The sequence below is a fragment of the Crocodylus siamensis genome, chromosome 4, assembly GCF_052110815.1.
Source record: "Crocodylus siamensis isolate JL-2025a chromosome 4, ASM5211081v1, whole genome shotgun sequence".
Lineage (NCBI taxonomy): Eukaryota > Metazoa > Chordata > Crocodylia > Crocodylidae > Crocodylus > Crocodylus siamensis.
The window spans coordinates 141,196,279-141,266,030 of NC_143398.1; the positions used below are offsets into that span (position 1 = coordinate 141,196,279).

The 69,752-nt window shown below is 49.9% G+C and overlaps 3 protein-coding genes and 1 long non-coding RNA gene across 4 annotated transcripts; 2 read left to right on the forward strand and 2 right to left on the reverse strand.

The window, feature by feature from the left end:
* Positions 1 to 4,466: 4,466 nt before the first annotated feature.
* On the reverse strand, positions 4,467 to 7,553 carry LOC149866606 (uncharacterized). Its single transcript, XR_016441931.1, has 3 exons — positions 7,317 to 7,553; positions 4,775 to 5,285; positions 4,467 to 4,592 (listed from the first exon to the last, which is right to left on the reverse strand). It is a non-coding gene; the product is annotated as an uncharacterized LOC149866606 (long non-coding RNA).
* Positions 7,554 to 7,673: 120 nt separating this feature from the next.
* Positions 7,674 to 11,566, forward strand: LOC149866607 (C-type lectin domain family 2 member B-like). The gene is made up of 5 exons (XM_090043956.1): positions 7,674 to 7,832; positions 7,914 to 8,003; positions 9,395 to 9,588; positions 10,480 to 10,583; positions 10,863 to 11,566. Exons 1-5 carry the CDS (start codon positions 7,700 to 7,702, stop codon positions 10,978 to 10,980), a joined length of 639 nt encoding a protein of 212 aa, XP_089900082.1. The 5' UTR covers positions 7,674 to 7,699; the 3' UTR covers positions 10,981 to 11,566.
* A 12,725-nt stretch (positions 11,567 to 24,291) lies between these two features.
* On the forward strand, positions 24,292 to 33,227 carry LOC149866608 (C-type lectin domain family 2 member B-like). The gene is made up of 7 exons (XM_090041626.1): positions 24,292 to 24,460; positions 24,551 to 24,616; positions 24,768 to 24,857; positions 26,460 to 26,647; positions 30,560 to 30,663; positions 30,953 to 31,103; positions 32,719 to 33,227. The coding sequence occupies exons 1-6, from the start codon at positions 24,292 to 24,294 to the stop codon at positions 31,068 to 31,070; spliced, it is 735 nt and encodes a 244-aa protein (XP_089897752.1). The 3' UTR covers positions 31,071 to 31,103; positions 32,719 to 33,227.
* A 13,501-nt stretch (positions 33,228 to 46,728) lies between these two features.
* On the reverse strand, positions 46,729 to 55,526 carry LOC149866609 (C-type lectin domain family 4 member D-like). The gene is made up of 6 exons (XM_090041143.1): positions 55,397 to 55,526; positions 50,919 to 51,017; positions 49,180 to 49,278; positions 47,973 to 48,124; positions 47,621 to 47,754; positions 46,729 to 46,982 (listed from the first exon to the last, which is right to left on the reverse strand). The coding sequence occupies exons 1-6, from the start codon at positions 55,425 to 55,427 to the stop codon at positions 46,823 to 46,825; spliced, it is 675 nt and encodes a 224-aa protein (XP_089897269.1). The 5' UTR covers positions 55,428 to 55,526; the 3' UTR covers positions 46,729 to 46,822.
* Positions 55,527 to 69,752: the final 14,226 nt, after the last annotated feature.

Genomic DNA, 69,752 nt, shown 5'->3' on the forward strand with positions numbered 1-69,752 from the left:
CCTAATATCTAACCTAAACCTATCATCCCTCAGCTTCTGGCTATTGTTCCTGGTGACTCCAAGGGGGGCCCTGGTGAACAGACTTTCCCCGAGTCCCTGCTGGTGGCCCCTGATAAAACTGTAGGCAGCCACAAGATCCCCACTCAGCCTCCTCTTGCTGAGGCTGAAAAGGTTCAGGTCGCTCAGTCTCTCCTTGTAGGGCCTGTCCTGCTGCCCTCTCACCAAGAGGGTGGCTGTCCTCTGAACCCTCTCCAGGCTGGCAACCCTTTTGAAGTGCGGTGCCCAGTACTGGACACAGTACTCCAACTGTGGCCTGACCAGTGTCGCATAGAGTGGGATTATCACCTTCTCTGGACCGGCTTGAGATTCACAACAAGGTATGGCTGGCCTCCTGGCTGCGGTCTGGCATTGGCGGCTCATGTTCATCTTGGAGTCAATAATTATTCCAAGATCCGTTTCCACCTCTGTGCTTTCAAGAGGAGAACTCCCCAGCCTGTATGTGCGCTATGGATTCCTTCTCCCAAGGTGCAGCCCCCTGAATTTATCTACGTTGAACCTCATCCTATTCTCGTCTGCCCACTTTTGTAGCCTGTCTAAATCTATTTGCAGCCTCTCTCTCCCTTCCAGTGTGTCCACCTTGCCCCACATCTTAGTGTCATCAGCAAACTTGGACAGGGACCACCCCCTCGTCCAAGTCGCTGATGAAGATGTTAAACAGTGCAGGCCCAAAGACCGAGCCCTGAGGTACCCCACTGCTCACATCTCGCCAGTTTGAGTACAACCCATCCACCACTACTCTCTGGGTGCACCCCATCAGCCAGTTTTTTTACCCATCCAACTGTGCAAGCATCAGTGCCACAGTTGCTTAATTTATTGATGAGCATGGAGTGAGAGACAGTGTCAAAGGCCTTCTTAAAGTCTAGAAAGACTACGTACATGGCGACACCATCATCCAGGGATTTAGTTACTTGGTCATAAAAGGCAATCAGGTTGGTCAGGCAGGACCTGCTTTTGATGAACCCATGCTGATTGCCCCTGAGCATGATCTCCCCTGCTGGACCCCCAAAGATGTCCTCCTTGATGATTCTCTCCAAGATCTTCCCAAGCACTGAGGTGACACTTACAGGCCTATAGTTACTTGGGTCCTCCTTCCTCCCTTTTTTGAAAATTGGGACATTATCCAGTTTCCAATCCCCCAGCACCTGGCCAAATGACTATGAATGCTCATACAGCCGGGCCAAGGGCTCCGCGATGGCCCCTGCCAACTCCCTCAACACCCTTGGTTGGAGGGTATCTGGACTTGCAGATTTAAAAATGTCTAGCCCTTCCAGAAGATTCCTAACTACATCTGCACTGACTGAAGGCCTGACAGAGCTATCCTCAAGATTGTCCCTACCTCTGGTGGGTAGAATATCCAGGTCCCTGTTCAAGAAAACAGAGGCAAATATCTAGGGAGGATGAAGAAAGCACAGGGAAATTTGGGGCCCCTGCAAGATCCTCTGGGCAATCTTGTAGGTTGCATCAGAGGAGAAAGCAGACCTCTTTAACCAATTCTTCACCTCCGTTTTCTTGTGCAGGGACTGGGACTTTCCCACCGTGACGCGAGACGGACTCGAGGGGAATGCCTCCAGACCTCAGGTTGGGGAGGACCGGGTTAGAGAGCTTCTGGAGGGGCTGGGCGTGTACAAATCAGCGGGTCCAGAGGCTCTACACCCCATGGTGTTGAGGGAGCTAGCAGGGGTTATTGCAGGGCCCTTGGCATGGCTTTACGAGCGCTCGTGGTGCTCAGACCAGATGCCAGATGATTGGAAGATAGCCAATGTAGTCACCATCTTTAAAAAAGGGAGGAGGGAGGACCAGGGCAACTATAGGCCCGTCAGTCTTCACTCAGTCCTAGGGAAACTCTTTGAGAAGATCATCAAGGAGCACATCTGTGATGGCCCAGCCTCAGGGATGATGCTCAAGGGCAACCAGCAGAGTTTCATTAGGGGCAGGTCATGTCAGACCAACCTGATTGCCTTTTCTGATCAGGTCACAAAAGCACTGGATGCAGGTGTCGCCGTGAACGTAGTCTTTCTAGACTTCAGCAAGGCCTTTGACATCGTCTCCCACCCCATCCTCATTCAAAAATGAGGCAACTGTGGCATTGATGCCCACACTGTCAGATGGATTGCAGATTGGCTGAAGGGTCATAGTCAGAGGGTGGTGGTAGACGGGTCATATTCGACCTAAGGAGAAGTAGGCAGCAGAGTCACCCAGGGCTCGGTCCTTGGGCCTGCGCTACTCAATTTCTTTATCAGCGATTTGGACGACAGGGTGAAAAGCAACCTGTTTAAATACGCTGATGATACCAAAATTTGAGGTGAGGTGAGCACGCTAGTAGAGATGGAAAGACTTCAGCAAGACCTGGATAGGTTACAGGGGTGGGCTAACAAAAACAAGATGCGTTTCAATACTGACAAGTGCAGGGTGCTGCACTTGGGCAGTAGTAACCAGCAGCACACTTATAAGGATGGCAAACTCCCTTCTTGAGAGCACGGAGGCAGAAAGGGATCCTGGAGTCATTACTGACTCCAAGATGAACATAGGGCCGAGAATGCGAGGTCACGGTTGGCAGGGCTAACCGGACCTCGTCGTGCATCCACAGGTGCATCTCAAGTAGAGCCAAGGAGGTGATCCTCCCCCTCTATGCGACACTGGTCAGGCCGGAGCTGGAGTATTGTGTCCAGTTCTGTGCCCCCCATTTCAGAAGGGATGTGGACAACATTGAGAGAGTCCAGAGGATGGCCACCGACATGATCCAGGGACTACAGGGCAGACCCTACAATGAGAGACTGCGGGACCTGAACCTGTTCAGCCTTCGCAAGACAAGGCTGAGGGGGGACCTGGCGACCGTCTATAAACTCACTAGCGGGGACTAGAAGGGTTTGGGAGAGACCTTGTTTCCCCTAGCGCCCCCTGGCATAAGAAGGAATAACGGCCACAAGTTGTTGGAGAGTAGGTTTAGATTAGACATCCGTAAGAACTACTTCACAGTTAGGGCGGCTAGGAGCTGGAACCAACTTCCAAAGGAAGTGCTGCTGGCTCCTACCCTGGGGGTCTTTAAGAAAAGGCTTGATGCCTATCTGGCTGGAGTCATTTGAGCCCAGTTTTTCTTCTGCCCAGGCAGGGGGATGGACTTGAAGAACTACAAGGTCCCTTTCGGCCCGACTTCTCTGATTCTGATTCTGTGAAACTGTTAAAAATATCAGCTTTCTTGTCTGGTGTAGCCACAAGATTACCGTTTGTGTCTTGCGGGAGCTCTACATTGCCTGGTGCCCTCTTCTTGCTCCCAATGCACTTGAAAAAGGACTTTTTGTTGTCCTTAATCCTGGACGCTAGCCTGAGTTCCCTCTCTGCCTTGGCCTTCCTAATAGCCCGTGAGTGTAGGGGGGCTGAGGAGGAGTACTCCTCCTTGGTGATAGCTCCTCCTTTCCACTGGTTGTACTCCCTGCTTTTAGTCCTCGGGCATTGCTGAATGCCCTTGCTGAGCCAAGGGGGTTTCTGAACACTCTTATCCACCTTGCTTCTCTCAGGGACTGTTATCCTTTGGGCCTGGAGGATTGCCCCTTTAAGGTACGACCATCCCTCGGGGACTCCCATCTCCTCTACCTTCTGGGCCCTCAGTGCCTCCCCCACTAGTCTCCTAAGCTCATTGAAGCTGGACCTTCTGAAGTCAAGGGCCTTGGTGTGAGCCCTTGACACCCTGCGTTGGATAGTGAAATCCAGCAGGTGATGATCACTATTGCCCAGGTGGTCAAGGACCTGCAGTCCCCTTACCAGGTCATCCCCCATGGCCAGGACCAGGTCCAGCAAAGTGTTACCCCTAGTGGGACTGTGCACTTCCTGGATAAAGTGAAAGTCCTGTAATACAGCCAGGAACCTACACGAGCAGTCAGACCTTGCTGTCTGCCTCCTCCCAGCAAATATATGGGCAGTTTATGTCACCCATGACAATAACCGCCCTTGACATAACCTCCTCCGTACGCTGACTGGAGAAGTCTCAGTCCAGCTCTTCCCCCTGGTTGGGTGGTCTGTAGTAGACACCCACCGTAAGGTTCCTTTTGCCATGTCCCCCTTGTAATTTGACCCATATTGGCTCTGCCCGACCCTCCTCTAACCCGAAGCTAATCCTTGATGATATGAGGTGCTCTTTGACATAGAGCGCAACCTCCGCCACCTTTCCTCTCTGTCCTGTCTCCTATATAGGGTGTATCCCTGAATGCCCACCGCCCAGTCGTACGTAGGGTCCCACCAGGTTTCTGTGAGCCCTACTAAGTCTGGGTTCTCACTTGCAATCAGGAGGCACAGTTCCTCCTGCTTACTCCCCATACTACAAGCATTAGCGTAGAGACACCTGAGGCCTCCTGAGTGTGCACGTGCCTCCCTCCTACTCCCAGGACAGTTGTGACCCCTGCTCCCCAGATGTTGATGCTTACCTGGGCTTCCCCTCCTCTTGTCACCCTGCATGCTGGTGAAGCATCCTCTCCACTTGAAGTGGCCCCTTCCCCCGGCGAAGCTAGTTTAAAGCCCACCGGTGAAGATCAGCCAACCTAGAGGAAAAGATACGTCTGCCCTTAGGGGAGAGGTGAAGCCCATCCCACCCCAGCATGCCCTCATTACAAAAACATGGGTCATTGTCAAAAAACCTGAAGTCTGCCTTGTGACACCAGCTCCGGAGCCGCTGGTTAACCACCTCAACGCGGGCCTCATGATGCCTAACCCGTCCACTTACCGGGAGAATGGGCTCCCATCTTCTTCAGTTGGTCTCCCAAGGCCTTGTAGTCCTCCATGATGTTATCCGGCTTTCCCTTAGATGCATCATTTGTACCCACGTGAACCACAACCAGTGGGTAGTAGTCAGAGGGCTTCATGATTTTAGGGATGGTCTCTGTGATGTTGCGAATCCTCCCTCTGGCCATGCAGCAGACCTGCCATGACCAGGGCTCCGAGCGACAGGTTGGACCATTGGTTCCCCTCAGGATGGAGTCCCCAGTGACCAGAGCTTTGCGTCTCCTTCTCGGGGTGTGCCTCTTTTGAGCCGGTGATGTAGGTCAAGCGGCTTCAATTTCTCTGGGGACCTGTTCTTCTGCCTCCTCCTTCAGGGGGGCCAGGGCTACGTACCTGTTCCCGAGGGGTGTCTGGGGAGCAGGCGCAGCAGTCGCATGAGCTGCCCTGGCCTTGACAGGAACCTGCTGCCACCGATTAGTTGGGCGCTGTGCACGTGGGGTCTCCCTGGTGGATTCCTGTCAGTGCAGAGAATGGAAATACATGTTAATTTCGTCCTCCGTCGCCCGGATCGATCCCCCGCAGCATGCTCACCTCGGCCTGGAGCTCTGTCACCTGCCCCTCCAGAGCCTGAAGACAATCACAAGAGGGGCGGGTGGGGGAGTCACCAGACCTCAGTCCCAGCTCCTGGGATCCCACCCAGCCATCCCCACAGCTCAGGGGGCAGGTGGTCGCCAGGCCCCACAAGGGCTCTGTCTGGGTGGAAGCCTCAGAGGAGCCCCGGAAGAGCGGCACCACGGGGGCAGGGCCCCTGGCAGCACCGCGAGTCGTCACCATGGCTCGCAGATAGTTCTTACCCCTCTCCTTGTTGCTGGAGCCTCCTCCCTCCTGAGGAAGACTGTGTCAGATTTTGTTTGCAGCGGCAGTTTATAAAAGTATTTCTAAAGGGCCTATCCAGATTATCAAGACAATGTATCCATCATGCCATTAAATACAGCATTCATAATTACACACTTCTACTTGTAACAGCATAAATCGCTTGTCTGACCTTTACGAGGTCTCCCAGGAAGTGAGATCTCAGTTGAAGGTCTTTGCAAGAAGATTCAACTAGCTATCTTGCCTCTTAGGAGAAAGTATCCCATCCACTGGCCACATATTAGCTGGGTGGGTTTTTTCATTTTCTTGGGGGGGGCGGGGGAATAGGGTGTGTGGAAAAGGAGCATTTTCCTTCTTTTGGTGTTAACTAAGAAATGCAAGACTGATAGGAGCAGAAGGATCACAAACAAGAGGGGCCCATCTCTTGGCCAGGAGTAAGAATATTCCAATGGAAGAGGACAAGGAAGAAACCCTAGTGTCTGGTCCCCATTGCCAGCACAGCCCACGGCTGCTTCAATAAACAGGCATCACAAAAAAACTGCATAGACAGTGCTACCAGCAATATTTAAGAGCACTGTCTTACAGTGATCCAGTCAGCTGAACATCAAAGCTGTAACTTACCAGTGTGGCAACCCTGCAGCCCCAGAAACTGGCAAAAGTAGTAAGGGGGGAGGGTCTCACTTTAATATAGAAAAGCATGGGGGTTGGGGTCACAAGCTAATGGGCCAAAAGTGGAGAACAGGTAAAAGGCATCATTAACACTGTAGTAACATACACTCAGCACCTTAATCTGCCGTCCCCACCTCCAAACCAGCCTTTAGTCCCGAAAGCACCCAAACAGCAGCCTGCACTTGCTCCCAGATCTGAGTCCAGCCCCTTCAGTCCACAGCCCTACCCGCCAAACCAGGCAGATCTCCAGTTCCACAGCTGTACACTCCTGGAGTCTGGACCACCAGCGCTATGTCTCTCACTGCTCTGTATTTTCTTCCAGCCACCCTGGCTTCCTCTTCCTTTTCCCTCCCGCTACCTCCTGGGGCCCCTGGGAACGGTAGTCCAAATTAGTTATCATCACCAGGGATCCTGATTTTCTTTGATTTAAAAAAATCCTCACTTTTCGATTAAACAAAAACTAACCCCAAATCCACATTTTTCCATGAGTTAAATGAAACACCACTAATACATGTATGTATAGTGGCGTTTCATTGTAATCATGCAAAAGTGTGGATTTGGGGTTACTTTTATGCACAAAATTCCCTGGGGTGTAAAAAGTAAAAGTAACATCTGCATGTGATTCACAGGGAGCATAATGATGAGCAGGCTCAGCTCCCTAGCTGCTGCTGCTTGCATTGCTTACTACCAGAAAAGATTTTTTTCTTTATTCCGCCTTTCATATACATGGTGCATATCTTACTCCATAGTGTGCTGGGTTGTAAAAAATACATTATGTCCGCACAAAGCCAGGAGCAGCACTGCTGGAGCTTTCCCCCACCACTCCCACACAACGACTGAGACGCAAGGGGTGGAAAACGATTACAATAATGGCCGAAGATATGAGTACACCACGGGCTTCTGTATGCCTGTTTGCATTCGATTGCTTGCATGAAAAAAACTAAAATGCAATAGTCAGGAGTCTCTAAAAATTCAAAACCCGGTGACAACAAAACTTCATATACCTGTGCCGTGTGTTGTTCTTTATGCCTGTCGTAATGAGAAAGAGGGAAAGAGAAAGAAAAATGAGAGGAGAGAAAAAGAGAATGAAAAAAGGGAAAGAAAAAGAGGAGAAAGAAGTGAAGAAAAAGAGGAGAAAGAAGAAGAGGAGAGGGCGGGAAAGATCAAAAAGAGCCCTACGGAAACCGCGCTAGGCGGTGAGCACCCCCAGCATCGTTCAGGTTTCGCTTTCCCCTGGCTCGCTCCTGATTGGCCGGGCGGCAGATGTATTTGTTTAACCTGATTGGTCGAGGGAGGAATTGCGTCTCCTCCGCTCCTCCACGTCCGGGACCAATGGGAGCCTCCCTGGCGCGTAGTTTGAAATTTTTCAAGTGGAGCTGAGCGGGCCATGGGGAACGAAGGGGTGCTGCCGAGCTGCGCGCAGCCGCCGCCGGGGTGCCCACGGGGCAGCGCCGGCCCTGAGCCGCAGCCCAGCCTGCCGCTGCTGCCGGGGCCCCGCGGAGGAGGAGCGGCCCGGGGCGGTGGGTACATGCCCCGGAGGCTGCCCCAGCACTGCCTGTCTCCTGCCACATCCCGCTAACCCCCGCTCTGCTCCGTTTCAGGCCCGTGCTCCAGCCTCTGGCTGTGGAGAGCTCTGACCCTGGTCCTGCTGGCAGCTGTCCTGGCGCTGGCGCTGGCGCTGGCGCTGAAAGGTAAGTGCCCCGCGGGGAAGGGGGCACCGCGGTTCCGTGAGATGCTTTTAGGGGTTCTGCACAATGTCGCCATGTGTCGGTGTGCAGACCACTGCACAGGTTTTGAATCCCTGGTGTCAAGGCAAAGCACAGCAAATCCCTTCTTACAGCTCGGAGGCACTGCCCGGGTGGAGGGAAATGGAGTGCGGCCCCGGCATGGCGTGCTACCTCCCCACACCAGGCAGCAAGCCGCTGGGCACTCAGCAACCACCCCAGCACTGGGGCCCAGTGGGGCTGGCCCGCTGCCAGGGCTGCACTCCGCCCCACTCCACCGGGCTCGGTGCCCAGCGGCTCACAGCCCCGTGGGACTCAGCCTGGTGGCGGGAGGCGTAGCACAGCACTGGCTCTGCCTGCCTCCTGCCCCTGGGCTCGGCCCCACAGGGCTAGTGGAGCTGATGAGAGCACAGCCGGTGGCAGGAGGCGGGGAGAAGCTCCCTCCTCGACTGAGCCACATGGGGCTGCAGGGCTGTTCAGAGCGCAGCCCTGGCTCTCCCCTGCCTCCCACCACCTGGCTGCTGCTTAGAAACTCGAAGCGTTTCGACTGGCCTCGTTTCATTTCGAGGCTGTTTCAAAGTCCTTCATTTTGTTCCGATTTTACTGTTTTGAGCTCAGAATAAGTCTAAACGAAACAGCTGGTGAAATTCCACGCAGCCCTAGTGATTATTTGGGGTTGTCACTGGTCTTTCTGAATTCTTTGCCTCAGGAGAATTGCTCTACTTTTTCCATAGTCAAGAAACAAATGAAAGCTGAGCTGGGTGTGCCTTCTGTGGAAGGGAGATGGCCTTGAACAGGTGATGTGTCTAAACATCATGTTGTCCACCGTTGGGCTCCTTATCCATGGTGGGTGGTCACATTTATAGCTATTATTAAGTGTAGCAAATGTATTTCCTCTGCAGACCAAACTTTTGAAAGATTTGTGCCCCAGGTAATCAAAACAGACCATCACAAATAGACTGAAAGGTACTTCTCTTCTTTAAGAAATGGTTTTTGTGAGACTCAGCTATCTACCCTGTTTCTTACACCAGTGCAAACTAAGTTACTAAAAACTTTTTCAGTAATACAGGCTGCATACTTTTATATCCCCCCCCACTATTTCCTGAGTTAACTCAACTGAAACTGGGGTGGCACCCCAAAATAAAAATTGGCCACATTGACCTGACTTGGAAATGTATTGGGCAAACAGAATAATAAAAAACTTCTAGGAAACTGATGACCATCTTCAAAGAAGAAATGCAAACACCAGATTTAACTTTAACTGATTCTACACTTAGATGATTTACTTATCTCAGAGCTGTTTGAAAGCTGACATATATGTGAATAAAATTTCCTGCTGATTACCTTCTGCTTGTTAGGAGCTGTCACTGAGACTGAAACGACAGTCGCAACTGTTATGGCAGGGAAGTGCAGACCCTGCCCAGAAGACTGGATGTGGTACAGAAATCATTGTTACTATTTTTCCAAAGAAATGCAAAACTGGAACAGCAGTAGGAAGTTCTGCTGGTCATACAATGCTACACTTGCTGTGATAAAAGAAAAATCAGCCCTGGTGAGAATAAAAGATACTAGTTCCTTCTTGTGCAGGGATCTTCATGGATTATTTATTTCTACCTAGTATTGGAGCTAATAATCTCCACACAAATAGTTTAGGCAAAGATATTTCAGGCTGTTTCAAAAAAAAAAGCCAGGGAAATACAGGTTATCCACTATAACAGGGCAGCCTGTCTCCTTCAAGAGTTTTGGGGTTTTCAGCCAACTGCTTGACTGAGAGTCAAGGTATAGTTCATGTTTAAAAAACGGTTCTCCAGGAAGGAGCAAGTTGGGAAAGTACCAGAGTCCAGTACTACTTCAGGTAGTGCAAGAAAGGTCACTGGTTGAACCACAACCAGGAAAAGAGCTGGGGGCAAGACTTACTGGAGAGGTGAAGGTGCACAGACAGAAGAATATAGACACAGGGAGCTAGGGAAGTGCACACAAAAAGTGGCACACTTCCATGGAAAGGGGTGGCTGTGCATCCCCTGGACCAATTGGGGAAGAAGTCCGAGCCCTGGCTGAGAAGTAGAAAAGACCTGAGAGAGACTCCTCGGCAAGGCTGGGGTTGGAAAAGACCTTCAGATCACTCCTTGGAGGAACAGGGAGCCCAGCCCTGCCACAAAGGGATAATTGGAGTCTGAAGGGGCATGGAGCGCAGGGCAGAATGCTGCAGGAGCAGTATATTGAAAAGACTTAACAGACCAAATGCCATAAATACTCTGTACTAAATGCTCCTGGCCGTGATTAATTGGGAGAACAAAGAGGAAATGGAGAGAATGACTGCAATTGTCCTGGCTGTCAGGTAGCATGTTCCTGGACTGTGCCTGCACCTCTACTAATCTCTTTGTATTCTGTCTGGAGCATTTAAATGGTGTGAATAACTGTTCTTTTCCATCCTTAATTACAGGACACTATCTACTCTAATAAAGGAAAAGAATATTACTGGATAGGACTAAGGAAAGAAAGAAAGGGATGGCGGTGGGTAGATGGATCACCGTTCACTAATGACATGTGAGTTATTCCAATTGTGACTGTCTGGGGTTGGGAGAAGCACATCTTTCTGATCAAAGCCAAGAAAAAAAAAACCAAGATAGCCCCAAAGCAGATTTGAGGAAGTATCTACATGCAAATGTATTAAGTTTTTCCAGTGAGCTGAGGACTTGTACTAAACATAAAATGGTGTTGTTTGGCTTTGACTTTGGGAGGTGTGCAGATATGCTTAGCAGTTCTGTTGCTTAACTGAAACACCAAGTCCAGAATAGAAGCTGTTCTTTCTCATTTTTTTTTCAGAATTACACTAGAAGAAGGGGGGCAAAACATGTCCTGTGCATACCTAAACATGGTGGCTTTGGTTCCCATAGACTGCATGTCTTGGCGACGCTGGATCTGTGTCAAGATGTCCACTTGAGCTCTCTCAGTCAACAGAGCACAGCTTGATCAAGGCACTAGTTACAACTTGAGTGTGGTTTTTCATTTAGCCCTGGCTGCCTTCCTGAGGGAGGGGGGAAACCTGCTCCCTCTGCCTACATGACTTGCATCAATTACCTGGGTGGGGGGTTTCTATCTGGGCAGCTGGAATCTGCCTGGTAACAGGTGATGTATCTCAAATTGGTTGGCTGACAGCCAACTGGGGCTGGCCTCCACTGGCCCAGGTGAATGAGGTCACAGGGGCTATATACGTTGGGAGGGGGGAGGAGGCGGTCTCCTGGGCCATGAGGTGAAGCAGCAGCAAAGCAGGGGAGACAGAGAAGCCTTACCATCTGGACCTAGCTCTCTCTCACCCCAGGACTCCAGGGGGGAAACTAGAGAACTCTGGAAGATGCTTGTGAGTAAGTTACTCAATCTGGTTGGATGTTTAGCTGGCAGTAACACAGATGCGTGATCAAAAGGCTACCTCAGCCACACTGTTTGCTCTTTAGGATTTCTAAGATATTGCTCAACCCTGTACCCTAGTTTACCCTACCCCTTGTAATCAATAAAGTTCTCCTTTTTGACTGGTGTGGGAGACTTGTTATGGGGTGGGTCTAAATTATGCCTAAGAGACCCCTTAGGTCTGCGGACTAAGGGAGACTTTGCTTTTTGGCCCCTGACTTGGGGAAGTGCCCCAAGTGCCTGTACTGGGTCGAGTACCCGTCGGACTATTAGGCCTGTGTTTCCCCGAGGACACAGGGCCGAGGCAGTCCCTTCTCGGGGTGGTGGCGGCGATGTTACCCCCAGACTAGCGAGTGTGGTCTGGGAGAGGGGTCGGCCAAGCATAAGGCGCCCCTAGGGAGGCATTCGGAGCCTGGAAGGTGGGCGGGCGCAGGGAGGTGGGCGGCTCAATGCAGAAGCGCCCCCTACTGGCCTGCCACACCATCCTAGGTCATAGCAGTTGTCCATCTAACCCAGTAATCTGTCCCCAGCTGTGAGAGAAGTGCATGCTATACAGGGCGAGCACTGAAGCGGATTTTCCAAGTGTGATCTATCTATCCCATTTCCATGACCTTCCTAACATCCACCGTTTATTGATTTAGAGTTGTCGATGGAAACATCTCCCACCTTTGATGCAAATCATTATGTAGTTGCATGACCAACTACTAACGATGAGGTCAGGAGGAGCCCTGATCGCCTGATGGAGAACTACCACGCCTGATGGAGGACTTTTATTAAACATAAAATGGTGTTGTCTGGCTTTGACTTTGGGAGGTGTGCAGATATGCTTAGCAGTTCTGTTGCTTAACTGAAACACCAAGTCCAGAATAGAAGCTGTTCTTTCTCATTTTTTTTTCAGAATTACACTAGAAAAAGCGGGGCAAAACATGTCCTGCGCATACCTAAATATGGTGGCTTTGGTTCCCATAGACTGCGTGTCTTGGCGACGCTGGATCTGTGTCAAGGAGGAAAGAATACTGGGGTCAAATGACCCCAGCAAGATGTTCATCTAACCTCCTCTTTAAACACCCCCAGGGTAGGAGCCTGCACCACTTCTCTTGGAAGCTGGTTCCAGACCCTGGCCGCCCTGACTGTGAAGTAGCGCCTCCTGATATCTAACCTACATCTACCCTCTGCCAGCTTGTGACCGTTATTCCTGGTCGCTCACAGCGGTGCTCGGGGAAACAGTGACTTCCCCAATGCCTGCTGATCCCCCCTGACTAGTTTATAACAGGCCACAAGATCCCCCCTCAGCCTTCTCTTTTGGAGGCTGAACAGGTTCAGGTCCCGCAGCCTCTCCTCATAGGGCCTGCCCTGTTGTCCCCTGACCATATGAGTGGCCCTCCTCTGGACCCTCTCCATGCTGTTGACATCCCTCTTGAAATGCGGCGCCCAGAATTGGACACAGTACTCCAGCTGTGGCCTGACCAGTGCCGCATAGAGGGGGAGGATCACCTCCTTGGACCTGCTCAAGATGCATCTGTGGATGCATGCCAAGGTGCGGTTGGCCTTCCTGACTGCCTCCCCACACTGCCGGCCCATGTTCATCTTGGAGTCAATGATGACCCCCAGATCCCTTTCCGCCTCCGTGCTGATAAGAGGAGAGTTCCCCAACCTGTAGGTATGGTGCCGGTTGTTCCTCCCCAGGTGCATCACCTTGCACTTGTCTGTGTTGAAACCCATCCTATTCTCGTCCGCCCACCCCTGTAACCTGTCGAGGTCTGACTATAGCCTGTTGCTTCCTTCCAATGTACCCACGTCCCCCCCCGCATCTTAGTGTCATCAGCAAATTTGAACAGGGTGCTTTTTACCGCCTCATCCAAATCGCTGATGAAGATGTTGAACACTGCGGGCCCGAGGACCGAGCCCTGCGGAACCCACTGCCCACGTCCTTCCAGGTTGAGAAGGACCCCGGCTGACTTGAATACGTCCAACCCCTCCAGAAGCTCCCTAACTAAATCCTTGCTAACCCGTGATCCAGGTGTGCCTCCCCCGGGGCCCGAGGGGGGCCCAGCAGGGAGGTGGCTGTTCTGGTCCCTACTTAGGAAGACAGAGGCAAAGAAATCGTTTAACATGTTAGCTTTGCCGTCTGGTGTGACGACCAAGTTACCCACGTTGTCCTGCAAGGGCCCCACATTACCCGGGACCTTCTTTTTACCCCCTACGTATTTAAAAAAAGACTTCTTATTGTCCTTAATCTGGGAAGCTAGTCCCAGTTCCATCTCTGTTGGTTGCCCCTAAGCATGCAGTCTCCTGCTGGCCCCTCCTGGATGTGTGCCAGCATAATTTTCTCGAACAGCTTGCCTAGGATCGAGGTGAGACTAACCGGCCTATAGTTTCCCGGGTCCTCCTTCCTGCCTTTTTTGAAGATGGGGACCTCGTTGGCCCTCTTCCAGTCCTCCAGTACCTCACCAGAGCACCACGAGTGCTCATAAAGTTGTGCCAGGGGACTTGCAATGACCCCGGCCAGTTCCTTTAGAACTCTAGGGTGGAGATCATCCGGGCCGGCTGACTTGAATACGTCCAACCCCACCAGAAGCTCCCTAACTAAATCCTTGCTAACCCGTGGTCCAGGTGTGCCTCCCCCAGGGCCTGAGGGGGGCCCAGCAGGGAGGTGGCTGTTCTGGTCCCTACTTAGGAAGACGGAGGCAAAGAAATCGTTAAACATGTTAGCTTTGCCATCTGGTGTGACCAAGTTACCCACGTCGTCCTGCAAGGGCCCCACATTATCCGGGACCTTCTTTTTACCCCTTACGTATTTAAAAAAAGACTTCTTATTGTCCTTAATCTGGGAAGCTAGTCCCAGTTCCATCTCTACCTTGGCCTTCCTAACTGCCCCCCTACATCCCCGAGCAACTACAGAATAGCCCTCCCTGGTGATGACCCCTTCTTTCCACTGGGTATAAGCCTCCTTTTTAGCAAGGACACATTCCCGGATGCTTTTGGTGAGCCACAGAGGCTTGTGTGCTCTCCTGCTCCCTTTGATCCTCGTTGGGATTACCTTCCTTTGGGCTTGGAGGATCGTCTCCTTAAGGAGCGACCACTCTCCTTGGACACCTGGCTCCCCCCCCCCCCCCGGGACCACAGCGCTTCTCCAACTATCCTCCTTAGCTCGTTGAAGTCTGCCCTCCTAAAATCTAGGGCCGCTGCCTAACTGCATGCCTTTGCCACCTTGCGCTAGATGGTGAATTCCAGCAAGGCGATGATCGCTGTCGCCCAGGTGGTCGAGCACTCGCAGCCCCCTCACCAGGTCATCACCCGTGGCCAGCACTAGGTCCAACAAGGCGTCCCCCCTGGCGGGGCTGTGCACCTCCTGGGTTAGATGGAGGTCCTGCACTCTGGCCAAGAACCTACGGGAGCATTCAGACCTGGCTGACTGCTCTTCCCAGCAGATGTCCGGGAAATTCAGGTCCCCCATGACTACCACATCCTTAGCCTTCACTACCTCTGTGAGCTGACCCAAGAATTCCTGGTCAAGCTCTTCACCCTGGTTGGGAGGTCTGTAGTAGACTCCCACCGTTAAGTCCCTTTCCCCTCGACTGCCTTGTACTCTAACCCAAAGCACTTCAGAGTGCCCCTCCCCTGGCTCCTTGCTAATTAACGAGGATGTGTATTCCTCCTTAATATAGAGCGCCACGCCCCCACCACTCTTTCCTATCCTGTCCCTCCTGTACAGCCTATAGCCCTTGACATTCACCGCCCAATCATGCGTTTCATCCCACCATGTTTCCGTAATCCCCACTATGTCCGGGCTGGTGTCAGCCAGCAGGAGGGTGAGTTCCTCCTGCTTGTTGCCCATACTACGAGCATTTGTGTAGAGGCATTTGAGGCCTCCTGTGGGTGTGTGTACTGACCCCCTAGTCCCAACGTTACCCTAGCCCCTCTCTCTTACCTGTTTGATTGCTTCGCTCATCGGTCTGGGCTGGGCTGTAGTTGTGGGTGCTCTTTGGTCTGGCAGTCTGACATTTCCTCCGCCCTCATCTTCCCCTTCCCCCGACGAGCCTAGTTTAAAGCCCGCCGGAGGAGGTCCGCCAGCCTAGAAGAGAACACACGCTTACCTTTAGGGGAAAGGTGGAGCCCATCCCATCCCAGCATGTCTCTCGTTGTGATGTGCCGGTCGTGGTTGAGGAAGCCAAAGCCCTCCTTGAAGCAAGATATTTTTTTAAAAAAATTTTAAACAGTATTATTTCAGCACAGGGGGTAGGTACAGCCACTGCAGTCTGCTGCACTGCTTCAAAATTTCTCCCCAGCTGTGGTGTGCAACAGGTAGCTGCAGGCAGCAGATCTTCTGGAGCCCCCTTCCCCTGCCAGAATTGGGATGCCATAGTGGCATCCCCCTCCTCTAGAATTAGAGGTAACCAGGCATTGGAGACTGAAGAGCCAAAATCCCAGCTCCAGCTTTTTCTCTGGCAGCAAGTGTATGGGGGCTAGACCCCGCCTCTACATGCTGCTGCTCCTGGCACTGGGGAGGACTTGTGGGGGAGAGTAGTAGTAGCCAGAGGAATGGAGGGGCTTACCTGCCTTCAGTGATGGCAGCAGGGAGTGTGGGGAGGTTACCCAGCTCTAGCTGTGACTGCCTGCAGTCTGCTCCTCTCCCTTCCCTCCTTGCATTTATGTGCAGGCGCGTGGAACAAGTCCTCATCCCACTCTACAGTGCATGTGTGTATGGAGCGGTGGTGCGCTTCAGTAAAGTATCTAATTTAAACAGGTGCCGTTTTGCAGTGCTTCAGATAACGTTTTGTTTCCTGCTTAAATAGCCATGTGTTGGGTGCCTTACTTTGATTTCAACATCTGTAGAAGTGTTTATTTTAAGTACCGGTAACTGCAAATTTCAGCTGATGAATTACCTATGAGGTATATTTTTGAGAATCAGTTACTTAAGCAACATAATCTTGTTTCTGTTGCTTGGTTCAGTATGTGAAATAGTTTCAAACTAGTAAACAAGAAGCAATGCAAAATATTTAACAGATATTTTGTAAAGATTCATGAATATTTATATAAATAAGCCATCATGTCTGAATACTCATAGAAAAACAAAATGCTATTACTGGCAGCAGGAAGGGGAAGCTGCCAGGCTGGTTGGTGAACCTCTTCACAGTTCCTTGTTGTGTTCACCAAGGCCTAGTGAGACATGACCCTACGTTGTTGTAGACTACCAGCTGTGTATTACTTGTACAATGGCTGCTGTCATCCCACTCCCACTTGACGTGTAATGAAGAGCTCTATCTACTGAAGGGTGAAGTTCAGCTAAGGACAACGATCCACAGAATCCCTGCATTACTCTTAGGCATCTGGGACTGCCCAAGGCCTGCTTTTTCATGGGAACACCCAGTACGGTGCCATCTGGGCGCAGCTCAGTATACAGGTACCTGAGACTTCAGGATTCACACCTTTGATGCCCTTGTACAGAACTCCAGCCAGATGTTGGGAGAAGGGCTCTTCCTTTCTAGCACAGGGGCCAGGCACCTTTGAAAGGATTTTGCAACACCCAGATTGAGAAGCACTGACTTCACTGCCACTGGTTGGGGATGCCTCCCCTCACCATTCCTCTCTACATGTGCCCTTTTCTGCTATGTGTTAAGGTGTTTTCAAACCTTCAGAGGCACTGGGTGTTGGTTACAGCTAAGGCTGGGGACTTGCACTGGGCTGTGTCAGTGCTCTTGCTGGGACCAAAGCTGGAGATTCCTGGCTAGAAGGTCTTGGCCCTTCACTCATGGTCAGACCGATCATCATATTTGGGGACAGGAAGGAATTTTACCCCATGGTGACCCAGTATGGACTGTGGGGGGGTTTGTTTCCTCTGTGGTGTTGCTTGGCCTCTACCCAGCACCTCCTCGTGAGCATATATTGACATTTTGTACAAGCAGGATGCGGTTCCCCTGCTTTACATGTGACAGGTTAGGTCTGTGTTATGTCTGGGCTGACCAAGAGTCTTATGCAGACTTTAGATGATGGCATAGGCAGATTAATGCCTGCATCAGGTGGGCATAGCCCAGGGCCCTTCAGGAAATGGAGGCCCCTGGAGGGAGAGACAGGCAGCTGGGCATGCATATGTGCACAGGCAGGCTGGCCACAGGCATTGCTGGTGACCTGGAGCTTTCCTGGCTGGCAGGGAGCAGAGCTGCACAGCCCAGCAGACCTATAAAGCCCACTTGCTGCATGGCAGTAATTTTGTGGAAGGGAAAGGGGGGAGTTGAGGGTGGGGGCAAATTGAATCCCCCATGGTGAGGGAGGGGGCTGGGGTGCTGCCCAGCTCCAAGTGGATGCCTGGGGCAGGGAGCAAGGCTGAGGCGCAGGCAAGGGGTGGGAGGGAGATGGGGGGAGTGGGATGATGGTCTTGAGTGGCATGATGCCATGAGTGTATCATTCCCTAATGAAGACTGACCAGGAGAAAGGGTCCTGGCAGTCATTGCATTGAGGGTTGTACGGTCTCGGCATGGTGGTATAGCTGAGACTATATGTCCAGGCTACAGTCATAAGCCTGGGCCCTTTTTTTTCTGCTGTTTTAAGGGTGTTGCATTTCAGCCCACTCGTACGGGACTGAACCCCAGCCATATGTTAGCTGGCAGATTAGAGCCAGGGTGAAGCCCTGGCACTTCTTGTTGTTTATCCAGGCCTCAGTGGTGTATAGGCCTGGTTGGCTTTTTGCTGCCTAGTCCAGGCCCAGTGAAATAGGCCTGAGCCTTCTTTTGTCCCTTTTGCCGTTTATGCCCCAACCAAGCACTGTGTTTGGGCACTAGTTCTAATTCAGGCCCAAGCCAAAATAGGCCTGGCTCCCACTTTTCTTGTTTCATACCTGTTAGGTGTCAGCCTAGCCGTGTGGCTCAGACTGTATGTCCAGGCTGCAGCCACATAGGCCTGGCACTCTTTTGTTGTATATACAGGCCCAGGTACAGGACAGGCCTGAGTCCCCCTTTTATTATTTTACAGCAGTAGTGTCTCAGCATAGCTGTATTGCTGAGCCCCTCGGTACATTTGTTTCTGTATGTCTGGGCTTGGCATGTTTTGAGCCTAGCACATGTTGCTTTCATGGCTCCGTGTCCTGACCAATGCAGTGCGGTTAGTGCTGGCTGCTGGTCAGGCTCTTTGGCTGGCTTTGCTTTGAGTTCTCTTGCAGCTTCCTGCCCCGGCAGAGCTGGGATTAGGACTAAAAACTTTGGGGTGCTATATGCTGATGAAAACTGCAGTTCACCCCTCAAATCTACTATGCCAAAGTGAGGACCAGTGCTACGGTTTCACAGGGAGCAATGGGAGTCCCTTTGCAATGCAGAAAGACCTACATTGTCTAGCAGCTCCCTGAAGCACAGTGGACCCATGGAACAGCTCACTGGATTCTCTGGTGTGGGTTCCCCTTTCCAGCCCATTGCTGACAGGCAGATATAGGGGTGCAGGCCCCTGGAACTACCCAGTGGGTGTGGGTAAAGACCCCCCCCCCACCAGAGGGTGCCACCTATAGACTTTTTTTTGTAGTTTGTAGTGATTTTTAAATTATAGTTAGTAATTAACTTTTCCTTTTGTTTATGCTTTGTAATAAACCTGTTTTTTGTGTTTACACTGCTTGCAAGAAAAGGGTTTTAGTGGACACCCTAATAATCCACGTAGTGTTTCCCAGGTAGACTGGGTAGGGGCTCAAGCCACAATAAAATATATTTAGTATCCCCAAAATTGAACCCGGCTCTTGTTGCTGCTGACAGGTGCTGAGCAAAGGGGTTACACAAATGCAGCCAGCCAGGTAAAACCACCACAATAAGCTCTCTTTTATTTTAGAACAACTAAAATAGTTGGAAAAATTATTTTGGATGAGCACAAAACACTTGCAGATGCTCCCTTTGCCTGAACAAGGGTGTTTGTACCTGAAAGCCTGCAAAAAATTTTTTCCAACTATTTTAGTTGATCTAATACAGGGGCAGGCAATTATTTTCACCGAAGGGCTGCTTACCCAGTTCTGGCAGGCTGTCGAGGGCTGCATGGGTAGCCCTGTCCCTTAACAGGTGCCCCACCTCTTAACAGGTGTCCCAATGTCTCGAGACCAATGTCCCAGGGCCAGCATCAGTGGGGCCCAAAGTGGGGTGCAGGCTGGCAGGGATCCATGGAGCTGGGCTGGGCTGCACCAGCAGGGAGCTGGCCCGGCTCCATAGAACCCCTGCCAGCCTGTTTTGGGCCCCACTGGCACTGGCCCCAGGACACCGGTGCAGGCCCTGTGCCCCGACTGGCTCTCCACCCGCTGACTCCCACTGCCCCCCAGCCCTGTGGTAGAGGTGGGGGAGCAGCACACAGCCCTGACTCCCTGCTCGCCAGCAGGGAAGAAGCTGGTGCTGAGCGTGGGGAAAAGTGGCCCCTCACCTGACCCATGGCCAGCACCCTGCACTGCAGGCGCTCGCAGCCTACACGGGGCTGTCTGGAGAAGGCACAGGCAGCCCTAGGCAGGCTGCAAGCAGGCCGTAAGCAGCTGCAGTGTGGGGCACTGAGTGTGGGTAGGGTGGGGAGGGGCCGCTTCCACCTGCGCTCCTTCCTTGCCCGGGGTCCCCCCCCAACTTACCTGAGCTTCCTGGGCCAGGGCAGCCAGTTGCTCCCAGCCCAGAAACCTGGGAAGGGGCTTCTGGCTGGGGGGCGGGGCCAGGGAGCCCCCTGTTGTTGGAGCCCGCTGGGCTTCCCCTGGGTCCTACTGCCCTTGGTTCCTGCCAGTTTTTTACAGGAACCAAGGGCAGAGAAATATTAATTTTCCAATTTTTTTAGGGGCTCCGCGGGCTGCATAGAATAGCGTTGCAGGCCGTTATTTGCCCACCCCTGGAAAACATAGCTTGTAGTGCTGGTCTTACCAGTCTAACTGTATTTGCTAGTTACTGCACTTACAAAGGCTATGGAGCATGCCTCCTGGCCAGTTTGATTCTTTTTTGAGGATGACTTATCCCAGAAGCCAATATGCAATATGCCAGTCAGTGAAAATGCGAATTGTGGCAGACAATGGGTGAAAAACAGGTAAGGGTGGAGGGAGGGGAATGCTGATGTATAGCTGGAGTCAGAGGGGACCTGAGCAGGGTGTGGGGCAAATTAGCCCATGCGGGGCCCCGACCCCATTCTGATCCCAGACCTAAAGAAGCTGCCGCTACCATTGGCAGTAGCAGCGTTGGCGGGGGAGGTAGCAAGCAGTTGGATGCGGAGCCATTACTCTGCCCAGCTCTGCGCCACTGATGCTCTGCCTGGCTCTATAAGGCCCCCCAAAGTGCAGGGCCCAGGGCGGTCGTCCCAATTTGCCCCACCTGAAGATGGCCCTGGCTGGAGTCTTTGGGTAGAGACACTGTCTTTTATTAGACCAACTAAGAATCAGCAAAAAAAGTAATCTGCAAGTTTTTGAACACACACCATCTTTCTCAGGAAAAAAAAGTCATACAAGAGTCTACAACCACTAAACTAAAACATCCGTCATTTCATGTTGTTATACATTTATGGCAATCCCATGCATCTGAGTAATTTTTATAAGGCAGTTGTTTTATTCAATTTTTTGTGTGCCAGAACTGAGTAGTTAATTTCGACATTGCGTGTTGTGTTTTATTTATTAATGCACTGTGCAAACATTTAACAGGTCTATTTATTAATGCTTTATGATACTTTCATGTTTATAATGGGGTGTGTGAGGCCTCCAATTTTCTCCTTGCCCAGGGCCCCAGTGAAGCTTAGTCTGCCTCTGGGATGGTTTGTAGAAGGCAGTTTGGATAGGGATGATTCTTCCTCAGGTCAGGGGTTGGACTAAATAACTTGTGCAGCTCCTTTGCAGCCCTACTTGTCCATGGCTGTGGTGCATTAACAATCTAGCTTTGCTTTATGGTTCTGTTCAACACATTACTTCTCCCCCTAAGGCAGATCTGTCTCCCCATATCTCCCCAGCTCCTTGTGTGGATGCACGAGGCAAGGCAAGAAGCCTCCCACAGTCCAGGGGATGTTCTCCCTGCACCTCCCCCCCACAGCTGGTTACAAGGTGAGTGTTTGTGTAACGGCGGTAGGGCACTCCTGTTTGTGAACCCACTTCCCTCTTTCCTGCCACATCTTGATATACTACAGGCATACCTCAGAGATATTGAGGGTTCGGTTCCAGACCACCGCAATAAAGCGAGTCACACGAATTTTTTGGTTTCCCAGTGCATATAAAAGTTATGTTTACACTATACTGTAGTCTATTAAGTGTGCAATAGCATTATGTCTAAAAAAACAATGTACATACCTTAATTAAAAAATACTTTATTGCTAAAAAATGCTAACCATCATCTGAGCCTTCAGCGAGTTGCAATCTTTTTGCTGGTGGAGGGTCTTGCCTCGATGTTGATGGCTGCTGACTGATCAGGGTGGTGGTTGCTGAAGGTTGGGGTGGCTGTGGCAATTTCTTAAAATAAGACAACAATGAAGTTTGCCGCATCGATTGACTCTTCCTTTCACGAAAGATTTCTCTGTAGCATGCGATGCTGTTTGATAGCATTTTACCCACAGTAGAACTTCTCTCAAAATTGGAGTCAGTCCTCTCAAACCCTGCCGCTGCTTCATCAACTAAGTTTATGTAATATTCTAAATCCTTTGTTGTCATTTCAACAATGTTCACAGCATCTTCACCAGGAGTAGATTCCATCTCAAGAAACCACTTTCTTTGCTCATCCATAAAAAGCAACTCCTCATCCATTAAACTTTTTAATTGCAGCAATTCAGTCACATCTTCAGGCTCCACTTCTAATTCTAATAATAATGAAAAAGTCTGAAATATTGTGAGAATTACCAAAATGTGACACACAGACACGAAGTGAGCAAATGCTGTTGGAAAAATGGCGCCCATAGACTTGCTCGACGTAGGGTTGCCACAAACCTTCAATTTGTAAAAAACGCAATATCTGCGAAGCGCAATAAAGCAAAGCACAATAAAATGAGATATGCCTGTACTTAGATAAAGGATAATGTGGGAGGCTGCCTTACAGATGTGTCCTTAGGGTCTGCAGCATAAAGTACATGGCTTCACCTTTCTTCACATCATGTCTGTTTCCCCCTTGGGGTCTTAATAGCACTAGGCAACTGAGTCCTCCGTGATGACTACCTGCATCTTTGTTTAAACTCTGAACCAGGGGCTCAGTTTGGTCCAATTGTCCATTTTTAGTCTTCCTACTGAAATTGTAATTATTGCAACCCAGAAAAATAACTCAAAACAAGGAGTCATTATTTACCAGACAGTCCCTCCGTCAAAGAAAAATCTTTGGTTTCAGATGCCGATGGCAGGAGAAAGGTCAAAAGGCTAACATAACATGTTTCATCATCGTAGCTCCATATCCAACCCCCTCCCCAGCCTAAATGTAGAGTACCTGCGCAGTCGCTCTGGCATGAAACCAGAGTAGACAAAGAAAGCCTGTTCACAATAATTGGCAGTCTCCTAATTATTCACATCCTAGCGTGCTGTGGTTGGCCACTTAAAAATCTGTAAGTTTAGAAGGATCCTCTTCTCCGGGGGGGAGACCTCCACGCACACTCAGGAGACTGAGTCAGCGATCCGGCCAATCGCAGACCTCTACCCCCACCTGGCGGATTACAGGTGAATTACAGTCGACTCGTCCGTTCTCACCGGTCCGTGCACGGAAGTTTTTGAACCGAAGAAACTTGTAAGCTGTGTTGAAAACTTACATCGAGCAGTTTATTTTACTTGTACGTTTTTGTTGAAAACCTGTATCGAGTAGTTACTGATCTGCAGACTGAACTGAGCTTTCTCTGAACGTTTCTGGAACTGAACTGAATTTTTCTTCTTCCTCACTGTGTAACAACAAATTCTTGCCTACACTACAGTCTCCGGTCGCTCTCCGGTAGTGTAAGTAAAAATAAACTTTTCTATATAACCAAAACGCATTTTAATTCCCTGACTCCTCTCGCTCTTCCACCTGAACGAACCCCGTATTCTGCCCGCGTCCAGCCGGTCGTGCCGACCCAGGCTCGCAGGTCAAGGGTGCACCGGTCCTCGGGCGCGACACCCCCTTCTCTTGCGGACCTTTTTGCTTGCAGTACACTATCTACTGAACTTAAAGTCACTCGCTGCACTTAGCCGGTTTATGCTTTTCCGGCTTACTCTTGTTTTTTGTCAGGGATACTTTCCCAAGCTGTCATCACAGCCTGGGGCTAATCCTCTCTTTGTCAGCAATCCACTTGTTCTGTCCTACAAGCTGACTCCTGCACTCAGGGCCAGGTCCTCCCGCCAGGATCTTCCCTCCCCAGGGTGGGTCTCGCCCCTTGGCAGGAGCCTGCTTCTTAACTCGCTTTTCCTTTTGTCTGAAATCTCTTTCTCTTACTTTTTGCTCCCAAGTCTGAATGAAGTCTCCCCTCCGCGCTCAGCACACACTGCCAGAGGACCAAGGACCAGCTTCTCCCTGGGTAGATCCCGGGAGGGCCGCTCCGTCCTTTCCCTTCTCAGCGCCTCACACCAGCCCCGCAGGTCCTTGTACCTGCTCAGCCCCTTTTGCGGGGGTCTCTCTTTTCAACTCCGCAGCTCGACGTCTTTTTTTTCTTTCCGGTCTCTGCATCCCTTGTTTTCCTTTTCCTTTCCCCCCGCATCACGCCCCGCGGCCCCTTTTAATCTAGTCTCGCCGCCGAAACCCCGGGGTCGGCTCCCCCGCAGGACAAGCGTAGCGGGGCAAACTCAACTCTGCTACAGCCTCCCCGCGCCTGGCATTGCTGGGGTGGAGCCAGGCAGGCGCCCCTTGAGCCACCACTCCCTCCTTCTGGCAAGCGACAACTTCGGCTCCTCCCCCGGCAGCGCCGACGGGGCACGGGCCAGTCGCGGGGCGGGACAATGAGTTCCCGCCAAACCCGTTTTCCCGCGCAGGCAGCCTTGCAGCTCCCTCAAGCAAGAACGGGCCCGGCCCCTGGTTCCCCTGCAGCAGCGGGACGAGCCGGCGGGGAGGATCGCAGCTTGTGGTTTAAATCTCCCGCGGAGCCGGTCGGGCCGCGGCCTGGGGGACGTGCGGGCGCCGCGGGGCCACGCGCTGCTGTCTGCGGACACGGAGCCGTCGGCGAGACCCTCCTGGGGCAGCGCCGCCCCTGAGCCGCAGCCCAACCTGCTGCTGCTGCTGCCGCCCTGGCCGGCGGGCCCCGCGGGGGAGGGGCGGCCCGAAGCGGTGCCTTCCCCCGGCCGGACCGGGGTGGGGAGGAGGGGGAAGGGATGGCCTGCAGATGCCCTGGCGGCTTCCCCTGCTGCCCCGGCACCGCCCTGCCCGGCTGCCTGCCTCCGGCCCACATCTCAGTAACCCCCGCTCTGCTCCGTTTCAGGCCCGTGCTCCAGCCTCTGGCTGTGGAGAGCTCTGGCCCTGCTCCTGCTGGCAGCTGTCCTGGCGCTGGCGCTGGCGCTTGGCAGGAGAGGTAAATGCTCTGCGTGGAAAGGGGAGCCTCTTCCCCCAGGATGCAGCAGCCCCCAAATCTCTTGTCCTAGTTTCATAGTTAGTAGGGTTGGAAGGGACCTGAGCAGATCATCGAGTCCACCCCACTGCCATGGCAGGAAAAAGTACTGGGGGCAGAATACCAATGGCCTATGTTTAATGAGCCAATACCAGTTCAACTGCTGATATGTGACCTGGCAGTATGAAAAGCACTGTCCAGCTGGTAAGTCTGTTGTGGGGGGAGCAGATTGAAGCTCCCATAGTGAGAGAGGGAGTAGGGCTGGAGCAGGTGCTGGGCAGCTGTGCTGTGGCGGGGCATGGGATGGTGCCACAGCTTGTCTCTAGAGTGCAGGGTGGGGGCGGGGGGCAACTCCTGCCACCCCAGGAGGGAATGGGGGCCTGTACCCCTCCCTGCATCTGTGCATGGGGCAAGGGTGTGCTGTGTCTATGGGCTAGGGCCAGTGCTGGGCTCTTCCTGGTGGCAGGGCCACGCTGCCCTATGCTCAGGGTGGGTGGTGGCAATGCTGGGAGGGGAACTATGACAAATTTTGGGGCAGCTGAAGCCCTCACAGTGCCACCGCCATCTGCCCTGAGTGCAGCCAGCCCAGCCCAGCCCCCCTGCCAGGCAATACCCAACACCAGCCCTGGCCCCAGCCTGAAGCAGTAGCCTGCCCTCACCCCACATACGTATCTGGGAGGCACACGCCCCTCCATTCCATCCTGCGGTGCATGCAACAGCAGGAGCCGCCCCCCCTCCCTGCACCTGCTGGATGAGCCGTGTCTCTGTCCCATGCCCTGCCCTGGCTGTACAGCACCTGTCCCAGCACCAGCCCCACTCCCTCTTTCACAGCGGGGACCTTGATTTGCCCTCACCACGCCTCTTCCCTCCCCCCAGCCCCTTCTCCCCAAACACACTTACCAGCTGGATGTTGCTCTCCACACTGCTGGGTTGCTCTCCCAGCTGCCTACATGCTCCACTGTGGCTGCATGCATGCATGCAGCATTTATCGGTGACATTATTGGCCAAGAAAGCCAATTGCCAATATTGTCCATTTTCCTTTTATTGTTGTTGATACAATATAGGACCGATGTATTGGTGCACCTCTACCACCAACCTGTACCAATTTCCTCTGCAGAACAGGCAGTTTGGAAAGACTTCCGCCCCCGCTAATTAAAATAGATCATCACAAATAGACTGGAAGGCATTTCACTTTTTTAAGGAATGCTTTTTTGTCAGATTCAACTCTCTACCCTGTTTCTTACACTAGTGCAAACCAAGTTACTAAAAACTTTTCTACAATACAGTCTGTGTACTTTTATATCCCTCAAATGTGTGAATGAACATGGCTAAAACTGGAGACCTTCACACACCCAAAATCAAGATTGGCCACATGGACTTGACCTGAAACATATTGGGCAAAAAGAAAAAAAAAAATGTTTAGGAAACTAGTGACCATCTTCCCAAGACTAGTGCAAAGGTCAGATCTAACTAGCTGTTTCTCCACTTAAATTATTGACTTATCTCAGCTGTTTAGAAAGTTGAGATGTGAATAAAATTCACTGCTGATTACCTTCTGCTTGTTAGGAGCTGTCACTGAGACCGTAGCTGCCACTGTTGTGGCAGAGAAGTGCAGACCGTGCCCAGAAGACTGGATGTGGTACAGAAATCAGTGTTACTATTTTTCCAAAGAAGTACAAAACTGGAACAGCAGTCAGAATTTCTGCTGGTTTCACAATGCTACACTTGCTATGATAAAAGAAAAATCAGCACTGGTAAGAATAAGAGAGATCATTTTCTTCTCTTGCAGGGATCTTCATGTATTATTTATTTCTACCTAGTATTTGTAGCTAATAATCTCCCCACAAAGGGATTTAGGCAAAGACATTTTAACAGGAACGGACATTTTCAGACTTTCCGTTTTATGGCAAGTGTCAGTTGTAGTGTGGCTGCTTCAAAAAAGTAGGGAAAATGCAGATTATCCATTAGAAGGCTAGGGACAGACATTCAAAAAGCCTGAGCCTGAATTGATTTGATCTTTGCAGGTTACTTAGCTAGGCTACAACATTTTGTAACAGCACAGACATCTCAGATATGCAGGCACATGCCTGCAGTGGCTTGGGCTAGAAGCCGTGGGGCACTAGAGTGTAAAGGTCTTATTTTATTTCTGTATAACTGCCGCGCGGCACTCTCACATTTATGTAACCTCGTAGTTTTGGCTTCTAATCAAAATGAAAGCTTTATATTTTCCCACGCTTCTATTAAGCTGCACATGCATATTTTGTAAGTTTCATTTCTTATCTATAATAGTGTCATTCCTGCAGAAACGAAACTTATGTAGAAAATCTACATAGTTTTCTTTTACATAATAGTTACTATCCTATCCCTGTATGCTTAGCTTATATCATAGTGTCACAGAGGCAGTCCAACCAATATCTATAAAGAGGCATAGAGGCAAGAAGTAGCAGAGACGACGACTGAACGACCCTTCAGGCTTGATCACCCTGTAGCCAGTCCTCAGCCTCCCCGCCTGGGCATATCCCAGCAAAAACCAAGGCCTCGAAAATCCAAGAATCTACAACGATTCACCGTGTTACAGTTTTGTTACCCACTATCCCGTTCATGAGCTGTTGACCAGCCCTAGGACTAACTAGTGAGTAGCCGCACCTATCCCGCAAGGGGTGGAAAGCAAGGGCTCACTGGTGAATCCTGTGGGCCAACAGACCCCCTTTGTATCTGGCATACTGTAACTGAAGAAACATTGGAGACTCCACCTCTTGACTGCCTCTCTTTGTAGCTTAGACAGCATATCTACGCTTTCTATACTTATATTTACTGCAACTTCATTCCAGCCTGTCTCCCCTCTCATTCGTAAGTGGGTGAGCCCATCTGAGTGAATAAAACAAATTGTTACTTTACCTTATATTTACTCCGTAATAACTTCTACCACTAACACCCTATCTCAATGAGCTATTGACCAGTTCTGGGACTTAAGGAGTTGGCAGCCGCACCTAGCCCATCGGGTTAGAACGCAAGGGCTTACTCCGGAACCCCGTGAACCAACAGACATCCTACAAACTTATTATAGAAAACTAACAACTTACTCTAAGTCGTCTACTTGCGCCAACTCGGCGAACCTCGAAGGCGGTCATAAAGCTACCTCCAATCCCGCCCCACAAGCCGCGCACTCGCCCACTCCGTAAAGCCTGCAGCTCCCCAAGTAGTGCCGGAATCGCTAACCTGGCATTCCGCAACATAGAGCAGCCCTCCCTTCCCTTGCACAGGGCTAAGCTTAGAGGGCATGGCCAGGTCCCCACAGCATTAGGGAGGGGTTCACCTCCCCTCCCCCTTGGTAAGGGAGCATTTATCAGCTCTGTTATCAGCATTTATCACCCCATCAGAAAACAAGCAGCCTTTCTCATTAGTTCAAACTCTTCTTAAACAAAGAAGTAATGGAGGGACATTACCAGCTGAGTTGTTGATTGGCTCCAAAAAAGCCCTAAGCTGACACTGCTGTCTGTCATAGCACAGACCATAGCCAGCATGTGGTATGCTAGCTAATGCAGTGTGTGTGTAAGAGAGAGGGCACAGGGGATCCCTGCTTAGCAGGGAGTGGTGAGGGGGAAGAGCAGGAAGAAGCCATGCAGACTCGCTGTTCCTGCAAGTCTCTGCTGGAGCTGCATCTAGGGAGCAGAGGGGAGGAGCCAGCCCTACTGTAGAGCAGAGAGCCCTTCCGAGCTCAGAGAGCATGCCGGGATGCTGGGGGAGTCTGATTTCTCTTAAACCAGCAAGGGGTCTGGGACAAAATGCATAAACCAGTTTGACCCAAATCAGTTAAGCCTGATACTACATTCAACCAGGTTTATCTCAAAACAGTTTTGGCCATTTTCAAACTGTTTTATGTATAGTGAACATCTGTCCTGTTACAGGTTTAAACCAGTTTCTGATCACTTAAACTGGTTTATGTGTAATGTCTGTTTCTAGCCTAGAAGGGTAGTGTGCGCCCTTCAAGAGTTTTGGTGTCTTCAGCCAACCACTTGACCCAGAGTCAAGGCATAGCTCATGTAAAAGAAGGTACTCCAGGAAGGACAAAGTTGGGAAAGCACCAGAGCCCAGTACTACTTCAGGGGGTGCAAGAAGGGTCACTGGTTGAAGCAGAGCCAAGAAAAGAGCTGCGAGAAAATCTTACTGAAGAAGTGATGGTCCACAGGCAGAAAAAATATGGAAACTGGCAGCTAGGAAAGTGTGCCTAAACACCAGTAGAGGCTTGTGGAAAGGGGAGGTTGTTTATCCGCTGGACCAAGTGAGGAAGAAATCCTACTGAGAAGTAGAAAAGGCATGAAGAGAAGAGCTCCTCAGAGAGGCTGGGGTTGGAAAACACCTTCAGATCTCTCCTTGAATAAACAGGGAGCCCAGCCCTGGCACAAAGGGATACTGGGAGCCTGAAGAAGGGTGGAGTGCAGGGCAGAAAGCTGGATGAATGGTATATTGAGAAGACTTATTAGACCAAATGCCATGCGGTCAAATACTGTTCAGAGTAACTGAGAGAAAAAAGAGGAGACTGACGTAAAATGACTGCAGCGCTGCTCCTGGCCATCAGGTAGCATGTTCCTGGACTGTGCCTGCACCTGTGCTAATTCTATATCTATAAAAGCCTTGGTGTGTTTGTCTCTCTTTATAAAGCAAGTGCTAATAAAGCAATTAGGACTCATAGTAGAGGTAATATCTATTATTAGACCAACTAGATTTTTGCAAAACAATTCTTTAATTGCAAGCTTTTGGGCACAAACACACTTCATCAGGCATTGGAGAAAAGATTGTAAAAGAACAGCATTTCTTGTACAATGTATAGAATAGCATTTCAGATATGAAAACTAGAAATTCTTGAGTGTGTTTGAATGAGTGCATTTTGTCTTGTTTTTTACAAATTAGCTCTCCTTTCTTGTCATGGTAATGTTTCAGTTGCGTTCTACTCTAGTCATTAGAGTTTGCCTATCCAAAGAGTGAAGCAAGGGTCTCTGAAAGTAGAGTGCCTGTGGTAACGAGTCCTGTGCTTTATTCGCGCTCTGATTGGTTGTCTGAAACAACTAATCAGAGTGCTCCAAGAACATTCTGGACAGGAGGTGGGAGCAGTGGTGCACCACCATGATGGCAGCTAAGACACGGCCAGAGCTGGAGGTGAGGCCAGTAGTGCTGGCCTCACTCCGTCTCCTGCCCTGCTCCCTCGAAGCAGAGGGGATGGAGTGGGGGGGAAATGGGCCCAGACCAGACACAGCAAGGGAGGAATGGGGCTGGATTAGAAGCGGGGGTGGGGCTTGATGCAGGGCTCCACCCCCACCCCCTCCATGACCGCAGAGACTGAGGGCCTGGAGTGGGTAGTCAAGGCCAGCAGCATTGGCCTTGCCCCCCCTGTTCTGACGCAGAGGGCCGGACATGCGGTGTGGGGGACGATGCATAGGGCAGGGCGGGGGAGGCAGTGGGGGGAGTGGTGCCAGACCCAGACGCGGTGGGGGTAGAACAGCCCCCAACACAAAGCGGGGGGGGGAACATGGCCAGACCTGGTGTGGGGGGTGGGCCTCTGCCCCCGCTTCCCCACATCATTATCAGCAGGCAATTTGGTAGTGTCTTCATATTGTCTCGAGCATTTAAAAGGTGCGAATAACCATTTTTTCCATCCTTAATTACAGGAAACTATCTACTTTATTAAAGGAAAAGAAAGTTACTGGATAGGACTAAGGAAACAAGCAGAGGGATGGCGGTGGGTAGATGGATCACCGTTTTCTAGTGACATGTGAGTTACTCTAGTTGTGACTGCCTGGAGGGGTGGGGAGAAGCACATTTGTCTGAAGAAAGCCAAGAAAAAAAATCAAGCTACTCCTAAAGCAATCTTGAGGAAGTGTCTATAGGCAAATGTATTTTTAGTTTTTCCAGACATCTGAGGGCTTGTGCAAAACATAAAATGGTGTTACTTCACTTCGATTTGTTGGGGTATTGTGCAGGTATTCTTAGCATTTCTGTTCCATAACTGAAACACCAAGTCCAGAATAGAAGACATTTTTTCTCTTTTTTTTTTCCTTCAGAATTTCATTGGAAAAAGGGAGGCAAGACACGGCCTGCGCGTACCTAAATACGGTAGCTGTGGTTCCTATAGACTGCATGTCTTTGAGACGTTGGATCTGTGTTAAGCAGTCCACTTGAACCCTCTCAGTCAACAGAGCACAGCTTGTTCAGGTAAGACACACATGCAAACTTGAATTTGGTTTTCCATTTTCCCCTGGGGAGGCTTCTCCATTGTACTGTAACTGGGAGCATAAATGACTGTCAGGTTTTCTCCTGCTTGCAGGGTGTTCAGGTGTCTCCCATAGCTTTTGTGCGTGGGTGTTGCAGATCTTCATAAGAAGTACCATTTTGGGTCATACCAATGGTCCATCTAGCTCAGTGTTCCATCCCCAGCAGTGACAGGAGTGGATGCTATACAGTGAGAGCACTGACCCGGATATCCCAAGAGTGATCTGTCCCCTATCCCTGACATGCCACCACTTATTGATTTAGAGAGGTCAAAGGAAACCTCTCCCACCTTCAATAGAAATCATTACATAGCTGCATGGCCATCTAGACTTTGTTTCAGGGGCATTCTGGAGTGGCCAAAAATCTAGTTGGTCTAATAATAGATATTACTTCTACTATGAGTCCTGATTGCTTTTTCCTCTAGACCAGGCTTGTCCAATGTATGGCCCGCAGGCCACCATGTGACCCGCCAAGCCATTTTCTGTAACCTGAGGTCCCTCACTCGGGACAGGCGGGTGGGGGAGGGGAGGGGAGCTGCTCACCCGCGTGGGGCCAGGCTCACGTGACTTCCCACGTCACATGAGCTGGGTCCCGCCGCCACCCCAAGGGCTGCGTGGTACGGGGCTGCCCTGGCTGCGCCTGACAGGATAAGCTGACAACAGCGCCCGCTTTTACTTGTCTGCGGCTTGGCCCCCTGCCCCCAGTGTCCTGCCCACCTCCCAGGACCCACCGGGCTCAGTGGCCACTGGGCAGGAACGGGGCGCAGTGCCTACCACAGGCAGTTGGCAGGGCAGCCCCAGGGGGGCCTCAGCAGGTGAGGTCCTGGCGTGACATCTGCGGGGCGAGGCAGCAGGAGCCAGTGTCCACTGGGCGCTGTGCTCTGGGCTCTCAATGCAGAGGCCACCATGGTGAGCATGGCTGTGGAGGTGGGTGAGCAAGGGGCTGCGATGCAGCAGCCACCTCGCTCCGGCCCCCCTCGGGCAGCAGCAGCTCGTGGGGCTGCACTGCTTGGGGGTGGGGAGGAGGGATTGTCGCTCCCTGCGGCTGGGCCGGGTGCTGCTCTTCTGCCGCAGCGGCTGCCTGCGCCCTCCTGGGGGACATTTGCCTTCACCTCAGGGAAGCACAGAGGAGCGGAGCAGCCCATGTTCCCCCAAGGCCTTCCCCTGCCAGAAGCCGCCCCAGGCAGACCAGGCCTGAGACCCTGCCAGGCTGGAAACTGGCTTTGCTCCCGCAGTTCTGCCATCCCCCATCTCACGCGTTAGCTGGGCCCCAGCCACATCTGCCCGAGCACTGCCAAGACTTTGGGCAGTGGTGTTGCTGGTGTGGGCAAAGCCTGCAGAAGCAATGGCATAGTCGGCCCCTTGGCCTGCGTGAGAGCATTGGCTGCATCAGTTTGGTCACATATTTTAACATGGCTGTCAAATATCTTCTGGGGCTGCCTTTAAATGGTGGTTGGGAGGCCCCAGCTGTTGGGATGGCTAGTCCAGGACATCATTTGCTGTAGTTTGTCACTAGCTGAGCACAAGTTGGGGTTTATGCCAGCTTTGCCTTATTTCAGGCTTGTCCAACATACGGCCCATGCGGTGATAAAATATGAATATGGCTCACTGGCCCACTGGGTAATAAAGTTCATGATCCGGCCCCACATTGGACACCCCTGCTCTAGACCAGTACGGCTACAACCTTGATACCTGACACATGGAAGATACTGAATTTTAGCTGACTTTTTAAAGTGAAGTCTTCATAATTTCACAAGGACGGAAGCATCTTTGACCAGCTGAAACCCAACATACTGCTCCTGCCTTTGTTCAAGGTAATTTGCCTCATCATCACAGAGGCTCACAACAAAGTTCAAAGACACCTTACCAGCTATGAAATGCCTGTCCAGAAGAGTATTCCATCTATTGACTCATCTGTGAAATCCTATGAAATACGAACTTTCATTTCTACCCAGAAGAACTTTTACAATCTTTTCTCCAATGCTTGATGATGGGTGTTTGTGCCTGAAAGCTTGCAATTAAAATATTTTGCAAAGAACTAGTTGGTCAATAAAAAATATCACTTTTACTATGAGTCCTGATTGCTTTTTCACTCTAGACCTAGATACCTGACATATTCTGTACACTGAAAACAATAGAATAGTTAAGGTGTCTAGCCTGTGTGGTGAGAGTGATGATCTCTGGAAACTGTTTTCTTTTTCACATTGGGTGCTAGTACACGTGACAGGTTTTAATCCTCACTAAATTAAATAGGTTTATTAAAATTGAAAGTGGAGCCACATAACAATCCACTCCACTGATCTCGTTGGTACTCAATTACAGGAGGGGGTGCTGACAAAACAGTAATCCCCTCACTCCAGAAACGCACCGTCCTGAATCTGCATGGAGCCTCACAGCAGTCTGTCTACAAAAAAAAACACATTCAGAAGGAACTTTATAAAGTAAAGTTTTTATTTATGTTTTTAAAAAAATGTACATGGTATAAAAATATAAAGTGCAGTATAAAAATAAAAAACAGTATAACATATGCTCTTTTTGTCTTAATAAATAAGTAACTATAAATAAATAGGTAAGTAAATGCATGAATAAAAAGCAGACAAGATACATAAATAACCCTAAACTTTCCTACCAGCTATCCTATTATTTTCTATGGTTTATCTTATCCTCTATATTTCTATTCTATTATGTATTATAGTCTATTACTCTATATTTTATTTCTATTTCTATCTATTATCCTTGTATTTTCTATTATCTCTAATCTTGTTTCTTCAGCTCTGTTTGATGTCAGCTCTTCACTCCACCACAGACACAATATGCCTGTCTTGCAATCTCCTGCAACCACACCGCACAGGTGCTGATGGCGCTGATGATCCTATCTGTCTGGGCATCGTTAACAGGCTTCCTGTCAGGTCTGTGTTTTTTCGGTGGCGGCCAGTAAAACGCTGCTGAAAATCAAGGAATGCAGGGAATTGAGCCTTTTTTGAGAGCTCTATGCTTGGTGAATCAGGTGAGCAAATGAGAAGTGGTCGGGAAAAACGACAGGGAAGGGCTTGCATGCCTGTCCAAATGGTTGGCCTGCAGGCAGGCCCTGAGCGACTGCAAACCATTGCCCAGCAGAGCCTCCCTGTTGTGCGTTGCCCTTCATCTCCTTGCACTGCCTATCTTGCTGAGTCTTTAACACAGTGTTCAATGTCAACCCAATCCCACCCCCTGCCTTCACCTCACAGCCCGGCCTAATTGCAGGTGTCAGTTCAGATGACACTTGGCTTAAAGGTTCCTCAGGGCTTTTTCACATGCCAGTTGTGGAGGACGATGTCCCCAATCTCTCCTCTTCAGCAGACTCTTCAAGGGCCAGTACTAGTGAACTGCAGTCTTCCTTGCTTGAGGCAGCAGAGCTCATGCTTGGACCCATGGTCAGCAAGCTCTCAGGAGTGGAGGACAGCCTGAATACCTCTGCTCATCATTGCTTGGTATTGAAGCACCTCCATTAGCAGTTGGAGGTACCAATAACGTGGCAAGTTACACAGCGGGGTGCCCTACCGCTGAGCTCTTGCTACTTCGCATGAGAAAGCAGCCCTCATATTCTTGACCTTCACCCTACACTGGACCTCCCTGCTCAGCAAGTCTCCTGCACACATCCAGATAGATGTGCACATTCGCACTCAGGCTGTTGCTGATGCTGAACTGGGTTAACACCTCAGGCTACCCCAACACCTGTACCAGGCTCTTAGTTTTTGCATAGGACCAAGTGGTCCTAGTCTCACATGCCCTGGTTTGCTCTCTTCTCTCCCTGGTCTGCTCTTTTCTCTCCTCGGTGTCAGACATCTCGGATCAGTAAGGAGTGCCCATACACATGCCCCTGTGCCCTCAATTTATAAGTCTCTTGGTGAGCAGATCAGGGAAAGTTCACCCCCTCCAGCCCTCGATTTGGTGCCAAAAGTTTGTACAACAGATATGCTGGTGCCATTCTGTCAACTTTGTTTCTTATGGGCATATTTGCTCAGGACAGTTTTTTGGAATTTTTGGCACCCAAGATCCGGATGGAGTAGCTAACCAACGAGCCATGTACAGACGGGTATACCAACAAGGGTTGCCCATAGAGTCTGGGTCACTAGGTCACAAGGTCTGGGTCACTGAGGTTGGCAAAAGTTCTTTTCCTCAGTGCGACTCGCCTATCCCTGCGCCCACCCACTCCGGCTGTGGTGACAAGTCATTCTGAGCACCAGTTCATTGGCACCAATGAAAATTGAAAGTGTCACACTGCAGAAAATAGGTTAACAGAGCAGTGCTCCCAAGACTTTGCATGAAAGCAGCAGCCTTAAGGAACCACTGCTGCCCTCTAGCCTTCACTATAACATCCCTTTCTGGTGTGTTGTGGCTGAACTTCAGTTACCATGACATCTGCTGGGAGGACAATACAGCAGTGTTCAGGCAATCTAGGAAGTAAAGTTGCAAAAATTGCAAAATTTACAAGTGCTGGAGTGGCCAACTCCCAGTGGTCTCAAGGTCCTCAATGCAGTCCCACTACTGAGCTGTTTATCTCACAGCAATTCTCTCTCTGCTTACTGCACTTACGGGTCAGCTCCCAGGAAGGGGGTTGTTTTCCTCTTCAAGTGGGGTCAGGCCAGAATGCCAATGTCCCAAGCAACATAGCAGACAGTTCTGCTCCAAACAAACACTCTTTATTGTGCCCTCTCTCCTCTTCTTTTGGATTCCTCTTTTCTGTTCACTCTGTCCTCCCTGGGACTGCTCCTTGCTCCCCCAATTCTCTCATAGCCTCTCTCCTTCACTCCCAGCACAGACAGCCACACATGCAATCGAACAAATCCAAAGCTGAAGTATTAACCTTGGGACTGACACCCACCCAACCAAATGAAACATCATGATATGGGGAACCAAACAGGGAGCAATCTCTGGGGCCTACTGCCAGACCCAGACTAAGTGGCCCTCCTCCCCTGAGGTGAAAAGGGATTCCAGCTGTCCTACTTATGAAACTAGTTACAGCAGGGGTGTCAAACTCAACTTGCACCTCGGGCTAGATCTGGTCCACAGGGCTCCTTGAGGGCTGGATGCAGCCTGGGACATGAGGAAGCAGCAGAGGTAAAGGCAGCAGTGGCAGCTCCAGGTCTGACTGAGGGCATGCAGTGGCAGCCCTAGAAGTGCCACATGCCCCGCATTGGAGCCAGAGTTGCCACTGCCACATGCCCCATGCTATGGTGGCAGCTCCAGCTCCAGCACAAGGCATGCAACAGGGCTCAGTAGAAAGGGAGGTAAGGCTGTGGTGGTGGTGGTAGGCGAGGTAGCCAGAGGGCAACCAGGGCTGTGATAGCCTTCGCTTGCCTTCCTGCTGCCAATCACCATGTACAGAGGGGCCTGGAATCTGCAGCAGGTCGACCCTCTCCAAATTTTCGTGGCCAACCAGTAGTTCAGTGGGCAAGACAGGGCAGCTCAGTGGGGTGGATCAAGCCCACAAGCCATATTTTTGACATTACTAATTTACAGCAGCTATTTAATGCAAAGTGTACTCACACTGAGCCCCAACAAAGCGATCCTCACCAGAAGTCCCAGCTGCAGCTCAGTCCTCTTAGCTTCTTTTAGCTAAGAGGACTGAGTTGGGGGGAAAGGACAACACTGTTTTCAGTTGAACTGTCAGCCCATTTTTCCTTCTTAGGGTCTGTGGTGGGTTTATATACAATGACTCTGTATTGTATATGCAGGAGTAAACATGAGAGCAGAAGTTTGCCATCTCTGTAACAGAGACCATGACTAGCCATCTTGCTGATGGGAACAGAGGGATGGAAAATACTGACAATGTAAACCACAGCTATTAAAAGCACCAAGAACACATCCTCCAACAGGCACAACTTAAGGAGCAGAGGCAAAAGCAGATGCAATGCTGTATGCAAAGCCCAAGATTCCTTATGAACTCCAAACCAGACACAGGATGTTCAGATGCAGGCTACTGGCTCTTGGGGCTTATGCTGGTCCCCACTTAGTCACACATTTCTTAAATGCCCAGCAAAAAGTGAAGTTACCGACTCAGTCAATTCTAGAGGTCCCAAACCAATTCAAAAGTTGTATCTAGAGAACATTAGTGCATCAGCAGGCCACAGATTCTGGGGAAGCTGAAAATGTTGAAGCCAAAAGCCAATGATTCACAGAGCAAAAAACAAAGTCTCTTTGCCAAAGGGCTTTGTGGGCTTGGAAATTTCATGCTCTTGCTCTGCATATGAGGTCACTGCATCCTCAAAGTCTTGGGTACCCTGGGACTAAGCTCTATTCACATGTTCATGGGCAGTCACATTCAACTTGGGGGCAGGGAGGGGAGGCCTTGCAGGCTATGACTTGTAGCTACAGAGCTGTGTCAAGCCTCTCATTATCTATGTGCTTCCTGCTGGTGCTACTGATACAGTGGAAGTCACTGTAGCTAAATCCACAGGCGCCAGGGAAAATGGGTCTTTGGGAGGCATCTGGTGCACTTTACTCAGGACACTGCTGGGGAAGAGTGGGCACCCCTTTGTCCCATCCAAATGGATTATGGCTGTTGCTGGGGGCCTGAGGCATTGGGTGATTTGGGGGGAATCTCCACCATAAGAGCTATTCTGATGTGGCTGAAGATGGAGTCATTTTTCCTAGTAGCCATGACCATGCAAAAGCAGGTGGGACCTGCCACAGCATCACATGACCCACAGCCAGCGCTATGTGCAGGACTGTATTTGATGGTCATGCACCTTGGGTGTCTCTCAGATGCTCAAGACACCCCAGCAGGTGCTCAGAATCCTGCAACTCCTTTCAGCTCAGTGGGATTTGTTTGGCAAAACTTGGTATCAAGCTGCACCACTGCTAGGCAGTAATGTGCTAGTGGACATTCACCAGCACAAGCACAACGCCTTGCAGTCTGAAACCAGCTTGTCACTCCACAGTACTACTGTGAAATAGCACACTATTGGCCAAATCTTGCCATTTCTCTTTCAGCTAAGTCAGTGATTCTCAACCAGAGTGCCACAGTTCCCTGGGCACTCGAAACATTTCAGAAATTTCAAAAAGTTTCAAGTTTCAAAGCTGGGCTTGCTTGCAGCTAAAGAGAAACTAAGGAGAGGGAGGGGGCTGAGGGGGGAAGGACTGATCTGATATTGACATCTAGCTCCCAATTCGATTCCCTGTGTCCATTCCCCCAGCTCTTCCCAAGAGGCACGGACCCCTGATCTGCATGTAGGGTTTCAGCAGGCTTTTGTTGCAGGGTGGGGCCAGCAGCAGCCACTTGGCACAGCCAGCTGAAATCTGTTGCGGGGGCTTGTGCCCCCCCGAGGAAGAGCTGGGGGAATGTTCAGACAGCTGGGGAACCAAACTGGGGGCTGGGGAATTGAACTGGGGCTGGGGAATCAAATAGGGAGCTGAGAACGTTCTCAGGTCCCTGAACATTCCCCCAGTTCCCAGTGCTCCCCAATCTTTTCCCCGGCTCTCTGATCACTTTTCCCAGCTCTTCCCATGGGGTGCAGGCCCCCGGATGATGCAGGATGACAGCAGGCTGCCACTGCCAGCTGGGGATGGTGGCGGCTCTGGGCTATTCCTCAGCCAGCAGCGGCAGCCTGCTGAAACTCCATGCACAGATCTGGGGGCTACACCCCCTAGAGAGAGCTGGGGATTGAATTGTGCAGTGTGCAGTGCCTTGCTGAGCTGTGCTGCACCCTTGCCATAGGGCAGCTGTCGTGGGTGCCAGGCGGGGGGGGGGCAATCCCCACTGCCCCACACTGCACAAAGGGCTCTGCCATGAGTGCCCAGATGCTCCAGTCATTGCTGCCAGAGCCGGTGAGTGCAGGACTTTTTTTTTTTTTTAAAGCTTTGCACTCACCGGCTGTGGAGCATGCGGATGACAGCAGGCTGCTGATGCCGGCTGGGGCCAGCGTCAGCACCCAAGTCTGTCAAGCGCAGCCCATGCCAAGTGCCGAGAAAAACCCAGTACTGGCCTTGGCCCCAGCTGGCAGCAGCAGTCTGTTTCATAGTTTCATAGTTTCTAGGGTTGGAAGGGACCTGAGTAGATCATCTAGTCTGACCCCCTGCCATGGCAGGAAAGAGTACTGGGGTCAAACGACCCCAGCAAGGTGTTCATCTAGCCTCCTCTTAAAAACCCCGAGGGTCGGAGCCTGCACCACTGGTCTTGGAAGTTGGTTCCAGATCCTAGGCGCCCTGACTGTGAAGCAGTTCCTCCTGATATCGAGCCTAAATCTACCCTCTGCCAGCTTGTGACCGTTATTCCTGGTCACTCCTGGAAGTGCTTGGGGGAACAGGAACTTCCCCAGTGCCTGCTGGTCCCCTCTGACTAGTTTATAACAGGCCTTCTCTTATGGAGGCTGAACAGGTTCAGGTCCCATAGCCTCTCTTCATAGGGCCTGCCCTGCTGTCCCCTGATCATGCGAGTGGCCCTCCTCTGGACCCTCTCCATGCTGTCGACATCCCTCTTGAAGTGCGGCGCCCAGAACTGGATGCAGTACTCCAACTGCGGCCTGACCAGTGTCGCATAGAGGGGGAGAATCACCTCCTTGGACCTGCTTGAGATGCATCTGTGGATGCATGACAAGGTACGGTTGGCCTTCCTAACTGCTTCCCCACACTGCTGACCCATGTTCATCTTAGAGTCAGTGATGACTCCAAGATCCTTTTCTGCCTCTGTACTGACAAGAGGGGAGTTCCCCAGCCTGTGCCGGTTGTTCCTCCCCAGGTGCATCACTTTGCACTTGTCTGTGTTGAATCCCATCCTATTCTCGTCCGCCCACCCTTGTAACCTGTCTAGGTCTGATTGTTGCTTCCTGCTAGTGTACCCACATCCCCCCACACCTTAGTGTCATCAGCAAATTTGAACAGGGTGCTTTTTACCCCTTTGTCCAAGTCACTGATGAAGATGTTGAACAGTGCGGGCCCGAGGACCGAGCCTTGCAGAACCCCACTGCCCATGTCCTTCCAGGTTGAGAAGGACCCATCCACTACCACCCTCTGGGTGCGGCCCTCCAGCCAGTTGACGACCCATTTGACTGTGTGGGTGTCGACACCGCAGTCCCCCAGTTTCTTAATGAGAACAGGGTGAGAGACAGTGTCAAAAGCCTTCCAGAAGTCCAGGAAGACTATTTCCACTGCTACCCCTGCATCTAATGATTTGGTTATCTGATCGTAAAAGGCCACCAGGTTGGTCTGACAGGACCTGCCACTGATGAACCTGTGTTGGTTGCCCCTTAGCATGCAGTCCCCAGCTGGCGCCTCGTGGATGTGTGACAAAATAATTTTCTCAAACAGCTTGCCTAGGATTGAGGTAAGACTAACTGGCCTATAATTTCCCGGGTCCTCCTTCGTCCCCTTTTTGAAGATGGGAACCACGTTGGCCCTCTTCCAGTCCTCCGGCACCACACCAGAGCACCACGAGTGCTCGTAAAGCCATGCCAGGGGTCTTGCAATGACCTCAGTCAATTCCTTTAGTACTCTAGGGTGGAGATTGTCTAGACCGGCTGACTTGAATACGTCCAATCCCTCCAGAAGCTCCCTAACTAGTTCCTCACTAACCCTTGGCCTAGGTGTGCCTCCCCTGGGGCCTGAGGGGGGCCCAGCACGGGGGTGGCTGTTCCAGTCCCTGCTTGGGAAGGTGGAGGCAAAGAAATCATTAAATATGTTGGCTTTATTGTCTGGTGTGAAGACCAAATTTCCTAACGTGTCCTGCAAGGGCCCCACATTACCCGGAACCTTCTTTTTACCCCCTATGTATTTAAAGAAGGACTTCTTATTGTCCTTAATCTGGAAAGTTAGTCCCAGTTCCATCTCTGCCTTGGCCTTCCTGACTGCCCCCCTACATCCCCGAGCAACTGCAGTATAGTTGTCCCTGGTGATGTCCCCTTCTTTCCATTGGGTGTATGCCACCCTTTTAGCAAGGAGACATTTCCGGATGCTTTTGGTGAGCCATGGAGGTTTGTGTGCCCTCCTGCTCCCTTTGATCCTCATTGGGATTACCTTCCTTTTGGCTTGGAGGATCGTCTCCTTAAGGAGCAACCACTCTCCTTGGACACCTGGCTCCCCTCCCCTCTGGGACCTCAGCGCTTCCCCAACTATCCTCCTTAGCTCGTTGAAGTTTGCCCTCCTGAAATCTAGGGCTGCTGCCTTACTGCAGGCCTTTGACACCTTGTGCTGGATGGTGAATTCCAGCAGGCAATGATCGCTGTCACCCAGGTGGTCAAGCACCCGCAGCCCCCTCACAAGGTCATCACCCATGGCCAGCAGTAGGTCCAACAAAGCATCTCCCCTGGTGGGGCTGTGCACCTCCTGGGTTAGATGGAGGTCCTGCACTCTGTCTAAGAACCTACATGAGCAGTCAGACCTGGCTGACTGCTCTTCCTAGCAGATGTCCGGGAAGTTCAGGCCCCCCATGACTACCACATCCCAGAGTTGGGTCACCCTGGCCATCAGCTCTCCTCACCCTCCTGGGAGAGGAAGAGATCCCTATGGGGAAGGAGAGGGAGTCCCATGAGAAAAAGCAATGTGTAGTCTGACAACTAGGACAGGGGCTCCCCGCAGCAGACGTAGTGGAGCACCCAGCCCCCTTCTCTGCAGGGCTCTCCACAACCCAGGAGATTCTGGCATCTCAGGGCTGGGATGGGACTGATAGTGGTAGTAGCGGTTAGGTGTCCTTCCCTGCAGAACTAAATAGCAACCCAGGCATGGCTGTTTTGTTCTCAGTCAAGCCAAGCTCTCCCCACAGCTGCCGCAGCAGCAGCCACAGCAGAGCCTCTCTCCCTGCAGGGCGAACAGGCCTTTGCCACTCTTCTTAGCTCCTGGCTGGAGCTAGGTCTTTGTGTTCTGCAGATGAAGCCAAGGCAGAGCTCCCAGCACGCTCCCAGCACGGCTATCTAGGGAACCCATAAGGATGTCATCACTGAAGCAGTTGTTGGGTCTTCCCAGGAGCAGCGTTTGTGACACCTACAGTGACAGAGCATCCCTTTTCTGCAGGCCATGCTGAGAACTGGTGATCAAGTTGACCTTGGGCTGGAGCCAGGATTTGGGGCACTCCCGTGTCAGCAGCAGGGTGGCCTCCTCCCAGAAGTCAAGAGTAGCAGTGATGGTGATGATATGAGTGAGGTAGGAAGCCAGACCTCAAGGGTCCCTGGCCACAGTGTGTTTCTCACAGGCAGAGGTGTAAGGTAGCCTCATGATAGTGATAGGGCTGGGGACAGGGAGGGGTGTTGGGTGACATGTGGAGGCAGTTGGAAAATGGAAGATTAGTTGAGGCCATGGCAGGAGGAGGCCCACCCTGACTGGGGCTAAAGTTTTGTGCCATGGAAAACACAGGAGCCTGAGGGGGACTGATGGAAAAACCTCTGCAGCAGAGGGGAGGGAGAGGACCAAATGATAGAGAGGGGCAGTGGAGGGCAGGGCAGGGCAAGTGCTAATCTGAGGGAGCAGGGCAGGGCAGAGAAGGGGTTGTAGTGACAGACCAGGGTGGAGGAGGAGAAAGAGATGTTTAATGCCTCCTCCTCTAGGACTTCCTGGATGTACACCTCAGGCCAGGATGGTGCCAAGGAAACCACATGCTGGTGCCCATCACCCTCCTGATCCTGAGTGGGGGGCTCTACTCACACTCTCAATCTGGCTGCACCCACACATGGGCATTTTTGGAGCTCCTGGGTGGGAAGGCCACTGTGGCTTCTTTATGGCACAGGTACAGGGCCAGGTCCCCAAGGCTCCTGCACATGCCTAGGTGACAAAAAGATTCCCCCTGGCATGGTCACCTTGGTACCTCCACATCTGGGTGTCGGTCAGGGCCCTAGCAATTGTCCTACAACCAGGAGGCTATCCCTGCTGGGATCTGGACACCAGCACTTGCAATGAGAGAAGAGAAATGGAGTTGTGAGGAGTCTACATGTCTTTGGGATTCACGGGAGTTGAAAAGGATGGGTCTGGGCTTCCTAGGCCACCCCAAGGATAGCAATAGACCCAGCATCATTAGTATTTTACTGCTTCCAGAGGAACATTAAGTGTCTCACAGTACAATTAAGTTACATGTGGGCCCTGTCCCAAAGAGCAACTGAAGACAAGTCTTGCAAGAGGCACTACAGGGGACAACTTGCTATAGGGACAGGGAGGGGGACCCTGAGATCCCTCTCTCCCAGGGGTAACACTAGGCAGTTCTGTGTGCTCAGTACAGAGCGGTGAGGAACCTGCTTAATTGGTTCATAGCCCAGGACCAACTTTGCACTTAAACACGTGACCAAGGGTGTGTGTAAATGAAACGGGGACCCTAAGTTGAAGCAGTGGGTTTTTTAAAACACCGCTTCAATTTATGGCCAATTAAACCCCCGTGTCATGCACACACCTGGCTTACTGGGCTCTCCAGTGGTGGGGAGGGGAGGGCGAGCTGCTTGCAGGTGGAGTGGTCTTTGGGCTGTGGCGGGGGGAGTTGGAGCTTCCCTTCGTAGCAGCGGCAGGTTCCCACAGGTGGCACCTACCCACAGGTGCTCGGCTCGGGAGGTCCCAGGGGGAACTGCCACCATGGAGGGAAGCGCTGGGCCCCCATGCAGCTCAGGCAAGCAGGCAGACTCCACAGGGGGAAAAAAGATCAGGCTCGCTGCTTTTTTTTTCCTTCTTGGGCAGAGCCTATCTTCCGGGACTGCTGCCAGGCTGCCTGCAGGGCTTCCTGAGAAGCCTCTGAGCTGCATAGAGCCTGGTGCTTTGATCCGTGGTTGGTAGGGCAGTAGGGAAGAGTTTTAGTTTGCTGTGCCCTAAGTCATTTAAGGTGCATTACGCCACTGAATTTGCTACAGAGGCTGTCATTAATGCACAATATGCTGCCAAGGTGTGCAAACACTGAGACCATTAAAGTGGTACAAAGCATTTAGCCTGCTTTAAAGTGTTGTGCACACATGCCCCTCGTTTCATCTACACATGGCCTAAGGCATTGGCCTGTTCTGTATCATATCATTATTAACCCTGCCAAAGTCTTCTGGAGCTTGCTCAGCAATAGCACCACTTTCTCGTTGACACTATTTTTGGCATTATAGTTGAGGCTTTCTCCAGCCACACCCTCTTCCTGTAGAGGAGCCCATCATACCGAGATGCTATGGAACAGGGGAATGCAGGCCAGGAGGGAGGGGCACTGGCAGAACCATTGGGGGCTGACAGGCTGGGCATCAGATCTATATAAAAGGACCTGGGGCCTACAGTGGACAATAAGCTGAACATGGGCCAATAGTGTGTTCTTGTTGAGAAGAGGGCTAATGGCATACTGGGCTGCATTGGTAGGAGTGTTGCCAGCAGGTCAAGGGAAGTGATTATTCCCTTCCACTGAGCACTGGTGAGGCCACATCTGGAGTACTGTGTCCAGTTTTGGGCCCCCCACTACAGAAAGGATGTGGACAAGTTGGAGTGAGTCCAGGAGAGGGCAACACAAATGGTTAGGGGGCTGGGGCACATGACTTCTGAGGAGAGGCTGAGGGAACTGGGCTTATTTAGTCTGGAGAAAAGAAGACTGAGGGGATTTAATAGGAGCTTTCAACTACCTGAAGGGGATTTGAAAGGGGATGGAGTTAAGATAGTTCTCAGTGGTGGCAGATGACAGGACAAGAAGCAGTGGTCTCAAGTTGAAGCAAGAGATGTTCAGGTTAGATATTAGGAAGAATTTTCTCACTAGGAGGTTAGTAAAACACTGAAACAGGTTACCCGGAGAGATGGTGGAATCTCCATCCTTGGAGGTATTTAAGACCTGGCTAGACAAGGTCATCCCTTGGCTGGGATGATCTAGTTGGAGATGGTCCTGCTTTGACCAGGAAGTTGAACTAAATGACCTCCTGAGGTCTCTTTCAACCCTAATTCTCTATGATTCTATCCAGGCCTGAAGACTGTGTGAGAGTGAGTGACAGCTTTGCTTCTCACTATGAGTCTGAGGGCCTGGGGACAAAGGGTCTATCCAATCCAGTACCTGGATGAGGAAATCTGGGTGAGGTTTCACCAATACACTGGGATCTCTGGCTTTGCAAGGCAGGGATGGCTCCTGGGTTTTCATGTCTCTTCCCAGGCAGGAGTGGCAATTCTTGTCATGCAACCACAGGATGAGACACAGGATTGGAAAACACCCTGCAGAGACCACCCCAGCACTGGTCCATGGCCATGGGCATGGCTGGGCCTAACAGACCGTTCCCATCCCTGACAGCTTCAATGCATAGGCAGAAAGTCTTTCTTCATTCTGTACCCAACAGAGAAGGGTGTTTGTATCTCATACCAGGCCCAGCTTCTTTCCTCCCTGGCCAGGATTTAGCTGAAGTGGCCAACATCACTAAGGGGTCCTGCACTTGTCATGGGTCTTCTACCCATTCAGCTTCACATTTTCCACCAATAGCAAGTAACATCTGTAATTATCCTGCAGTGTACTGCCTGTGTGCCCTCTGCGCTAGAATCAAACTGTGTTGGGGACACAGTCACAGTACAGTTGTCTCAGATAGTGGACACTCCCATTTACTGCACAGATACCCCAAAGGCCTCTCACACACTCCCAACAGAGCATCTCTGGGGACTGGGAAAGGACTGGTTAGGCTGCAGTGCTGTAGAGAAGGATCTGGGGCTTACAGAAGACTATAAGCTGAATAAGAGCCAATAATGTACTCTGCAAATAAAGAGCAAGACTATACTGGGTTGGATCACCAGGACTGTCATTTTTAAATCAAGGCAAGTGATTCTTCTACTCTATTCAGCATTGGTGAGGCCTCACCTGGAGTACTCAGTTCAGTTTTGCATCCCACTCTTCAAGAAGGACATGGACAGATTGGCAAGAGTCCAATGCAGAGCAACAAAAAGGATGAGAGGCCCAGGAAGCATGACTTATGATGAAAGGTTGAAAGAGCTAGGTTTATTTAGCTTGGAGAAGAGAAGACTGAAGGGGGATTTAATAACAGTTTTTAAATATCTGAAGGACAATTATAGAGAGTCTGGAGATGGCCTTTTCTTGTGGCCATAAGGGATAGTACTGGGAGCAATGCCCTAAAGTTTCAGCAGAAGAAATTTAGGTTGGAGGTTAACAGAAACTTTGACTCCGAGGGTGATCAAGCATTGGAACAGGCGACCTAGAGCAGTTGTGGAATCTCCATCTTTGGAAATTTTCAAGAGCAGGTTAGACACTTTGCTGGGATGGTTTTGTTAGTCATGATCCTGCATTAAGCGGGGGTGAACTAGATGACCTTCTGAGGTCTCTTCCAACTCTACTTTTCTATGAACTTTTGATCTTCCAAGGAAACCTGTGGAGTTTGGGAGCACCAGCTGCATTCACACAGCAAACAGCATCTTCACTTTCACCCGTTCCATGGCAAAGGCCCCAGCCTCTCTTCCCCACCCACCTTTTTCGCTGCCCTTCTGAGACAATGCTCTGAGAAGGTTTTGTGACAGCACCAGCTAGTCTCTGTTGGAACTGAGCTTCTCCATTTCATAGATTGCTATTTACACATATCAACTACTGACACTTTTATTAGTGAATCCAGACCACGTGGCATGGTAATGCCCTCTAACCTGACCCTTCGATATATATTCAGTCCTGGGCCAGGGCTCATCTGACCCCTCCTACCAGATTTCCCTGGGAGCTGCCACTACTAAGGAGCAGGTACTCTCTGGACTGTCATCTTGCATAGCGGGGGGTGTCTCTCATCAAACACATGTTGCTGCAACTTCACAAATACGATAACAGTCTGTCTCACAGGGGATGTTATTCCAGTTTTTGCTCCATGAGTGGGCTGTTTGGCCCCCTACATACATGACAGCACACTTCTCCACTTTAGGGTCGTTGGGTTCCCCAGGTCTCCAGAACCTGTCAGAGAGAGAACCCCCAGTGTCAGAAATGAACTGTTAGGAGGGTCCCAGTGGAAATGAGCTGGTTAAAGAGGAGGAGTGGGGAGAATTGCAGCCTATGAATCACCCAGGGCCTTCTTACATGTTGTTTCACTGTGAGCCTCACAAATGTTGATCAGCTTAGTGTTCAGCTTCCTCATGCCTTCAACCTGAGTGACACATCTGTGGGGAGTGACTGGTTTATGTGGAACAGGAAGTGGGCTATGTGGCTCAAGAGATAATCCTGCCCTGGAGTAGCATAATTTTGAGCCACATAAAAAATGCTTGCAGACATTTAAAGGTGTTAAAGTGAGGACAATCCAGACATTAAGATATTTAGGAGTCGCCTAAAATTAACGTATAACAAGGCCCCCAGAGAGGTCCCCCTAACCTCTCTGTGCTGCCCCCTGAAATGAACTAAATGCCTTTGAGCATGGTTCCCTGGGACTAAACATTTTTGCTGGAACACTACATCCGGGGGCAGGGGGGAAGGGGATATGGTTTTTCTCTCTCTTTCTCTCAAGTGCACACAGGTATTGCAGCACATATTATTTATTATTTTGTTGGAGCTAAGGGAAGAGGACTAGGGTAATATTGTCCCTCCCAGGAGATACTTACGTAGCAGTCTGGTTATACAGTGTCTGATCCACCCAATGCCACTGGCCTTCCATTTCCTGGGCAGATAGACCAATGTAGTGATTCTTTTCGTGGCTGCCTGCAACAGCTCCTTTTATCCAGTTGAACAGGAAATCCTGGATAGAAAAAAACATCTAAGCTCACCAGTTGCAGATGATGAGTAGACAATAAGAGGCAGGCATCCCTGCAGGATGTGTGTGGCAGAGAAAACCAAGCCTTGAATGAAGATGGAGACAGAATTTCTCACTCCAGTTCAAGAACAGGTCTATGTGCAGGGAGATCCCACCCAGGGCTGGCTCTGAACTCCCAGTGGATCCCATCTCCTGCAAGGTACCTGCTCAGCTTTTGTGCTGATCACTACCAAGTGGGAGCCCATCCCTGTGCAGTTCCTCTCACTTTCAGCCCAGGTCATGATATCGTTGGACAAGTAGTAGCAGCTGGTGTGAAAGAGCTTCCAGCCAAGGGGGCAGCACATCCAGACCTGCTCTGGGAGGGGAGAGAAGCCAAGAAGCATGAGTGCTCATGAGTACAGTTGAGGAGCCACTGCTGATGCTGCCTTTTTTCCTTCCATACTGAACAAGGCTGAGTTGTTCCCTGCGGTTCTTGCATCTGTCATGCCGCTAAGCCTTTGTCTAGATGAGAGTATGAGCTGTCTTGATTGATTTTGTCCTCTAGCTGGTTCAGTAATGCCAGTGTAGACTAACATCTGTACATAGTGGGCACATCTACACAAGACGCTTTACTGCGCAGCAGACTAATTTGCTGCACAGCGAAGTGTCACCGTCTACACATGTGTGCAGTTAGGGCTCAGTAGATTAATGTATTGCATAGCTGGATAGTTCCATAAGATACAACTGGTATCCAGCAGTGCAGTAAATTACTGCGCTTAAATGCACATGTAGACAGTGACATGGGGATTAGTTAACTCGTGTTCAAACTGAGCCAGAATACATTCAGTCAAATTAATTTCACATGTAAGCATGCCCAATATTTTCTAGTTATGTGCCTTTAAATCTTCCCCTAGATAAAATCAAAGGGACTCAATTAAAGGTGGGAAACCTCTGCTGGACTGACTCTTCTTCATTCTACCTGGAGCATGCCTGGCTTTTCCCTACCATTTATTCTGTAGCATTTGGATTTACTCTACCTCTAAGTCTGCATATAGAATAGAACATAGGACGTCCTGTTAGATGCTATCCTCTCACATGCTCCATGACTGGTGCAGACTAACACCTGTCAGCTAACATGCTATCACCACACATACATAACTCCTTGCCTAGAGACCCTCAAAGGAACTCAGTACATGTGGTTCTAGGCCTTTCTCTGGGCTGACTTGTCCACAGTCTTACAGGTCTTGGTGTCAAGGAATGTTTCTTTCTCCCCAGTTTGAAATGCTCAGGTTCCCCTCAGTCCCTCTGCCTCTGCCCACTCTGCTGTCCAGCTCCCAAAGCTGCTTGCTGTCAGACCCAAGGTAGGTGTGGGTCAGTCCTGAAGTCTGACTTTAGGGTTAATTCTCTGTTCTCTTTTAGAGCTTCTCTGACCTTTGCTCTCATGTCTCCCCAAGACACAGGTCCCTTCCTTGAGATATTGATGCAGGACCCTGTGTTCTCCACAACTTTGATGTCCCTTGAGGAGAGCAACTGAGAAAGAAAAAAACAGAAAACGGATACAGATACAATATTTCTCTCCTCTTTCCATTTGCTTCCCCTCCCCCATGAGCAACCCAATTTCTTTTGTGCCTTCAAGCCAAGAACAGTTCTATTCCAATTCAGACAACCTATCTGGAAGCAGCATTAGGTGAACAAAAGGAGAAAGATGTTAAAATTTGACCTGGCGAGAAAAAGGTGCAGGCAGCTGGTGTCAGCTGCTCCTGGGGCTGCTGCAGCAGGGGCTGGGGGCAGTGGCAGCAATTGGAGCCCCAGGCGGCATGGGACGTGGCACAGCTTGTCCACACTCATCCTAGCCCCCACCACAGCAGCCCCAGGAGTGACCGGCACCAGCTGCAATGAGAATTGTCAGTGGGTGCGGGGGGGGGCTGGGCATGCCTCTTGCTGTTCTGCGACCCCAGGAGGGCTGCATGCTGGGAGGCTGTATTGGGCTCTTCCTGGGCGGCACGTGCCCCAGATGTGCGTGCGGGATGACAGCAGGTTGCCACTGCGGGCTGGGGCCAGCAGTGGCACCAGGCTGATTCTGCCCGGTGCTTGGGGCGGGTGCACCGAGCGCTGGAAACAACCCAATGCCCAGGCTGGGACTGGTGGTGGCACTGGGCTGTTCCCAGCGCTTGGTGTGCCCACCCTGAGCACTGGGAATAGTCAGCCTGGTGCCACCACTGGCCCCAGCCTGCAGCGGCAGCCTGTTGTCATTCCGCGTCTGCCTTTTCCCTCCATTCTAAAGTCTAGCCAGTAACATTTCCTTACCTCTTCCCATTTCCTATGCTTTTTTCTTGCCTTGACTTCTGCCTAGTCAAGTGAATTCAAGTGGATACTATTTGAATCAAATATATCATTAGCGAACAGCCTTAGGCCTCCTAAGTTCTACTACATCTGGAAGGGTGATTTATAGCAGGAGAGACTGAATGAACGTTCACAAACTGATCTGGACCTCATGTTACTTAGATGAGGGCCACCTGGGGAGCAGATGGTTGAGAAAAGGATGTTTTCCCTCTGAGGATGGTTACTGGGCTGGAACAGGCTGGTGTTTCCTTCAGCCTGCCAGGCGTATGCCAAGACATCCAATGGGAAGGCAGTTATCTTTCATGTCTGTGTGTCTCATATGAAGCCTTGACTTTGTCCTGAATGCTCCAGCCTCTGCCCGTGCACAGCACCAGCATGAGCATAAGTGACTGGTAGGGGGTACATGGGGGTGCACATGTCCCCTGTGATGGGGGCAGTACCCTCCCTGACGGCCAACACTGATGCTGTTGGTAGGGCTGGTGCCCCCCCGATAAGGCCATTGCCGTTGGCGGCTTCTGTGGGTTCCCCCCCAGATTCAGGAGGCACCAGTCACTCATAAGCATGAGTGACCCCTACAGCAATAAGCCCCATGGCAGACGGAAGGATGCTTTTTCTCACAGCCTCAACCTTAGCCCGGAGCCCCATACAGCTTTGTAGGAGGAGGGATGGGAGAGCAGCAGAACTGATCCTTAGGGAACAAGCTTTCCTCTTCCCTCCCCTAAACAGTGATAAAATCTCTCCCATGCATTTAATTCTCCCCCCTCCCCTTTGCCTCTCCCCCCCACACAGCCCCCAGAAGAGGGGAATGAATAGCCTCCAGCACCCACCAAGGCAGCCACACGTGACACAGGCTTTGAGGATGAGGGCAAGTATCAGAAGAGCCCAGGGGCCCAGCCGGGGACAGCCTCCTCTCTCCTCAGCAGGGCCTGAAAAACAGAAGGCAGAAGCAGAGATTTCATAGATTTCATAGACATTAGGGCTGGAAGGGACCTCGGGAGATCATCGAGTCCAGCCCCCTGCCCAAAGGGCAGGAAGTCAGCTGAGGTCATAGGATCCCAGCAAGATAAGCATCCAACTTACTCTTGAAGGTGTTCAATGTAGGTGCTTGAACCACCTCCGCTGGCAGACTGTTCCAGACCTTGGGGGCTCGGACAGTAAAGAGATTCTTCCTTATGTCCAGCCTGAAACGGTCTTGCAGGAGTTTGTGACCGTTCGACCTAGTCATTCCTTGGGGCGCTCTGGTGAACAAACGTTCCCCCAGATCCTGGTGGTCACCCCTGATAAACTTATAGGTGGCCATCAGATCACCCCTGAGCCTGCGCTTTTCCAGGCTAAAGAGTCCCATGGCTCTCAGCCTGTCATCGTAAGATCTGTTTTCCTGACCTCTGATCATGCGCGTGGCTCTCCTCTGGACTCTCTCAAGTTTCTCCACATCCTTTTTGAATTGTGGAGCCCAAAACTGGACGCAGTACTCCAGCTGCAGCCTCACCAAGGCCGAGTACAAGGGGAGAATGACGTCCCGGGATTTGCTCGAGAAGCATCTATGGATGCAAGCCAGCGTTTTGGTCGCTTTACTAACCGCAGCATCGCATTGCAGGCTCATGTTCATCTTGTGGTCAATGATGACCCCCAAGTCTCTTTCTTCTGCAGTGCTATCCAACGTAGCACTGCGGAGCCTATAAGGATGCTGCAGGTTTTTCCTCCCAAGGTGGAGAACCTTGCATTTTTCGGTGTTAAACACCATCAGGTTCTCGTCCGCCCATTTGCTGAGCTTGTCCAGGTCAGCCTGGATCACCTGCCTATCTTCTGGCGTGGATGCTTTGCCCCAAAGTTTGGTGTCATCGGCGAACTTGGCCAGTCCACTCCTGACTCCAATGTCCATATCATTAATGAAGATGTTGAACAGGATGGGTCCCAGGACAGAGCCTTGAGGGGCCCCACTGGTCACAGGGCACCACGATGAGTGACTGCCATTGATTACAACCCTCTGGGTCCGACCACGGAGCCAGTTTCCCATCCAGCGGATCGTGGTGGATCCAAGGCCACAACTGGCCAGTTTGGCCAAGAGGTGATCATGGGATACCAGATCAAAAGCTTTTTTGAAGTCAAGATATATGACATCAATCTCTTCTCCCCTGTCCAGGTGATAGGTCACCTGGTCATAGAAGGAAATGGGATTGGTCAAACAAGACCTACCCACAACAAACCCGTGCTGGCTATCCCTTAGAATGTTAGCCTGGGCCAGTCCATCAAGGATGGCCTCCTTAGTAAACTTTTCTAAGATCTTCCCCAGGATTGAAGTCAGGCTAATGGGCCTGTAGTTAGCCGGATCCAGGTCACGCACACTGCCAGAGCTAGGAGAGCAGGATGGGCCAGGAGACCACCAGCCCATACACACCTGATGCCTGAAATTAAAGGTGCGTCACTGCCACCCCCCCGCCTCCTGTTTTTCCTTCACCCCTGAGTCCTCTCTCTGAGTTCTTCACCACTTTCTTTCTGATTCCCCTGTCCTCCCAAACATCCGCATTACCCCTTAAGCCTCCCTCTGCCTCCAGCTCTGGCACCTTCTGTATCTCCATCTCTCTCCCACTATTTTTGGCCTTGACTGCTTTCCCATCCCCCTTCATCTCTTTCCATCTCTCACCCCCACTCCTTTCCATCCTACCTTCCTTTGCTGCTTCCCTTCCCCACATCCTTGTTTTCTCCCCATCCCACTCCCCCTTGTCTCCTCCAGCTACTCTCATCTCATCAGTTTTGCCTCCTCCTCTCTCATGTGTGATGGCCACTTGGCCAATGGAAAGAATAACCAGCTCTGCCAGTTGCATAAATGGTGTTACAAAGGTCAGCATGAAGTGGTGAGTAATGGACTGTTCCCAAGTGGGCGTTTTCCACTGGGAGATCAGTGATAAGGTCCTCACAGCTCTGGCAAAGACCTGGGTAGGCAAAGTAATGAGCTCATTGGCGCCAGCATAAGAAAGGGTGTTCATACCTAGAGTCATCCAGAGCTCACCAAGGGCATCCGGGAATGCCTGATTGCCAAAAAGGTGGTGTACACCTGGTGGAGGGGGGGTGCTATCTCCAAAGAGGAGTATACCTCCTCTGCTCGGGCCTGTAGCGGGGCTGGCAGGAAAGCTAAGGCAGACATAGAGCTAGGACTAGTGTCCAAGGTCAAAGGTAATAAAAAAGTCCTTTTTCAAATATATAGAGAGGATGAAGAAGGCACCGGGAAATGTGGGGCCTCTGCAAAATACGCTGGGCAATTTGGTGGTTGCGCCAGACGAGAAAGCAGACCTCTTTAACCAATTCTTCACCTCCGTTTTCTTGTGCAGGGACCAGGACTTCCCCACCGTGACGCAAGACAGACTTGAGGGGAACGCCTCCAGACCTCAGGTTGGGGAGGACCAGATTAGAGAGCTTCTGGAGGGGCTGGATGTGTTCAAATCAGCGGGTCCAGATGCTCTCCACCCCATGGTGTTGAGGGAGCTAGCAGGGGTTATTGCAGGGCCCTTGGCACGGCTTTACAAGCACTCGTGGTGCTCGGACCAGGTGCCAGATGATTGAAAGATAGCCAACGTGGTCCTCATCTTTAAAAAAGGGAGGAGGGAGGACCAGGGCAACTATAGGCCCATCAGTTTTACCTCAATCCAAGGGAAACTCTTTGAGAAGATCATCAAGGAGCACATCTGTGATGGGGCGGCTTCAGGGATGATGCTCAAGGGCAACCAGCATGGTTTCCTTAGGGGCAGGTCATGTCAGACCAACCTGATTGCCTTTTCTGATCAGGTCACAAAAGCACTGGATGCAGGTGTCACCATGGACGTAGTCTTTCCGGATTTGAGCAAGGCCTTTGACACCGTCTCCCACCCCATCCTCATTCAAAAACTAGGCGACTGTGGCATTGATGCCTACACAGTCAGATGGATTGCAGATTGGCTGAAGGGTCGTACTCAGAGGGTGGTGGTAGATGGGTCATATTCGACCTAGGGAGAAATGGGCAGCAGAGTCCCCCAGGGCTAGATCCTTGGGCCCGTGCTGTTCAATTTCTTTATCAGTGATTTGGGCAACAGGGTGAAAAGTACCCTGTTTAAATTCACTGATGATACCAAAATTTGGGGTGAGGTGAGCATGCTAGTAGGGATGGAAAGACTTCAGCAAGACCTGGATAGGTTACAGGGGTGGGCTAACAAAAACAGGATGCGTTTCAATACTGACAAGTACAAGGTGCTGCACTTGGGCAGTAGTAACCAGCAGCACACTTATAAGATGGCAAACTCCGTTTTTGAGAGCACAGAGGCAGAAAGGGATCCTGGAGTCATTATTGACTCCAAGATGAACATAGGCTGACAATGCGAGGTCACGGTTGGCAGGACTAACTGGACCTTGTCGTGCATCCACAGATGCATCTCAAGCAGGGCCATTGAGATGATCCTCCCCCTCTATGTGACACTGGTCAGGCCGCAGCTGGAGTATTGTGTCCAGTTATGTGCACCCCACTTTAGGAGGGATGTGGACAGCATTGAGAAGGTCCAGAGGAGGGCCACCCACATGATCCAGGGACTACAGGGCAGACCCTACAATGAGAGACTGCGGGACCTGAACCTGTTCAGTCTTCACAAGAGAAGGCTGAGTGGGGACCTGGTGACCGTCTATAAACTCACTGGCAGGGACCAGAAGCATTTGGGAGAGACTTTGTTTTCCCTAGTGCCCCCTGGCATAACAAGGAATAAGGACCACAAGTTGTTGGAGAGTAGGTTTAGATTAGACATCCAGAAGAACTACTTCACTGTCAGGGTGGCTAGAAGCTGGAACCTACTTCCTAGGGAAGTGGTGCTGGCTCCTATCCTGGGGGTCTTTAAGAGGAGGCTTGATGCCTATCTGGCTGAAGTCATTTAAGCCCAGTTTTTCTTCTGCCCGGGCAGGGGGACGGACTTGAAGACCTACAGGGTCCCTTCCGGCCCTACTTCTCTGATTCTATGAGTCTGCCTGCCTAATATTACTGAGATGAGATAGTTGCTGCTCTGTGGACACTGTTTATCTGTGTGTCACTGCAGGGGACAGTGGGTCACTGCATCGCCTTCTCACATTTCATTCTCCCTTCCCATTTTCTCACAGCTCTGCCCAGCCCCATCTCTCCCTGGTCCCCTTTTCTCTGTGGTTCTCATCCATCATCTCCATCCACTGTTTGCTCTCAGACTCTACTCCTGCTCTATCCTTGTTCATTGCCTCCTCCTCTGCTTTCTCCAGCCCCTCATTTCCACCCACTCCCCTCAGAGTACCAGAGAGGAAAGCCCAGTGACCATCTCACCTCCAGGGCTGGGTCTTCCCTCTGTGCTCATCTCTTCTGCCAGGACCTCACTTTCCAGTCCAGTGACCTCTGATTACACACATGCGCATGCACACACACACAGGCACCAGCACCTGGATGTCCTACTGCACATCACTCTGGAGAGCTGGGGCTGGAGTGGAGCTTGTTTGAGTCTGATAGCTTAGGGGAAGAGCCAGTGCCTGGAGCCACCCCATAGGGAGGGGAGGGGAAGGGAAGTTTCACCAGCATTTTTTTTCAGCCTGATTCTGATTGGACTCTCATTTTCTTGAAGTGGTAGTAATAGAGGCCTCATTTTTGTACTCTGGTGCAAAAAATAAACACAAAGGAAGGAAATGGGACAAGGTGGGAAAGAACTTATCTCTTCCCCCTCCCCCCCAAACATCCTTAGCTTAAGAATTATTGTGAAGCCTCACAACAAGCAGCATTCTTGATGAAAAAGAATACAAGCAGAAATGATGTCTGGGTAAGGCGTGCTACAGACTCCCCTTATCAGTGGGGAGAAGGGTGGGGATTTCTATGAACAAATGACAGAGGCATACAAAGGACAATTTGGTACAGTAATTGGAGTTCTTAATTACCCAGGGTTTGTGGAAAAGTAAAATGGCAGCACTCAGACACCCCACAGGGAATTGTGAATGGGAGGGTCTGAGTGCCTGCAGGTCCATTTTATGGACAAGAGCTTGTGCAGGGTCTCTGCTGACACCAGAGAGGGCTGCTGTGCAGGGCCATGTACCAGCCTGAGTGCATGTGCCGTCACACACAGGTGTTCTGCAATCCCTGAAATCAGGCATCAGGATATCACCAGCCCCTGCTTTGCCACCCCCCCTGCCAATACCATGTAGTGGTAGCACAGGAGGGGGGACTTGGAGTTGTTCCATGAGACAAGGGCAAATTTTGCAACTGCAGGGCAAGGGGACAAACCTATTGCCCCCTCTTGCCCTATTCACATTCTGCCTTAAACTGGGAGAAAAGAAGAGCAAGACCCTGCAGACACTGCAACCCTGACCCTGGCACTGCTGCATTCTCTTCCTGTATGTTGGTAGTTTTATTCTGCCCTTTGGTGTCCTTGTTCTAGAGACACAGACACATGGAGTCCTTGGTAGTGATTGACAGTTCTGACTACATCCTCCGTAAGTTATTTATTGTGCAGAATTGGTCACTTTAATGAAGATCCCTGTGTGATTACCCAAACACTGCTGCTCACCTGATTGCCATGAATAAGGAAACCTAGCCTTATTGCATGATCTTATTAGAATCTAAAAAATAGAAAGCCATTGCTCCCTGGGTATTACACTGGACAATAAGATGAATATAAGCCACAGTGCACTGTTCTTGTAAAGAAGGCTAATGGCACACTGGGCTGCATTAGTAAGAGTATTGCCAGAAAACCAAGAAAAGTGATTATTTCCCTTTATTCAGCACTGGTGAGGCCATATCTGGAGTCTAGTGTTGGACCTCCCACTACAGAAAGGATGTAGACAAATTGGAGAGTCCAGCAGAGGGCAACAAAATGGTAAGAGATCTGAGGAACATGAGTTATAGGGAGAAGCTGTGGGAACTGGGCTTATTTAGTCTAGAGAAGGAAGACTAAGGGGGTTAATAATAGTCTCCACCTACCTGAAAGGTGGCTAGAAAGAGAATGGAGCTCGACTGTTCTCAGGGATGGTAGATAACAGAACAAAGAGAAATGGTCTTGCTGCACATGGGGAGTTTAGGTTGGATATTAAGAAAAACCTTTTCACAAGGAGGGTAATAAAGGACTGGAACAAGCTACCCAGGGAGATTTCAGTATCTACATCTTTAAAGGTGTTTAAGACCTGGCAAGATAAAGCCTTGACTGGGATGATTTAGTTGGGGCTTGTCCTATTTTGAGCAGGGGGTTGGACTAAATGACCTCCTGAGGTCCCTTCCAACTCTAATTTTCTAAGATTCTGTGAATTGGCCTCTAAGCAGGGGATATTATATTAAATTTATAGTAAAAAGGATAAGAAAATGTTTATTCACAATGATCCATAAAATTAATTGGGGAGAAAATATCTCCTCCCACAGAAGTTCGACTAGGTAGAAAAGGTAACTCAAGGTCCCATAACATGAGGAAACACAGTCCAAGGATTCTCAGAACCTACAGAGCAGCATTAAAAAGGAAAGAAGTTTTTTAATAACTGTGGATTGAAATGAGTAGGAAACAGGTACATTTTAATGAGCTATGAAGTCAATTGGCTTCCTCAACACTGCCTGAATAGAAACCAGGCAGCTTGGTTTAAATTTTGGGTGGAGCACAAATCAAGGTGGAGCTGAGTACAGCTGCACCACTGCATCCCCCTGGATCCAGCCCTGAGACTGTAACTTGGAACAGCAGAAGGCAGGGTAGAAATGCACCTGATATATTAACTGATTCAGTAAAGTGTGACGTGCATTTCTAACGTGCTTTCTACCTGACTTCAGACTAACAAGGCTAACTATACCACTTGTCTCTTGGCAAACAAGGTTCTTTGGGTAGATGTGATATCTTTTATTAGACCAACTAAATATTTGGAAAAAATGTTCTTTGCAAGCTTCCAGGCCCAAACATGCTCCTTCAGGCATGGGGAGAGTCTGTCTCTTATTTCTTAGAATACTACATTTCCTGGACACACTGTTTCCAGTAGGACTTAGGGTGTAAACAGAGGTCACCTTTCTACCACAATAACAATTTTTATGGTGGCACAAAGGGAAAACAAACAGATATCTCTACCATTTTTTCCTGCCACGCATGACCAAACTGTGGCCCAGACAAAAGGCCATAATAGTTTCTGCTGCTTTGCTGTTAGCTTAATGGCACAAGAGTGCAGGCAGCCTGGAGCTGCCTATGATCTCCAATTGCCCCAGGACTATTGCTGCCAGGGCTTGAGGGACCTGATCAATGTCCTGGGAATTCTTGTGCAGGATCAGGACCCTCAAGCCCCAAGAATGCCAGCCTGACTTTCCCCGCCTACAGAAATGTGCCTCAGAGATTCCCAGTTCAGCTCCTGGCAATCTCAGCTGCTGCCTTCAGGTGTCCTCCCAAACACTCTTCCCCTCCCCACTCCCCTCCAGATAATCAGCCCATGGACACTTAGTAATGGGGACACCAAGGAAAGTGACACACAGAAACACAACCAGGACCAAACACAGGAGCCACTGGGGCAGTACGCAGGGTTCATACTGATCCACATTCTTCTCTGAAGGTGCTAAGGATGAAGAAATGTTGGTTTGGCATAGCAAAGCCCTGCCTTCTTAAGACAGGCATCAGAATGAAAAGCCTTCTGATAATACCCAATGCCAGCCCTTATCCAGGAGGTACAGTCTCCTAAGAGATAGCCCTCAGAGCAAGGTCAGGTTCTCAGCCAAATGCCACTACTCTAGCAAGCTTGAGTGCCCATGAATATGGGATGGGAGAGGAAGGATCTGAGAGATCCCACGTCTCTTCAGGGAGAGCCCAGAACTACCAGAACTCTGCAGTGACTTTGATACAGACACCCGTGTTTCAGGCAGAGTTAGGTAACACTTTCATGGGTGCTTGCAGTTGCTTCTGCCTATCCCAGAGCAGGCCAATTGCTGCTAGCCCCATTTTCCTTCCACATGTGACTGGATACAGGAGGCATGTCTACATGAGATGCTTTAAGGAACATTAGCCTCAATTTAAGGCACATTAGGGCATGTGTCTACATGCGTGCACTCTTAATACACTTTAAAAATGGTGATTTGGGGCTAATCACATCAAAATTTGCTATCTCTAAATACAGGTATCAAATTTAGGTGCCATTAGTTAAGGTACATTCATGCACGTGTAGATGTGTTAACGTGCATTAATGCTGTATGTGTGGACTGACTTGGCACTAACTTTAGTCCCAAGTTAGTCCACACACAGTGTTAATGCACTTTAGTGCCTGCATGTGTAGATGCCTGCCTAAGCCTGGTTAACGTGCATTATGTATGCAGTGATGTCTGATCCTGAACTCTGCAGAGCAGGCTGGGAGACCTTTCTCCAAGATAAGCTTTTAAGCACCTGATTCCAGTCTGCCCTGTTCCATTCCAAGCCATAGGGTGGTGAGGGGTAGGGGGCCAGAGCACCAGACCCAGGCGCCAACATATAAGGGCTGGAAAAACAACAGTGGCTGCTGCTTCTGTCCCAGCCACTGCCACTGCTGCAGCCAGCCTGGCCCCTGCTGGCACTGACATGCAGAGTGCAGAGCCTGAGAATTGGCCTCTGAGTCCCAAGGGAAATAAAGTGTTTTGTTCTGGAATCATTCCTATTCCCATTTTTCTCTCACTCCCTGTGTAACCTCACTGTGGTATCTGGATGCCTGGTTCAGCAGTGTGGTGAGAGGATGTGTTCTCTACCAAAGATGGGAAGTCACCCCGATCATCCCTTCACACTAGCATCGACATTTCAGCATGGGGATCCAAAGAGTGCCCCCCACCCACCCACCCACTGAAGCAGCACCTTGTTTACAAGGCCCTAAACCTAAGGAAGACATGGGCAGATGCCTTTGTCTGCACCACAGACAGTATGAAGCCCACCCATGACCTTTCTCTCCCCTAGCTGGTCCACTTGATGCTGCTGTTAGTTACTCTTTGGTCCCATTTTCCTGTCCCAGTCTCTGTGTGTGTGTCCCTAGGGATCTCCCTCTTGGTACCTCTCAGCCTTAGCTGGCCCCTGTAAAAATCCAGGTGGGATCTGAACTGTTCCAGCTCCCTCACGACATGTCCCTTCAGGACTTCCCTGCTTGAGCCACTCCTTCAGCTCTGATAGACAGACCCACATGTAGGGCTGGGCAGGACCCCAAGAGATCACCTTGTCCAAGCCTCTGCATGAGGGCACCTTCCTGATCCCCCACAATCTGAGCAAATGCCCATGATGCATTTCTGTTGGCAATAATGTGAGAATTGACTGTTTCTCAGGACCAGAGCCCTCAACAAGGAAAGCATCCCAGCCCAACCCCAAACTGCTCAGTCCCATTCCCCTAAACAGTTAGGTATTTACCTTTGATTTCTGCACAGGGTGTGTGTCCTTGAACTTCAGCTCAGCATAGGTGACCTGTGACACCCTTCAGGTACCAGGTGGTGACCATCTCACACAGAACTAACCTTTCATTCCCTGGAGCTAGGGGGTGACCCTGGCCACTCGCTGAATGCTTCCCACCAGGGATGAGAGACCCCCTCCTCCCACCTCCCAGGGGATCAGTCTGGGGTGGGAAACCCTTACAATAGTCTACAAAGCAGTTGGAGATCAGAAGTGCCCTGACCAGTTCTTGTGCTTCTGAACCCAGGAAATCAGCATGGATTTATGAACACTCGTTCAATAGAAAGAGGAACACAAACTGAACATCTGAAAGGGAAGTGGTATACTGCCCCTTTCCCAAAAAAAATGCACACTCCTCTCCCTAATGATATGTTTATATGCCCTTGTTTTGGCCTTTTGCTCTGTCTGTTTCTGCTCCTCTTGATTCTTTCTGTCTCCTCCTTCAGAGATTATTTCAACTCCGCACTATCTGTTATGATCAACAGCCTTATCCCTCTTTTCTGCTGTCTATATGTGGGTCAGCCCCAGCCTGCTTTCAGCAACCTCGCTGCACAGACTCTTTGTTTCCCTAAGGAAAGGAGCCCCTTGGAGCCCACTGAGTGTCAGAGGAGCCCCAGGCTGGCTGGGGTTGGCACAGTGATTCTCAGATGTCTCTGTCTATGACTCTGTACACACAAGCCCAGGGCTTAGAAATCTTTTAAACAAAATGACCCATCTGGCAAAGTGGACTGGACAGAGACAGTCTCCGGTGAATGGTGGGACAGCAGATGCTGCAGTCAGGAATGAGGATCCTTGTCAGAGCTGTGAAGGAAGGGGGAGCATTCTGGTTTCTAGACCATTTTCCTGAGCTAGATAGTGAAGCACGGAGGATACAAAAGGGGTTTGAAGATCGGAGAAGGGACAGCTGAGGCTGGAGATCTCCCATAGAAGATAACCCCAGGCAGACAGGGTCCAGCTTCCAGAATGTGACTTACCTGTCCTCAATGCATCTTGGAGTTGCTTCACTATTGTTTTTCCCAGCTCAAACTAAGCAGAAACTGGATGATTCATGTGGAGTGAAACAAAGGACAAAGTTATGAATGTAGAAATACTGAGGAAGTATGGGACTAATAGCAGGCTATGCTGCAAGCTGTGACACTTCGCTGTCCATGGAGCCGGTCATTTTGTGCTCTTTTCCTGTGTTTGCTTTTTAAAACCCCAATTCTTAGCCTGTCCCAATGCGTTCTGTTCTGTAGTGTGCTTCTGCTCTATTTAACATCTGCTGGGCCTTGGATGCAACAGTGAAGGCGGGTTCCTGCTGTCCAAATACATAAGGAGATTGCAATAGATTTCCTCTGCTCCTCATGGTTGCACTTCTTGGGGGCTCCAGAGAAGAAAAGTTCACCTTCTGCAAGACGTTCTTCCCTCACAAGCTCTCAGAAGCCTGGGAACACTGGAGACGGGCATTGTTGCGCATGCTCTTGTAGTGGTGGGGGGTGTTTAATTAAAGCAGCTCCAAGAGCCACTGTAATTAAAGTCCCTGGAGCGTCTTGTGTGTCAGCATCTCCACACTGAAAAATGGCAGTGCAGGCACTTTAACTAAAGCTCATTGAACAAGCTTTAATTAAATGCCCCCACTGCCATTTTTCAGCACGGAGATGTGGATACACAAGAAGCTGGAGTCTGCTGGAGCACGGTAATTACCATGCTCCAACTGACTGGATTAATCAAGTCTGTTCTGACATGCTGCAATTACAGAGCTTCGGAGCAGCCTCGTTGCTTGTGAGTAGGGACCCAGAGTGTATTACATGGGTGGTAAAAATGACGGTGGAACGGACATGAGAACAAACCCAGCACATGAATATATATTCCTAGATCCTCCCCCCATCAACCTCCCATCCATTAAGTTCCCTGAGGTTAGTTCCTTCAACCCCTGCACACCTATCTCCTTGACATCTGGCAGACTTTGTGGCCTCAGCAGGGGCTACCATGCCTGGTGTTTTTGCCCTGCTGTGCCTTCACACTTGCAAGTGACATGAGTTTTGCTTTCAAGAATTTGAGATGCAATTTCCCAGAAACCCCTGCACCTATCTCCGTGAAACTTGGCAGGCTTCATGCCCTCAGAACGGGCTACCATCTCTGGTGTTTTCATCCAAATCTGGCAAAAAACGACAAAGCAATAGGCAGTTTTGTGATTCCCCATAATAGCCTATGGGTGAAATGTTGAAACAGCATTGATACAGCAAAACAGTTTCAATGAAACAGAACGGAACAGCACTTCGAAACTAAATAAAACTCGAAACAAAACACTTTCCCGTCGAAACGGCAAAACAGAAGTCAAAATGAAATGGTGCTGTTTTGCATAGCCACCCACTGCCTCCCTGTCCTCGCTGTCATTCACTCGCAGACAACCTCTGTGTCATTCATGAGGTTCTCATCAATGACTGTATATTGGCTGCCACGTCACTGATGTGCTATATCATAGTTCAGGAAAAGGATAGGAAACTTCTTGCTTTCCAAAGGTCTTTATTGCAACTGCTAATACACACAAAGAGGGCTGACAACTTCCTGTTGATGTCATCATAAAATGAGAAACTTAAAGGATTTCCAAACAACTGTAAAATCATCTCAAGAGGAAATAGTACAAGCACATCACTGTCTTGTAAGTCTTTACTAATCATTTCCCTACAAAAAGGAAATTGTCAAAACAGAAGCATCAGTAAGCCTTTTCGTTTAAAATGGACAGATTCACAAATCTAGACTATTTGGTGAAACGCACGTCCTGACCTAGTGTAGTAAACAGGTGGAATAGGATGGAGATGGTCTTGATTCCTATGGAAACGATCTCTAGGTGTCTCCACCCTCGCCTGGACAGTGCCTTGTACTCCGGCATCTGGAATCCAGATTTCCTGCTGTGGGGAAAGATCAGGTATATTTCTGGAGGAGTCCCTGGTGTTGTAATCCTCTCTCTGACAGTCAGCGTTTCCTCTGAGCTGTGCGGCGTGTGCGGCTGTGCCAGTGTGCCTGGCAATGTGGCATGAGCATGCCTGTGAGGCCGCATACGGCACACAGCTTAGAAGGAATTCTCCTGACAGTCCTTTCTCAGTTTATCTTTCTCATGAACTTTCTGTTCATCAACAAGTTTTGGAACCAAGTCATCTATCCTAGTTGGTAGAGCTGTATGGAGTCATTGACTCACAAGCAACTCAGCTGGACTCTCTATCCATGCTCTAATGGGGTTGAATTGTATATCAAGAGAGCCTTATAGAGATCTTTGTTCTTCTGAAGAAAATTCCTTGTGGCCCACACTGCACGTTCTGCTTCCCCACTACTACATGGAAAATGTGAACTGCAGATGATATGCTGAAAGTCATAATGGGCTGCAAACTGCTTAAATGCGGTTCCAGAAAATTGTGGACTATGATCTTTTCTTAAAACTGAAGGTGTACCATGGTGCATGTATATATTCTTCAAAACTGTTATAACTCTCTCAGTTAAGGTCTTCTGTAACTGTGCCATCTTCAAGTAACAGAAGTAACAGTCAATAATAATGAGGTAAAAAGAACGCTTTCAGGTAGTAAGTCAGCCCTCAGCATCTGCCATAGATATTCTGGTAATTCAGTCATAAGACATGGCTCTTTAGGGACTGGTCAGTGTTGAGCACAAACCTAACTATCCACCCCATTCTGCATGTCACAACTGACACAAGGCCAGCAAACTATCTGATGAGCTCTGGCTTAACAACTTGTAGTACCCAGATGAGCTTCATGAGTCTTCCCTAGCATCTCTTGGCATAGAGCTGAAGGTATCAGTACTGTGCTGTGGAACATGACTAAATCTCTGACAACATGGAGATTGAGTTTCTTTTGTTAGTACCTCACCAGCTCACCGTCTTTAAATCTTACTTGTGGCCATCCTTATAAACAGTATTTTTAATCCTTTGGCGGAAAGCATTAACTTCTTGAGCTTCTGGGATTGTCATCTGTAATAAAGCTGATATGGTTATTCTAAGGTCCATGTAAACAGTGACATCATGCTCTTGACAGAGTTCTTCCAGAGACAGTGATGTCTGTAATGGTGCCCTGGAAAGAGTATTAGCTTGTTTGTAACTCTTTTCCAGGAACGTGTACAATACTGTAGGTGAATTTCAGCATCCTGAAGTGAAATCTCTGGATTCCCGGTGGGAGTTCACTGAGAGGTTTGTCTCCAAACAAGGACACAAGTGGCTTATGATCCATTTGTAAAGTGAAAGTCAGGCCAATGAGGAAAGTTCTGGGTCACTCACATGTCCATCTAACTGCTAGTGCTTCTTTTTCTATTTGTGCATATCAGGTTTCAGATGGAGCAAAGGCAATAGAGACCCAATTGCCAGCTTATTGACATTGTTGTAAAACTCCTCTAAGTCCATAGGATGAAATCTCTACTGCAATATGTGTTTCTTATGCTGGATTGTATTGGGCTAGAATTAGGGATGAGCTGAGTATTGATTTGATCTCACTGAAGGCCAATAGTTGTAGCTGACCCCAGAGCCATATGTTTTTGTCACTTAAAATGTCTCATAATGGTTTTGTTATCAAGGCTCAAATATGTGGCCATTTCTAAAAACCTGCAAACTTCTGGGACATCCTTGGGTTCTGGTAACTCCTTAATAGCTGCAACTATTATTGGAGCTTGTTGGAATCTTTGTGGTATAATCCAATGTCCCCAAACTTGAGCTGAGAGGTAGCAAAAGTGCACTTTTCATTAAGTGTAACTCTGGCTTCTTGGAGTTTTCGGAGTGTTGCATCCAATCTTGTATCAGACTGTGCCTTGGTGGTCCTAAGAACCAACATCATCAGCATGACAAAGATCACCTTCCAGGTCACCCAGGATCTGTGACATCCAAGGCTGAAAGAATTCAGGAGCTGATGAGATGCCTCAAGGTAACTGTGTAACTTGGTATCGTCTAAATAGAGTAATAAAAGTTGTTATCTTGGATGATTCAAGAGGAAGAAGAATCTGCCAGAATCCTGTGCTAGCATCCAATTTTGTGAAGACCTTGGCTCCTGCAAGTTGAACCAATGTGTGCTCCACTGAAGGAAGACTGGCTCTCTCTTGGCACACGTCATTGTTCAGCTGTGTTAAGTCAATAAATATCATCTTACTGTGGCGGGCCAGTAGGGGGCGCTTCTGCGTTGAGCCACCCACCTCCCTGCGCCTGATCACCTTCCAGGCTCCAAATGCCTCCCTAGGGGTGCCTTATGCTTGGCCGACACCTCTCCCAGAGCACACTCGCTAGTCTAGGGGTAACGTCGCCGCCACCACCCTGAGAAGGGACTGTCTCGGCCCTGTGTCCTTGGGGAAACACAGGCCTAATAGTCCGACGGATACTTGACCCGGTACAGGCACTTGGGGCACTTCCCCAAGTCAGGGGGCAAAAAGTAAAGTCTCCCTTAGTCTGCAGACCTAAGGGGTCTCTTAGGCATAATTTAGACCCACCCCTCAATAAGTCTCCCACACCAGCCAAAAAGGAGAACTTTATTGATTACAAGGGGTAGGGGGAAACTAGGGTACAGGATTGAGCAATATCTTAGGAATCCTAAAGAGCAAACCGTGTGGCTGAGGTAGCCTTTTGATCACGCATCTGTGTTACTGCCAGCTAAATATCTAAACAGATTGAGTAGCTTACTCACAAGCATCTTCCAGAGGCAGGTTGAGTTTCCCCTCTGGAGTCTTGGGGTGAGAGAGAGAGCTAGGTTCAGACGGTAAGGCTTCTCTGTGTCCCCTGCTTTCCTGCTGCTTCACCTCATGGCCAAAGAGAGAGCATCTCCTTCCCCGCCCTAACCTATATAGCCCCTGTGACCTCATTCACCTGGTCCAGTGGAGGTCAGCCCCAGTTGGCTGTCAGCCAACCAATTTGAAATACATCACCTGTTACCAGGCAGATTCCAGCTCCCCAGGTAGATGCCCCTCACCCAGGTGGCTGATGCCAGTCACGTAGGCAGAGGGAGCAGGTTTCCCCTCTCCCTCAGGAATGCAGCCAGCTCAGGTTACCTAAAGAGACAGGCTGAGGTGTGAATCCTCTGCTGGCTCATCTAATCACATAGTCACAGGGCAGAGATTTTGGGGAGAAACCAAGGTGGCTTTCTGCCACACTTACCACTGAGTGTTGGCGGAACCACCATCCCAGAACATCAAGAAGTAGGTTCTTCAGTCTTTGTGATTATTCCCATTTCTTCCATTTGTGCAAGTTCTTCTTTTACTTTGTCTGTTACCAGACTCATCTTGGTGTAGTTCAGGCATACAGAACTGCATCAGCTTTTAGAAGTATCTTATATTCACTTGACATTTTTCCAAGATCTGAAAAGGCAGATGGGTATTTGGCTCTGTAGTACTGCTCCAATGATTTCTGATCCATTATTTCATTCAGTTGATGGGCAAGTTGTAGTGCCTGTATGGCTGGTAAGCCAAGCAAAGGCAAAACAAGATCACAGATCACATAAACTTCCTGATCTATAGTTCCCTGCTTCAGTGTCATTTTTGCATTGAAGGATCCCAGTACTTGGAGGGTAGTGTCACCTGGTCCCTGTAATTTTAGTGGGAGGAAGGAGGAGCCCATCCCTATGTCAGCTGTAGTAAGTACCAGATATAGCTGAAACTACCATTCCTGTATCAATTTTAATGGAATTTGTTAGACCCCGAGTCCATGCGGTGCCCCACAACTAGGGAGACAATGATTCAATTGCTCATGGGTTCTGTCACTCATTAGCTAGAGCAAGCAGGGAGCAAACACCAGCACACTTTGCTCACAGCAGCTTTATTCAGAATGGAGACAGCTTCGGACTAGCTCCCAAAACACAACAAACCAGGGAGCCGCAGGGAACAATAATTTTTTTCCCCACATTTGTACACTTTGGTTTATACTCATTAACATTCACTCCACCTCTGTCCCTCCTTCTGTTCCACCCATTTATCCTCCCATCTCAAGCTCCGCCTTTCTTTACTGTTTGCTTCATTAACATGGAATTGCCTATTCATTTCCTATTCATTGCCTATTCATTGCCTATTTTATTCATTTACATGCCTTTTTGCTATAAGCGCATGTCAAAGGCCATGAACTCCCTTCTTTCAGTCAATGGGAGGGCTCCGGGGGCTTCTTTACCAATCACCATTCACCCTTTTACATATGTTTATCTCAGTTACATGTTATCTTCCACATCCCAATCTGTTTTTGTGTCTCAGGTTGTACCATCTCCACCTTTTTGGGCCCCTGTATCTTATCTCTTTCCTCACTATAGCTGGTTCACAGCACACAGACTTATTTGCTGCTTTTTCCAGAAAAATGGTTAACACAATTAAGACGGTTACTTAACATGAGCACTCATAAGCAAAATCTTATATATAAAAGCTATATATCTCACAGCAATACTATTATATGGATAAAAACTACTTGCCTAAGTATTCACAAAGTTAATTTTAATATATATATCATTCTTCCTTGTGGTCAGCAGCTTTGCTGAGACACAGATTAAAGCCTTGTTCCAGCTGCAGGTCCAATGCTCCCCAAAAATCCACATAGTGTTATCCTAACAGATTTGACTGTCCATTGAGCAGTATTTCTGTCATCCAGACTCCTGGGTCTGATAAAGACTCTGTACGTTCTTTTAATAACACAGTACAATCCTCTGAGGCCTGTCCTGTGACTTTAAAGACTCCTGTGGTTGAGCAACAAACTAAAGCATAGCAACCTTTCTTTTTACATCATCAACATATCTCTTCCTTAGCAGGACACTTAGCATAACCAATGTTCAGGGATTTTACCACACCTGAGGCATTGGCCGCCCCTCCCATTTGATTGTTGCTGTGGGCTCCAATAGGACTGATCCCTTTGTTCATTGTGAATATCAATTCTATTTCCTTTTGGTTGTAGTTTCTTGTCAATGTGTATTACATCTATATTAGCTGATGCCTGATAGGATTTGGAATCACTTCTGATTTCCTTTTGTTGCTACTTAGCTAACTCTGATTGGTGAGCTTATGTGACAACTTTCTGCAGTGTAAAATCAGGGTCCAACTGTAGTTTTTGTGAGAACTTTTCATAGTAAAGACCCACAACTAAGTGGCCCCCTAATCAATTCTTCCTTGAGCTCCCCATATTGGCATGCTAGAGCATGAGTCCATCCTTGAATTGTAAGCTACAAGGATGTCAGACATTAGTTGAGAAAATTAACAGGAAAAAAATATCAGAACAAATGTGGGCTGTAGGGTGGCACTTTTTCTGCTCCTCCTGCTAATCAAGTCTGCTGGAGCATGCTAACTAGTACACTCCAGCAGCCTCAGCATTATGTGTATTCAGTGTTGAATGAGCTTTAGTTAAAGTTTCTGCCACTTTAACACAGGATGCTGAATACACAAGACACTGTGGGCACTTTAATTAGAGCAGCTCCTGAGAGCTGCTGTAATTAAAATACGCCCCTCAGCCTGCAGCCCAGAGCACGTATAAAGATGCCCTTAGAGAACAATGCTAAGAGCACAGTATGTCTAAGCAGACCTGAAGTATTCTGGGTTTACCTGAGCAGTGAATGAGCATGCCCATGTCCATTTTCTTAGCCAGCTGGCTGGCTGATTTGAAGCCTAAAAGACTAACCTGAAGGTCAGTTTTCAAATGAATGCTACAGTTACATAAAGAGAAAAATTCTTAATAATGGTACTAACTGCTGACTTACGGGTGATTGCACCATACATGTGAAGGAAGTGTACCAGAAGCAGTACAGACCTGAGTTTTGCAGCATTACTAGTTCTTGATAGTTTTTATCATTGGTAAGAATGAAAATGAACACAATGAAGGAAATGATATTCATAGTATTTAAATTTCAAGCAGTAGACATACATACAATAAGATTTTTTGAAAAATAAACCTCTAAGTACTGTTATTGTGTACCCTTATCAGTATTGCCCCCTGAATCTGAAAGCGTTAAAATGAGTCATGTCTGATCCTCATGGTGGGTTGTAAAGTTTGCATGAAATTGCTAAGTTAAATTTCACTCCAAGCTTAATTATTTGTTTGTAGTAAGATTTATTCATAGTTTCATAGTTTCATAGTAGCTAGAGTCGGAAGGGACCTAGGTAGATCATCTAGTCCGACCCCCTGCCTTAGCAGGAAAGAGCACCGGGGTCAGATGACCCCGGCAAGGTGCTCATCTAACTTCCTTTTAAAAATCCCCAGGCTAGGAGCCTGCACCACTTCCCCTGGAAGCTGGTTCCAGGCCCTAGCCACCCTGACTGTGAAGTAGCGCCTCCTAATATCTAATCTAAACTTACCCTCCGCCAGCT

Bases quoted from the DNA above. Each gene is read 5' to 3' on its own strand.
- LOC149866607 (XM_090043956.1), top strand. From the start codon at position 7,700: ATGGGGAACGAAGGGGTGCTGCCGAGCTGCGCGCAGCCGCCGCCGGGG. The intron at 8,004-9,394 runs GTAAGTGCCCCG...TCTGCTTGTTAG, and splicing joins GCTGGCGCTGGCGCTGAAAG to GAGCTGTCACTGAGACTGAA. The intron at 9,589-10,479 runs GTGAGAATAAAA...CCTTAATTACAG, and splicing joins TAAAAGAAAAATCAGCCCTG to GACACTATCTACTCTAATAA.
- LOC149866608 (XM_090041626.1), top strand. From the start codon at position 24,292: ATGAGTTCCCGCCAAACCCGTTTTCCCGCGCAGGCAGCCTTGCAGCTC. The intron at 24,858-26,459 runs GTAAATGCTCTG...TCTGCTTGTTAG, and splicing joins GCTGGCGCTTGGCAGGAGAG to GAGCTGTCACTGAGACCGTA. The intron at 26,648-30,559 runs GTAAGAATAAGA...CCTTAATTACAG, and splicing joins TAAAAGAAAAATCAGCACTG to GAAACTATCTACTTTATTAA.
- LOC149866609 (XM_090041143.1), bottom strand. From the start codon at position 55,427: ATGAGCACAGAGGGAAGACCCAGCCCTGGAG. The intron at 49,279-50,918 runs GTGGGTGCTGGA...TTTCTTTCTCAG, and splicing joins TGTCACGTGTGGCTGCCTTG to TTGCTCTCCTCAAGGGACAT. The intron at 48,125-49,179 runs GTCAGAGAAGCT...CTCCCCTCCCAG, and splicing joins GGGGAGACATGAGAGCAAAG to AGCAGGTCTGGATGTGCTGC.